This window comes from Gossypium hirsutum, chromosome A06 (assembly GCF_007990345.1).
Source record: "Gossypium hirsutum isolate 1008001.06 chromosome A06, Gossypium_hirsutum_v2.1, whole genome shotgun sequence".
Classification (NCBI taxonomy): domain Eukaryota; kingdom Viridiplantae; phylum Streptophyta; class Magnoliopsida; order Malvales; family Malvaceae; genus Gossypium; species Gossypium hirsutum.
Window position 1 is genome coordinate 91,347,650 of NC_053429.1, and position 72,089 is coordinate 91,419,738.

General features: G+C 34.1%; 5 protein-coding genes across 5 annotated transcripts; 1 reads left to right on the forward strand and 4 right to left on the reverse strand.

Moving 5' to 3' along the window:
- Positions 1-2,844: 2,844 nt before the first annotated feature.
- LOC107962285 (uncharacterized) lies at positions 2,845-5,858 on the forward strand. Its single transcript, XM_016898603.2, has 2 exons — positions 2,845-3,710; positions 5,359-5,858. Exons 1-2 carry the CDS (start codon positions 3,438-3,440, stop codon positions 5,476-5,478), a joined length of 393 nt encoding a protein of 130 aa, XP_016754092.1. The 5' UTR covers positions 2,845-3,437; the 3' UTR covers positions 5,479-5,858.
- A 20,435-nt stretch (positions 5,859-26,293) lies between these two features.
- On the reverse strand, positions 26,294-41,371 carry LOC107962284 (ABC transporter B family member 22). Its single transcript, XM_041115430.1, has 13 exons — positions 41,327-41,371; positions 40,748-40,813; positions 40,545-40,652; positions 39,767-39,945; positions 39,574-39,675; positions 31,601-31,671; positions 30,382-30,485; positions 28,899-29,059; positions 27,646-27,890; positions 27,321-27,539; positions 27,070-27,162; positions 26,870-26,977; positions 26,294-26,783 (listed from the first exon to the last, which is right to left on the reverse strand). The coding sequence occupies exons 1-8, from the start codon at positions 41,369-41,371 to the stop codon at positions 28,961-28,963; spliced, it is 774 nt and encodes a 257-aa protein (XP_040971364.1). The 3' UTR covers positions 26,294-26,783; positions 26,870-26,977; positions 27,070-27,162; positions 27,321-27,539; positions 27,646-27,890; positions 28,899-28,960.
- On the reverse strand, positions 26,585-27,849 carry LOC121230525 (uncharacterized). The gene is made up of 5 exons (XM_041115429.1): positions 27,646-27,849; positions 27,429-27,539; positions 27,070-27,162; positions 26,870-26,977; positions 26,585-26,773 (listed from the first exon to the last, which is right to left on the reverse strand). Exons 1-5 carry the CDS (start codon positions 27,847-27,849, stop codon positions 26,585-26,587), a joined length of 705 nt encoding a protein of 234 aa, XP_040971363.1.
- Positions 34,380-35,908, reverse strand: LOC107962282 (uncharacterized). The gene is made up of 3 exons (XM_016898597.2): positions 35,687-35,908; positions 35,485-35,590; positions 34,380-35,375 (listed from the first exon to the last, which is right to left on the reverse strand). Exons 1-3 carry the CDS (start codon positions 35,773-35,775, stop codon positions 34,824-34,826), a joined length of 747 nt encoding a protein of 248 aa, XP_016754086.2. The 5' UTR covers positions 35,776-35,908; the 3' UTR covers positions 34,380-34,823.
- A 4,125-nt stretch (positions 41,372-45,496) lies between the features above and the next one.
- On the reverse strand, positions 45,497-47,008 carry LOC107962281 (serine/arginine repetitive matrix protein 1). Its single transcript, XM_016898596.2, has one exon. The coding sequence runs from the start codon at positions 46,482-46,484 to the stop codon at positions 45,666-45,668; it is 819 nt and encodes a 272-aa protein (XP_016754085.1). The 5' UTR covers positions 46,485-47,008; the 3' UTR covers positions 45,497-45,665.
- Positions 47,009-72,089: the final 25,081 nt, after the last annotated feature.

Below are 72,089 nucleotides of genomic sequence, written 5' to 3' on the forward strand. Positions count from 1 at the left end.
ATGCTTACTCCGTTTATTTTCCCTTGTTCTATAGTGTTCGGAAGCTCGTGAAGGTTGGAAGATCATTGAAGCATCGTAACACTATCAACTAATATTTTGGGTATATTTAGCGAAATCATTTTGGTATAATGGCATGTATAGGACAACTTGGCCAATAGTGGCTTGAAAATGTTATTTTGTAACCTAGTTATTGGAATGGCTAGTAATGGTTTATTTTGGCATAATTAAGTAAGTTATAATGTTATATTCATATGTGATATGTTACGTATATGTGATCAAATGATGCTAATGCCTAAGTTATTCCAAGGTAAGATAATAAGCACATATGCATGTAGTGATATGCCTTGTTGAATGATGAGGATTTCCTAATTTGAATGCTTGAATTGGTTGGTTTTGGATGTGTTTCAAGTGCAGGTCTTGGGTGAAAATTTGGGTGAGAAATGGAGCTAGAAATGGCTTCATTTTGTCCACATGAGCAGACACACGGCCTAGTGACATAGGCATGTGGTTAGGCCATGTGTTCCCTGCACCTTAATTTGAGAAACAGAATGCTCAGAATTGGGCACACGGGCAAAGACATAGGCGTGTGTCCCAGTTGTATGTGCGACACAGCCTAGAACACGGGCGTGTCTCGGTTGTGTGAAACCTGCACCTTGATTGAAATTAAATTAATTAACCATACGGCCTAGCACACAGGCGTGTGGCATGGCCGCGTAAACAAGTCAGAGAGTTACATGGGGTCGAACACGACCTCCAACACAGGCGTGTCCCAGAGTCACACGGGCGTGTGAGCCCTGCACCTTGAAAAAATTTTAAAAAGTCGTGAAAAATTCTTTAAGGTTTCGATTAAGTCCTAACTCAATTCTAATGCTCGTATTGGGCCTCAACGGCCCGATCAAGGGGCACTATGGATGATCTTGGTAAATGAATGGTAACTTACGTGGTTTAATGAAAATATATTCTAAATGTTTTGGTAATGCTCTGAAACCCTGTTTCGACGACGGATACGGGTTAGGGGTGTTACACAAGTTCTACTGATCCGGATCAGATTCTTCCATTGAAAAGAAGCCTGACCCTGTTATAGAATCTGGTTCAGTAGTTATCAAGGATGTAGCTTTGCATGTTGAAAAAGTGAGTAATAAAAGTATAACATGGGTTAAAAAATTTGGATTTGGGTTTCTTTTTGGAAATTTGGCGATCGAGGATTTAAATTTACCAAGCTACAATCTAGATTTATCATTGTTTTTAGGATGGTTATTGGATGGGAAATATCACAATATTGGAACAATGCTTAATGTGAGTTTGCATGTTGGATTAAATCCACAATTGGTAATTTCAACACCATTGTTTCACAACAATTTAAGCTTACAAATGCAGTCAAGGTTTTACTTCAATAGGGCATATAAGGTTTGATTTTTGGTTTGGGAAAATCATGGTTTTTGATATAAGAATCAATTGAGAATAATAGATTTTTTTCTTTAAAATTTTGGGTTTTCCTTTTTTAGTTATCAAAAATCATGGTTTTTGAGATAAGAACCAATGGAGAATAAGACATTTTTTTTGTCTTTAAAATTCTTGGTTTTCTTTTGACAGTTCACTGGGTTCAATGGTTTTTGAGATAAGAATCAATGGAGAAGAAGGTTTGATTTTTTTTTTCTTTAAAAATCAGATGGAGGGGAAAAATCAAAATTGAAGACATAGTGATAATGATGATGATTTAAAATGATTTTAAAAATTTTAAAATTATTTGCTGACGTGGCATATAAGACAAAATAATGTCATGTCAACATTTAATTATATTTGGACCGTCACGTCAGCGATTAATGTTGATTGTTAGTCAACAGCCATGTCAGCATGTCCGTTAAAAATAGATTAATTTGACAAAAAAATAAACGTTAAGGCTTAAAGTGATCCAAAAAAAGAGAAAGGGCCAAAGTGACCAAACAGTCAACTGTTAAAGCCTATTTTTGGCATCATGCCTAAATTTAAAATAAGGTTAGTAGCCAAAGGTTTTACCCAAAAACAAGGTGTTGATTACTTGGATATCTATGCTCTAGTAGTAAGAATTGCTACAATTAGACTAGTAATAGCACTTATCTCAATGTATAATTTAGTTGTTTACCTAATGGATATTAAAACTATATTTTTAAATGGTGAATTGGAAGAGGAAGTGTACATGGAATCACTAAAAAAATTTGTTGTTCCAGAACATAAGCATAAAGTATGTAAGCTTGTTAAATTTTTATATGGGCTTAAACCAGTACCAAAGTAATGGCACTAAAAATTTGAAAAGATTGTTCTAATTAATGACTATAAAATAAATGAATTCGATAAGTACGTATACAACCATTTGAAAATGTTAAAAGGACCCTCAACAATTTGAAATAATTGTGTACTATACTAAAAAGAATCGCAAGAGAAATGAATCCCGATTTTATATCATGGTTGTAGTAAGAGGATTCACCAAGGAGCAGCTGTGACAAATGATGTGTAGTGCCACATAAATATCAGGGCACAAAGCATGTAACGTTGAGGGTCCTGACCGGAGGATCACTGTCTCTCAGTTGCCCTATCCAAGATTGAAAGAAGAAAGAAAGACACTGATGGATTATGATGCTTTTTTGTTTTTATGATTTTGTATCAGTTCTCTTGTTGCAGTACTTTGTTTCCTATTTCTTTGTGTGTATGTATCACTGCAATTTCTTTGCTTTGGAATCCGTCATTCAACTTCTCCTGTCAAAATCCTTCAACTATTTTCACAATTGCCCCTCCATGTACTCTACTGCTCAGGTTAATAAATGGGGATTTCAAAGTTGAAAAGACTATCTGGTTTAGCAATTAAAATGGATGGTTGTGGCAATAAAGCAAGCAGGTAAAAAAACACAACTAAGGTTCTCTTGGGGACCTTGGCTCCCGAACTTAAAAAAAAAAAGAAGGTAAATTCTGAAACCTTCCAAGTCTTGGACCTTGTAAATTGTGACTACATGAAGGCAAAAGAGAAGAAGACATGAGAAGTCTATTCCGACACTTTAATTTGCCTCTCAGATAATTTGCAAATACCCAGAATTTTGTTTGTTCTTCCACCACCAACTTTTTATTTAAAAAAAAAAAATCACTGGTAGTAAAAGAGGTAGAAAAACCATATCCAAATTCCAAAGTCCTGTTTTTCACCTCTTCATGTAAAGATAGCCCATATGCTTCTCTCTGTCTCCCTGTCTGCTCTCTCTTTTCCTCTCTTGCAAACCCTCTAACCTGACCTGTTTAAAATACTCCAAGAAGCTTTGGTACTGGTGTAAAAGCTTTTATGTACTGCCGTAACTTTAACACTATAAAAAGAACCCTTGCTTTCTCTCACTCACATGAAGAGCTATGGGATGAGAGTTGAGTAAGGCGCTATTACTTCTGTTTTTTTTTTTTTTTGCACCCACTGCTGAAAAATGGGACAAGAAGAAAGCTACTTGTATAGTTGGTCACCGATAGGAGCTCTATTGAATGTACAAAGAGAGGAGGACCACTGGAGGCAATTTGACAATTCTGTTAATGCGGTGTCCTTTGGTTTTGTTGCTACTGCCATTCTCATCTCTATGTTCTTAGTGATGGCCATCTTTGAACGCTTTCTCAGACCTAACTCTTCTCCTACTGGTCCTAACTATGGTGACCTTGAATCTCAGCTTAGTTTCAATGGCAAGCTCAGGCACCCATCACCAAATGTGAGTCACCCCCTTCTGTTTCTACATCTGGGATTTCTTTAATTTTGTTAAAAAGTTTGAATTAGATTAGAACTCTAGAGTTAGCCAATGAGATCTTAATTTTTTGTCAATTTGATGCCTCATGACATAACGCATCTCAGTAGCTTAAAGTTTCCATCTTTCCTGTGTTTGTAACTTTGCATCTTTTATTCAAAAGTTTGATTTTTTTTGGAGCCGGTCAAAACAGTGTTGTTGTTATGTTTGTGATCGTTTAGGCAATGACCTTTATGACAAGTGAATGGTCTGCTAGCATTTCGGACCGGGAGCCAATGGTCAACCATGGCGGACACAAACTTCAGTTGATTTGTCTTCTTATTTTCAGCTCTTATGGTGCTCTATTTTAGCTTCAATATGATAATTGACCCATAGAGTCTGTGGATAATGATATTATGTGTGATGCACTTCAACCATGGTAGATTAAGGGCAATTTAGACGAACTGTCTCAGTTTAGATTAAACTTTTTCCGAAGGTATCCCAGGACTGGTCCTTCAGCATGCTACACATGTAGACTACTCTACTGTGTTCCTTGGATTTTGATGCAGATATTAGGCTCACCGACCTACTATTTCGAACCTTCCCCTAAGTGACGCAATGCTAATATCTAGTCTCTGTGCTGTGAAGTTAAGTTTAATTAGAAGCCGGTTCAAAATCTTCTAAATGGTTTAATGTAGCCCTGTATGGCATGTTAGAATGTCCATGGAATCCTGTTGGTGATAGGTCTAAATCAATTCACACGATACGTTAGCACTTTGCAAGTTTCAGACATGATGTCCCAGGTAGTATTTTGAATGGAAACTATTGGGGGACACTGAAAATGTAGAGTTTAGGTTTGGAAGTTAATACTTAGTTGCATTCGAGGGCCGAATATGTTAGGAAACTGCCTCTACATCAACAGACAAGATAGATTTTTGTTGATGTAAGCAACTTGTCCTGCCTAACGTCAATTTTTGGAAAAAGCATTCGATACTACAGCATAGAATTTGAAGCCAATTTAGTACAGTCATAACATAATGTGTAATTTATTACCAAAATTCTTTTGTCAATTTGAGAAATTGATTAGTGAACCATAAGGCTCTTCTTTGTTCTTATAGTCTTATGGATTATGTTGTCTGATTCAAATAACTAAAGTTTGTAGTTCTACTATTAGTTGAGGCAATTAAAAACATCAAATCTGCATTATTAGTAGTTTGAGTTTTGTCCACTTGTTATCCGTTCTTCTATATGTTTGTTTTTCCCGACCAAGAGGCGATTTGCTACATTTATCGTAACAACTAGGTAGCCTGTCAGTTTGTGGATGTACGGTAGTAAAGTCCATGCATCTTTACCTAGGATTCTTTCTTGGAAGCTGTCTGCTGGATGGATTTGCTTGGTGGCGTTAATGAAGAAGCTGTTCTTGGTGTTTCTGTAGTTACTACTGCTCTCGTTTAAGCCCAGAGAAGTTCCATCTTCAGCTCTGGATTTATCAATTTGTCGAGCCTTAGAAACTAGGTCATTATATAGCACTTCATTTGGTTTTTGCTAATGTGACATACAATGCTCTTTTAATTTCCTGGAAAAAGCTTTCTTAATCTGGATTGGAAGGTTATATAAAGATCATTACTCTGTGCAGATGGCGGTGTACACCAGCGGAGTTTCTGTATTAATGCCTGGGGATGAGATTCCTACTTTCATTGCACACCCAGCTCCAGTCCCCTGTCCCCCGAAATGTCCATCATTGGTTCAACATTAACACTACACATCTGGCAATCCTGTTGCAAACTCCTCCGGGAACATTCATGTAAGTGCAGTAGAAGAAAACTAAATTTACGAAATTGGGACGCACATGCTACCCAAAACGATGAGCACGATTACCCTCAAGCAGGAGGTTTCCTAGGAACAAAGGAAGACAGTAAAGTCCGTTCATACTTGCATCGCCTTTGCTGCTTATTTCCACCATTCCATGTTCAACATTTTTCTGAGATAGTGACTAAAGATGGTCTCGATTGCCATCAAATGGATCCAAATTATAAATGTAAAAGAAAATTGAGGTATATTATGTAGTTGATTGAGAGTATGGGAAGCAGTTTGTTGCAGATGGATGGAAAATGAATATAGAACATTGAAGTTGAATCTCCATGTGCAACATTTATCAAATTACTGGCAAAAGAAAACTGAAGAAACTGCAATCTACTAAGGCCTGGAATTTATCTATAGCCCCATCATTGTCAATGAATGCTGGAGAAACAATTGCTTCCAATTCTTTAAAACCTATGTTTTGCATTTTTTTTTACCATTACTGCTGGTATATTTTTTTACCATCACAGTAAAACATTTTACTTTTATTGTTAAAACTTAAAATCATGGTTTCACAAACCAAGCAAAAATATATGTATATATATATATGATGCTTGACTTTTGAAAGTTGAATTTTTTTTTAGATGAAATGATTTTAATATCTTTGTATTTTTAATATCCTTCTATTTTAAATATATACTGAAATTTCAAATTTTTTATAGCATTTTGTCAAAAGTAATGACAAATCTCAAAATTATACATGAATTATAATTTGTTCTAGTTATATATATAAAACTTTAATTTTGATTCAATGATACATATTTTAAAAAATAGATATAGTACTTTTTTATATTGAATAAATATAATTATTTATGTATGCTATATATAAATATATATGATGATATATTGAATTATATTTATTGTAACACTTTTTTTTGACCTAAGACGACGCAAAAAGGGTTGGCATAGGTCTCGCGACGCTTCTCTCGACGCTTCCAAAAAGGTTGTCTTTAGTACCGTTGGCGTAGGCACGACGACTCTTTTGAAAAAGCGTTGCCAAAAGTCAGCATACGGCGACCCTTATTGAAGCGTTGTGAAAGGCTTAGTTAATGGCGACCTTAAAAAAATGTCGCGGTGGACTTAGTTAAGGGCAACCTTTGAAAAAGGTTGCGATACACCCGTTTAATACAACCATAAAAAGGTTGCGATAGACCGATTTAAGACAACTGTTAAAAATGGTTGCGATAGACTCGTTTAGAGCAACGTTAAAAAGATTGGTATAGATTCGTTTTCGGCAACCTTAAAAAGGTTGCGAGAAGCCTTGTTTACGGCAACCCTTAATAAAAATTGCTATAGACCTTATCTACGGCAACCTTTTAAAAAAGTTGTGGTATATCTTGTTTACGACAACCTTGAAAAAAGGTTGCGATAGGCCTATCTACGAAAACATTTTAAAAATGTTACAATAGACCTTGTCTATGGCAACCTTAAAAAGGTTGGTGATAGATTCGTTTAAGGTAACCCTAAAAAGGTTGCGATAGATCTTGTTTAAGGAAACTTTTAGAAAAGGTTGCGATTGACCTGTCTAAGACAACGTTAAAAATTTTGCGATAGATTCGTTTACAGCAACCCTAAAAAGGTTGCGATAGACCTTTTCCAAGGCAACTTAAAAAAAGTTGGGATAAACCCGTCTAAAGCAACCTTAAAATGGTTAGGGTAAACCCGTCTAAGGTAAACTTAAAAAGGTTGGGATAGATCTTTGTCTCATGCCCGATATTTTTTTACGACATTTTCCCCAATTTTTAAGAGCCTATTTTGGTGAAATATGAGCAAATTTGTATGTATTAGGTTTGGAAAAGTTTGAGTCAATATTAATTGAACAATTAACTAACATGAAATGATAATATAAATACAAAATTATCATTGAATAATGCAGTTAGTAATTTATAAACAAAATCCTAATAGAAGTAGTCAACAAGTTGCGAACATGTTGTAAACCTATTTCACATGACATCAAAAAATTATACAAAATCCTAATAAAAGCAATCAACACATTGCAACATGTTGTCAACTTGATTCCCATGACACAAAAAAATTATGAAACAACTGCATTCGTCAACCACTATAACATATATATATATGTAATACATAATATGCAGTAAGGCTCATTCGTCATCATCCGAACTGAAGGCTTTATCATCAAGTCCGCTACTCTGAAATTCAACTGCAAAAAATAGCAATGTACATTTTCTATTTATACAAGCTAGATGAGAAACAACATGAACACGTGGAAAGAATATGTGACAGCCCTAATTTGACCCTAGTTGGAAAGTGCTTTCGGGACCACAAAACCGAGTCACAAAAATAATTAATTGTTATATTCTATGCTTATTATATGTGTACATGCATATGTGAAAGTTTCATGCTTTAATTTTGTCATTTGTATATGAAATTATTAAATGGGACTTATGTGAGAAAAATGTGAAAGATGATAGGTAATTTTTAAAGGTGGTCTAATAATGTTGTATTGAAAAGAATGGTTTTGCATGTCAAATTACCCATTTTTGATAGTGGTCGGCCATGTTGTTAGTTAGTATAAAATATATGAATTTTCTATTAGCATTATTTTTAATTAAATGGCTTTAAATTATAGAATAATAATAATTAAAGGTAGAAAATGGGTAAAGAAAACAAAGTATTCATCCTTGTTTCTTCCTAGTCGATTTTAAAGAAGGAAAAGAGCAAACCATTCGGTGATCTTGAACTTTAAATAAGGTAAGTAATTCATGTTAATTCTTGGATTTTTAGCATATTTTGAGCTAGTTATTAAGTTCTTTACTTAACCTATGAGGAAATTTTGAGTTGTGTGGTGTCTTGAGCATTCGACCATGGGAGAAATTGAAGGGGATAGATTGTTGTTCTTATGGTTAAATGAAGTTTGAACTAGTTAATACTTAATTGTTAGTATTTATATATGAAATAGATGAACTTGGACTTGTTGAGTTACTTGAACAAATTCGGCCTTGTAAATGATTTTAAGGGTATAAATCTTGAATAATGCTATGCATAGGTTTCGGCTTTGATAGTACTTATATAAGTATAATTAGTTCAATTTTGATAATATGGTATGAAGTGATAAGTAATTATATAATGGTAGCTTAAGATAAACAACATTCGGCTATGAATTTTTGTGTTAAATTTTTTTTAATGTTGATGTTAAATTGAAAATGGATGTTAGTTGAGTTATGAAAATTGCTTAATAATGAAAAGAACATGAGCTTAATGCTTAAGTAGCATTCGGCTTTGGAGTAAGTTAATTTAGTTAGGAAATGAATCCCAAGATAGTAAATTATGTGTTAAGAGAGGAATTTAGGTTGTATATATATATTCGTGATTATATTGAATCTAAGAGACTATGTTAGTTATTTGGGAGTTTCGGCCATAGTATTATAGTGAATATTATTTTGAACAAGGGTTTTAATTATAATAGATTGGTGTAAATGTTTTGAGTGAGGTAACACTAATAAGATGAATTGAGAAATGATTTCTCAAATGTCTAAAATGATATTCGTCTTAGGCATGTAAGCATGTCTAGTCGGTGTTGAATGTTTTAATTAGGGAAGGTTAAACATTTGATCAGATACATAGTGCCGAATGTGTTTGAATGTGAATTACCAAATACATAAACTTGATAATGCTATAATGGTAGACTTAGTCGGACTTTTGCATTTTGAGTGATGCATTTGATTCTTGTGTTAATTTGAGATAATATGTGTATTTTTTATGAAATTAAGTGATGGTTATGTAATTCGAAAATGCAAGGTAATACGCTAGTAATATTTTTGATTGTGCATGAGTAGAGCATATGTATGATGTTTAAATAGCTAGTTAATAAAATCATTTGTACTTAATGGCACGATATACATGTATTAAATCGAATTGTTAAATTGGTAAGAAATTAAATAGATCTATTTGTTTGAATCAAGCTCAAGAGCTAAGAGGGTCTAAATCAGATAAGGGAAAGGAGAAAGCAGTCGAGTAGATTACCCGCAACAATTCAAAATATCCGAGGTAAGTCTTAAGTAGTTTCCTTTAGTATATAATTGACGATGCCATTATAAGAGTATAGTAAGTAAATTGTGATCTTTGGCTTGCACTTGAATTAAGATGTATAATAGATAATGCATGTATATGACTTATAGTTTGATGGTCACATTGAATTTAAGATTAAATGGTGAAGAGAATGAGTGATATGAGATATAACCATTGAGCTGAAATGTGAATGATGATGTGCGTATCGAGTTTATATTCGAATGTAATATATGATTATTAAGTGATAAGATAACTGAGATGTGTTAAAATATGATCAAATATATATGAGATTGGAAATATATCCGGACATGAGGTCCCCAGGCTATATGCTGGAAAAATATCTGGACATGAGATCCGCAGGCTATATGCTAGAAATATATCCGAACTTGAGGTCCGCAGGCTATATGCTGGAAAAATATCCGGACATGAGATCCGCAGGCTATATGCTAGAAATATATCCGGACTTGAGGTCCGCAGGCTACGTGCTGGAAAAATATCCAGGTTAAAGACCCGCAGGCTTATTCTAGTAATGTATTCCGAACTCTAAGATTTGACAGAACCGATGCCAGTAAGTTAAGTAAGATTTCGACTTCGAATGTCAGTGGTAAACATCGTTGCATAAGTATTATATATTTTACACGTTAAGGTTCGTGTTATGTGCTCATATTTGAATTGATTTCTAAGTGATTTACTAATATCAAATAAATATATATGTGTGTGTGTGAATGAATTCGGTATTTGAGGATAAGAAAAAAATATAATTGGTTATTGTAAGTCATCATATGAAAGAACGTAATTAAAGGTATTAGTATAATCTTTGTAAATAGTGAAATATGTGCAATGAGTTTCTTGTGTATTCATACATTTATATTCGGCCAATGGGTTTTGTAACTAATGTGCTGGTGTATATTTGGTCAAGTGAATTACAATTAGAATACAAGTTTTGTGATTCTCAATGTTCAATTTTAATGACAAGCTTTAATAGTATAAATTGCTTAAAACTTACTAAGCCTCGAAAGCTTACTCAAATTCTTATTTCTCTGTTTTATAGATTGTTGACTCTGGCCGCCGACTTGGGGATCGTCAGCAGTTCTTCATACTATCGATCTTTTTGGTACAGTTATATTTTGGACTCGATATGCCATTTATAGATTAGGCTGTTGACGAATAGGTTTTGAAATTGTAAATATTTTGGCTATATGAAAATGGCATTTATAACTCAAGGTTCAGTATGTATTCAGCTAAATTTCTGCTTTTATTGTTAATTTTGTGAATGAAAAATTAAATGTTTAGCTCAATAATACCTTATAGCCTAAACCGGCGATCGGACTTAGGCTTGAGGTGTTACATTTTATTAGTATCAGAGCTACGGTTTAATCGATTCTAGGACTAACGTAGAGTGTTTGAGTCTAGCTATACATGCCATATAGTATTAATACGATAGTATGATGAATTCTGATAGTTAAAAATATGTTTTCGTACAGTAATGGATCCCGATCCCAATCAAGCGGTAGCTGATGATGTTGAGAGTGTAGCGCCTGCTCCCGCGCATGGGACAGTGCCGATGGACTCTCAACCTATTGCAAGCAATCAGAACGACGAGGCTAGACAGGCTTTCTATAGTGTATTGAATGATTGGTTCAACCAATACATTCGAACCAATACGGCTGTTCCACAACCTCCACTCCCGAATAGTACATCCCCTACACCTACGATACCTCTGGTAACTAATCAGACGAGGTTAAATAAGCCCCCGGTTGACAGAATTCGAAAGCACGGGGCTACTGACTTTAAAGCTCCAGATAGTGATGATGCCGAGCAAGCTGAATTTTGGTTGGACAACACTATTCGAGTACTTGATGAACTATCTTGCACACCCGATGAATGCCTGAAATGTGCTATATCCTTGCTACGTGATTCTGCTTACTATTGGTGGAACACATTGGTTTCTGTTGTACCCAGAGAACGGGTGACGTGGGAGTTCTTCCAAACTGAATTCTGAAAAAAATATATCAGTCAGAGGTTCATTGATCAGAAACGAAAAGAATTTCTTGAGCTTAAACAGGGTTCAATGTCAGTTACTGATTATGAACGGAAGTTTGTCAGACTCAGTAGATATGCTTGGGATAGTATCGTCTGAGGCTATTATGTGTAAACGTTTTGAAGATGGGCTGAATGAAGATATAAAGATGTTTGTTGGCATTCTTAAAATACGAGAGTTCGTAATACTTGTCGAGCGAGCTTGCAATGCTGAAGAGCTTAGTAAAGAAAAAAGGAAAGCTGATGTCAAAGCTGGAGAATTTCGTAAAAGATCTTCAGGAAAGTCTTTTCAGCAATCTTCGAAGAAATTTCGAGATGATTCTGGCCGATCAAAGAATATTTTGAGTTTTTCCAGACGAGACCACGATCGACCCCCTGTGAGTACACGAGCCACTTCAGTTGCCAGTGTTGGAAATGATCGTCGAGACAGGACATAGTGCAAGTATTCTGGTAAGTAGCATTCGGGGAGTTCTAGATTTCATGACCGCTCCTGTTATAAATGCGGGTCAGCCGACCATTTTATTAAAGACTGCCCAAGATTATCCGAGCAAAATGTGAACCAGAATGGGAAACCGAGTATTACAGCACGAGGTAGACCACCTAGGAATACGGGGAATGCTAGTGGCGGTCAGAGAGGGTCTAGAGATGCTACAACCAAATCCGAGGCTCGTGCTCCTGCTAGAGCTTATGCTATACGTGCACGCGAGGATGCTTCTTCGCCTAATGTTATTACCGGTACTTTCACTCTTTGTGATACTGATGTGATTGCTTTGATTGACCCTGGTTCTACTCATTCATATGTATGTGAGACTTTAGCATCCAGTAAGACTCTACCTGTTGAGTCTACTGAGTTCGTAATCCGAGTGTCAAATCCCTTGGGTCAATATGTGTTAGTCGACAAAGTGTGCAGGGAATGTCCCCTGATAATCCGAGGTTCCTGTTTTCTGGCCTATTTTATGCTTTTACCGTTTAATGAATTTGATGTTATTCTCGGTATGGATTGGTTGACTGTTCATGATACAGTTGTGAATTACAAAAGAAAGACTATTGATTTGAGATGTGCAAATGATGAGATAATTCGAGTTGAGTCTACTAATATGAATGGGTAACCAGCAGTTATATCCTCGATGTTGGCTCAGAAATATGTCAAAAAGGGGTGTGAGGTGTATCTTGCGTACGTACTTGATAGTAAAGAATCAGAAAAGAAGCTTGAATCAGTATCAGTGGTTTGTGAGTATCCAGATGTTTTTCCCGAGGAATTGCCAGGGTTACCACCTGTTCGGGAGGTAGAGTTTGGTATTGAACTTATACCTGGGACTACATCAATTTCGATAGCGACGTACTGTATGGCACTAACGGAATTGAAGGAATTGAAAACTTAGTTGCAAGAGTTGACGGATAGAGGTTTCGCTCGACCGAGTTTCTCACCTTGGGGTGCACCAGTATTGTTCGTGAAAAAGAAGGACGGAACCATGAGATTGTGCATCGACTATCGTCAGTTGAATAAAGTGACGATAAAGAATAAATATCCGTTACAGCGTATTGATGATTTGTTTGATCAGCTGAAGGGAGCTTCAGTGTTTTCAAAGATAGATTTGAGATCGGGTTATTATCAGTTGCGAGTTCGAGATTCAGATATACCTAAAACTGATTTCAGAACGAGATACGGTCACTACGAGTTCTTAGTGATGCCGTTTGGGCTCACTAATGCCCCTGCAGTATTTATGGATTTGATGAACCGAATTTTCAGGCAGTATTTGGACCGGTTTATAGTTGTGTTTATAAATGACATCTTGATTTATTCACACGATGAAACTGAACACGCCGAGCACCTGAGATTAGTGTTGCAGATTTTACGGGATAAGCAGTTATATGCTAAGTTCAGTAAATGTGAGTTCTGGTTGAGAGAAGTTAGCTTTTTGGGACATGTAGTATCCGCATCGGGAATTCGAGTTGATCCAAGCAAAATTTCAGCCATACTTAATTGGAAGCCCCCGAGAAATATTACTGAAGTTCAAAGCTTTTTGGGGCTTGCTGGTTACTACAGACGGTTTGTAAAAGGTTTCTCGATGATAGCCACACCAATGACGAAGCTACTTTAGAAAGATGTTAAGTTCGAATGGTCAGAAAAGTGCCAGAAAAGTTTCGACCAACTGAAAACACTTTTGACGAAAGCCCCAGTGTTGTGCAGCCCGAATCCGGTAAAGAGTTTGTCATTTATAGTGATGCGTCCTTACTTGGGCTGGGTTGTGTGTTGATGCAAGAAGGTCGACTTGTAGCTTACGCGTCGAGGCAATTGAAGCCACGTGAGAAAAACTATCTGATCCATGATCTCGAATTAGCTGCCATCGTATTCGCTTTGAAAATATGGCGACACTACTTGTTTGGAGAGAGGTGTCATGTATATTCGGATCACAAAAGTCTCAAACATTTGATGACTCAAAGAGATTTGAATCTGCGACAAAGACGTTGGCTTGAGTTGTTGAAAGATTATGAGCTTGTCATTGACTATCACCCGGGAAAGGCTAACGTGGTTGCCGATGCTTTAAGTCGTAAATCACTGTTTGCTTTACGAGCAATGAATGTACACCTGTCCATTTCATCCGATAATGCGTTGTAGCAGAATTAAAGGCCAAATCATTAATGATTCATCAAATACGGGAATCCCAGAAAGTCGACGATGAATTGCTTGCAAAATGAGCTGAATGTGTATTAAATATGGAATCAGAGTTTCAAATTGATGACGACGATTGTTTGAGGTTTAGAAGTCGATTGTGTGTTCCAAGAAATTTAAAACTTATTTCAATGATTTTGAACGAGGCTCATAGTAGCCGAATGTCAATTCACCTGGGGAGTATGAAAATGTACAACGATCTAAAACGTCATTTTTGGTGGCCTGGTATGAAACGAGACATTTTTCTGACTTTGTTTCGAAGTGTTTGATATGTCAACAAGTGAAAGCGAAACATCGAGTGCCTTCAGGGTTACTTCAGCCGATCATGATATCCGAATGGAAATGGGATCCAGTCACGATGGATTTTGTATCTGGGTTGCCATTGTCATCAAGCAAGAAAGATGCGATCTGGGTTGTTGTTGATAGACTGACAAAGTCGGCTCATTTCATTCCTGTACGTACGGATTATTCCCTTGACAAGCTAGCTGAATTGTATGTTTCTCAGATTGTAAGGTTACACGGAGTACCTATTTCTATTGTGTCGGATAGAGATCCGAGATTCACATCACGATTTTGGAAGAAATTGCAAGATGCATTGGGTACCAAGTTGCATTTTAGCACCGCTTTTCATCCCCAGACTGATGGTCAATCCGAGCGGATCATTCAGATACTCGAGGATATGTTGAGATGTTGCATCATTGAGTTTAGTGGTTCATGGGAACGGTATTTACCTTTGATTGAATTCGCTTACAACAATAGTTTTCAATCAAGCGTTAAGATGGCACCTTACGAGGCTTTATATGGTCGTAAATGCCGTACACCATTGTTTTGGACCGAGCTTAGTGAAAGTAAAATCTTCGGGGTTGATTTGGTTAAAGATGCTGAGCAGAAAGTAAAAGTAATCCGTGAAAGTCTAAAAGCAGCTTCAGATCGTCAGAAGTCGTACGCGGATTTAAAGCGAAAAGACATTGAATATCATGTAGGAAACAAAGTGTTTCTTAAAGTTTCACCTTGGAAAAAAATGCTCAGATTTGGCCGTAAAGGCAAATTGAGTCTGAGGTTCATTGGACCGTATAAAATATCTGAACAAATTGGGCCAGTCACATACAAATTGATTTTATCCCCTGAACTTGAGAAGATTCACAACGTTTTTCATGTCTCGATGCTTCGACGTTATAGATCCGATCGATCGCACACAATTAATCCATTTGAGATTGAGATTCACTCTGATTTGAGTTACGAAGAAGAACCAGTTCGTATTTTGGCTCGCGAAGTAAAAGAACTACGAAATAAGAAAATCTCTTTAGTGAAGGTACTATGGATTAAGCATGGGGTTGAAGAAGCTATTTGGGAACTTGAAGACGCTGTGAAGGATCGATATCCTAACTTATTTACTGGTAAGATTTTCGGGGATGAAAATTCCTTGTGTGGGGGACAGTTGTGACAGCCCTAATTTGACCCTAGTCGGAAAGTGGTTTCGGGACCACAAAACCGAGTCACAAAAATAATTAATCATTATATTCTATGCTTATTATATGTGTACATGCATATGTGAAATTTTCATGCTTTAATTTTGTCATTTGTATATGAAATTATTAAATGGGACTTATGTGAGAAAAATGTGAAAGATAATAGGTAACTTTTAAAGGTGGTCTAATAATGTATGTATTGAAAAGAATGGTTTTGCATGTCAAATTACCCATTTTGGATAGTGGCCGGCCATGTTGTTAGTTTGTATAAAATATATAAATTTTCTATTAGCATTATTTTTAATTAAATGGCTTTAAATTATAGAATAATAATAATTAAAGGTAGAAAATGGGTAAAGAAAACTAAGTATTCATCCTTGTTTCTTCCTAGCCGATTTTAAAGAAGGAAAAGAGCAAACCATTTGGTGATCTTGAACTTTAAATAAGGTAAGTAATTCATGTTAATTCTTGGATTTTTAGCATAGTTTGAGTTAGTTATTAAGTTCTTTACTTAACCCATGAGGAAATGTTGAGTTGTGTGGTGTGTTGACCATTCGGCCATGGGAGAAATTGAAGGGGATAGATTGTTGTTCTTATGGTTAAATGAAGTTTGAACTAGTTAATACTTACTTGTTAGTATTTATATATGAAATAGATGAACTTGGACTTGTTGAGTTACTTGAACAAATTCGACCTTGTAAATGATTTTAAGGTATAAATCTTGAATAATGCTATGCATAGGTTTCGGCTTTGATAGTACTTATATAAGTATAATTAGTTCAATTTTGATAATATGGTATGAAGTGATAAGTAATTATATAATGGTAGCTTAAGATAAACAACATTCGGCTATGAATTTTTGGTTAAATTTTTTTAATGTTGATGTTAAATTGAAAATGGATGTTAGTTGAGTTATGAAAATTGCTTAATAATGAAAAGAACATGAGCTTAATGCTTAAGTAGCATTCGGCTTTGGAGTAAGTTAATTTAGGTAGGAAATGAATTCCAAGATAGTAAATTATGTGTAAAGAGAGGAATTTAGGTTGTATATATATATTCATGATTATATTGAATCTAAGAGACTATGTTAGTTATTTAGGAGTTTCGGCCATAGTATTATAGTGAATATTATTTTGAACAAGGGTTTTAATTATAATAGATTGGTGTAAATGTTTTGAGTGAGGTAACACTAATAAGATGAATTGAGAAACGATTTCTCAAATGTCTAAAATGATATTCGGCTTAGGCATGTAAGCATGTCTAGTCGGTGTTGAATGTTTTAATTAGGGAAGGTTATAAATTGAGTTTAGCGTTAAATGAAACATTTGATCAGATACATAGTGCCGAATGTGTTTGAATGTGAATTACCAAATACATAAACTTGATAATGCTATAATGGTAGACTTAATCGGACTTTTGCATTTTGAGTGATGCATTTGATTCTTGTGTTAATCTGAGATAATATGTGTATTTTTTTATGAAATTAAGTGATGGTTGTGTAATTCGAAAATGCAAGGTAATACGCTAGTAATATTTTCGATTGTGCACGAGTAGAGCATATGTATGATGTTTAAATAGCTAGTTAATAAAATCATTTGTACTTAATGGCACGATATACATGTATTAAATTGAATTGTTAAATTGATAAGAAATTAAATAGATCTATTTGTTTGAATCAAGCTCAAGAGCTAAGAGGGTCTAAATCAGATAAGGGAAAGGAGAAAGCAGTCGAGTAGATTACCCCCAACTGTTCAAAATATCCGAGGTAAGTCTTAAGTAGTTTCCTTTAGTATATAATTGACGATGCCATTATAAGAGTATAGTAGGTAAATTGTGATCTTTGGCTTGCACTTGAATTAAGATGTATAATAGATAATGCATGTATATGACTTATAGTTTGATGGTCACATTGAATTTAAGATTAAATGGTGAAGAGAATGAGTGATATGAGATATAACCATTGAGCTGAAATATGAATGATGATGTGCGTATCGAGTTTATATTCTAATGTAATATATGATTATTAAGTGATAAGATGACTGAGATGTGTTAAAATATGATCAAATATATATGAGATTGGAAATATATCCGGACATGAGGTCCGCAGGCTATATGCTGGAAAAATATCCGGACATGAGATCCGCAGGCTATATGCTAGAAATATATCCGGACTTGAGGTCCGCAGGCTATATGCTGGGAAAATATCCGGACATGAGATCCGCAGGCTATATGCTAGAAATATATCTGGACTTGAGGTCCGCAGGCTACGTGCTAGAAAAATATCCAGGTTAAAGACCCGCAGGCTTATTCTAGTAATGTATTCCGAGCTCTAAGATTTGACAAATCCGATGCCAGTAAGTTAAGTAAGATTTCGACTTCAAATGTCAGTGCTAAACATCGTTGCATAAGTATTATATATTTTACACGTTAAGGTTCATGTTATGTGCTCATATTTGAATTGATTTCTAAGTGATTTACTAATATCAAAGAAATATATATATATGTGTGTGTGTGTGTCTGTGTGTGTGTGTAAATGAATTCGGTATTTGAGGATAAGAAAACAATATAATTGGTTATTGTAAGTCATCATATGAAAGAACGTAATTAAAGGTATTAGTATAATCTTTGTAAATAGTGAAATATGTGCAAGGAGTTTCTTGTGTATACATACATTTATATTCGGCCAATGGGTTTTGTAACTAATGTGCTGGTGTATATTTGGTCAAGTGAATTACAATTAGAATACAAGTTTTGTGATTCTCAATGTTCAATTTTAATGACAAGCTTTAATAGTATGAATTGCTTAAAACTTTCTAAGCCTCAAAAGCTTACTCAAATTCTTATTTCTCTGTTTTATAGATTGTTGACTCTGGTCGCCGACTCGGGGATCGTCAGCAGTTCTTCATACTATCGATCTTTTTGGTACAGTTATATTTTGGACTCGATATGGCATGTATAGATTAGGTTGTTGACGAATAGGTTTTGAAATTGTAAATATTTTGGCTATATGAAAATGGCATTTATAACTCAAGGTTCAGTATGTATTCAGCTAAATTTCTTCTTTTATTGTTAATTTTGTGAATGAAAAATTAAATGTTTAGCTCAATAATACCTTATAGCCTAAACCGGCGATCGGACTTAGGCTTGAGGTGTTACATTTTATTAGTATCAGAGCTACAGTTTAATCGATTCTAGGACTAACGTAGAGTGTTTGAGTCTAGCTATACATGCCATATAGTATTAATACGATAGTATGATGAATTCTGATAGTTAAAAATGTGTTTTCGTATAGTAATGGATCTCGATCCCAATCGAGCGGTAGCTGATGATGTTGAGAGTGTAGCGCCTGCTCCCACGCATGGGACAGCGCCGATGGACTCTCAACCTATTGCAAGTAATCAGAACGACGAGGCTAGACAGGCTTTCTATAGTGTATTGAATGATTGGTTCAACCAATACATTCGAACCAATACGGCTGTTCCACAACCTCCACTCCCGAATAGTACATCCCCTGCACCTACGATACCTTTGGTAACTGATCAGACGAAGTTAAATAAGCCCCCGGTTGACAGAATCCGAAAGCACGGGGCTACAGAATTTAAAGCTCCAGATAGTGATGATGCCGAGCAAGCTGAATTTTGGTTGGACAACACTATTCGAGTACTTGATGAACTATCTTGCACACCCGATGAATGCCTGAAATGTGGTATATTCTTCCTACGTGACTCTGCTTACTATTGGTGGAACACATTGGTTTCTGTTGTACCTAGAGAACGGGTGACGTGGGAGTTCTTCCAAACTGAATTCTGAAAAAAATATATCAGTCAGAGGTTCATTGATCAGAAACAAAAAGAATTTCTTGAGCTTAAACAGGGTTCCATGTCAGTTACTGATTATGAACGGAAGTTTGTTAGACTCAGTAGATATGCTCGGGATAGTATCGTTTGAGGCTATTATGTGTAAACGTTTTGAAGATGGGCTGAATGAAGATATAAAGATGTTTGTTGGCATTCCTAAAATACGAGAGTTCGAAATACTTGTCGAGCGAACTTGCAAGGCCGAAGAGCTTAGTAAAGAAAAAAGGAAAGCTGATGTCAAAGCTGAAGAATTTCGTAAAAGATCTTCAGGAAAGTCTTTTCAGCAATCATCGAAGAAATTTCGAGATGATTCTGGCCGATCAAAGAATATTTTGAGTTTTTCCAGACGAGACCGCAATCGACCCCCTGTGAGTACACGAGCCACTTCAGTTGCCAGTGTTGGAAATGATCGTCGAGACAGGACAAAGTGCAAGTATTCTGATAAATAGCATTCGGGGAGTTGTAGATTTCATGACCGCTCCTGTTATAAATGCGGGTCAGCCGACCATTTTATTAAAGACTGCCCAAGATTATCCGAGGAAAATGTGAACCAAAATGGGAAACCGAGTATTACAGCACGAGGTAGACCACCTAGGAATACGAAGAATGCTAGTGGCGGTCAGAGAGGGTCTAGAGATGCTACAACCAGATCTGAGGCTCGTGCTCCTGCTAGAGCTTATGCTATACTCGCACGCGAGGATGCTTCTTCGCCTAATGTTATTACCGGTACTTTCACTCTCTTTGATACTGATGTGATTGCTTTGATTGACCCTGGTTCTACTCATTCATATGTATGTGAGACTTTAGCATCCAGTAAGACTCTACCTGTTGAGTCTACTGAGTTCGTAGTTCGAGTGCCAAATCCCTTGGGTCAATATGTGTTAGTCGACAAAGTGTGCAGGAAATGTCCCCTGATAATCCGAGGTTCCTGTTTTCTGGCCGATTTGATGCTTTTACCGTTTAATGAATTTGATGTTATTCTCGGTATGGATTGGTTGACCGTTCATGATGCAGTTGTGAATAACAAAAGAAGGACTATTGATTTGAGATGTACAAATGATGAGATAATTCGAGTTGAGTCTACTTATATGAACGGGTTACCAGCAGTTATATCCTCGATGTTGGCTCAGAAATATGTCAAAAAGGGGTGTGAGGCGTATCTTGCGTACGTACTTGATAGTAAAGAATCAGAAAAGAAGCTTGAATCAGTATCAGTGGTTTGTGAGTATCCAGATGTTTTTCCCGAGGAATTGCCAGGGTTACCACCTGTTCGGGAGGTAGAGTTTGGTATTGAACTTATACCTGGGACTACACCAATTTCGATAGCGACGTACCGTATGGCACCAACAGAATTGAAGGAATTGAAAACTCAGTTGCAAGAGCTGACGGATAGAGGTTTCGCTCGACCAAGTTTCTCACCTTTGGGTGCACCAGTATTTTTCGTGAAAAAGAAGGATGAAACCATGAGATTGTGCATCGACTATCATCAGTTGAATAAAGTGACGATAAAGAATAAATATCCATTACAGCGTATTGATGATTTGTTTGATCAGCTGAAGGGAGCTTCAGTGTTTTCAAAGATAGATTTGAGATCGAGTTATTATCAGTTGCGAGTTCGAGATTCAGATATACCTAAAACTGATTTCAGAACGAGATACGGTCACTACGAGTTCTTAGTGATGCCGTTTGGGCTCACTAATGCCCCTGCAGTATTTATGGATTTGATGTACCGAATTTTCAGGTAGTATTTAGACCGATTTGTAGTTGTGTTTATAGATGACATCTTGATTTATTCACACGATGAAACTGAACACACCGAGCGCTTGAGATTAGTGTTGTAGATTTTACAGGATAAGCAGTTATATGCTAAGTTCAGTAAATGTGAGTTATGTTGAGAGAAGTTAGCTTTTTGGGACATGTAGTATCCGCATCGGGAATTCGAGTTGATCCAAGCAAAATTTCAGCCATACTTGATTGGAAGCCCCCGAGAAATATTACTGAAGTTCGAAGCTTTTTGGGGCTTGCTGGTTACTACAGACGGTTTGTAAAAGGTTTCTCGATGATAGCCACACCAATGACGAAGCTACTTCAGAAAGATATTAAGTTCGAATGGTCAGAAAAGTGCCAGAAAAGTTTCGACCAACTGAAAACACTTTTGACGGAAGCCCCAGTGTTAGTGTAGAGTTTTTCATTTACAATGATGCGTCCTTACTTGGGCTGGGTTGTGTGTTGATGCAAGAAGGTCGAGTTGTAGCTTACGCGTCGAGGCAATTGAAGCCACGTGAGAAAAACTATCCGATCCATGATCTCGAATTAGCTGCCATCTTATTCGCTTTGAAAATATGGCGACACTACTTGTTTGGAGAGAGGTGTCATGTATATTTGGATCACAAAAGTCTCAAATATTTGATGACTCAAAGAGATTTGAATCTGCGACAAAGACGTTGGCTTGAGTTGTTGAAAGATTATGAGCTTGTCACTGACTATCACCCGGGAAAGGCTAACGTGGTTGCCGATGCTTTAAGTCGTAAATCACTGTTTGCTTTACGAGCAGTGAATGTACATCTGTCCATTTCATCCGATAATGCGTTGTAGCAGAATTAAAGGCCAAATCATTAATGATTCATCAAATACGGGAATCCCAAAAAGTCGACGATGAATTGGTTGCAAAATGAGCTGAATGTGTATTAAATATGGAATCAGAGTTTCAAATTGATGACGACGATTTTTTGAGGTTCAGAAGTCGATTGTGTGTTCCAAGAAATTCAGAATTTATTTCGATGATTTTGAATGAGGCTCATAGTAGCCGAATGTCAATTCACCCGGGGAGTATGAAAATGTACAACGATCTAAAACGTCGTTTTTGGTGGCCTGGTATGAAACGAGACATTTCTGACTTTGTTTCGAAGTGTTTGATATGTCAACAAGTGAAAGCGAAACATCGAGTGCCTTCAGGGTTACTTCAGCCGAACATGATGCCCGAATGGAAATGGGATCGAGTCACGATGGATTTTGTATCTGGGTTGCCATTGTCGTCAAGCAAGAAAGATGCGATCTGGGTTGTTGTTGATAGACTGACAAAGTAGGCTCATTTCATTCCTATACGTACGGATTATTCCCTTGACAAGCTAGCTGAATTGTATGTTTCTCAGATTGTAAGGTTACACGGAGTACCTATTTCTATTGTGTCGGATAGAGATCCGAGATTCACATCATGATTTTGGAAGAAATTGCAAGATGCATTGGGTACCAAGTTGCATTTTAGCACCGCTTTTCATCCCCAGACTGATGGTCAATCCGAGCGGATCATTCAGATACTCGAGGATATGTTGAGATGTTGCATCATTGAGTTTAGTGGTTCATGGGAACGGTATTTACCTTTGATTGAATTCGCTTACAACAATAGTTTTCAATCAAGCGTTAAGATGGCACCTTACGAGGCTTTATATGGTCGTAAATGCCGTACACCATTGTTTTGGACCGAGCTTAGTGAAAGTAAAATCTTCGGGGTTGATTTGGTTAAAGATGCTAAGCAGAAAGTAAAAGTAATCCGTGAAAGTCTAAAAGCAGCTTCAGATCGTCAGAAGTCATACGCGGATTTAAAGCGAAAAGACATTGAATATCAGGTAGGAGACAAAGTGTTTCTTAAAGTTTCACCTTGGAAAAAAATGCTCAGATTTGGCCGTAAAGGCAAATTGAGTCCGAGGTTCATTGGACCGTATAAAATATCTGAACGAATTGGGCCAGTCGCATACAGATTGATTTTATCCCCTGAACTTGAGAAGATTCACAACGTTTTTCATGTCTCGATGCTTCGACGTTATAGATCCGATCCATCGCACACAATTAAATGAAGTTTGAACTAGTTAATACTTAATTGTTAGTATTTATATATGAAATAGATGAACTTGGACTTGTTGAGTTACTTGAACAAATTCGGCCTTGTAAATGATTTTAAGGGTATAAATCTTGAATAATACTATGCATAGGTTTCGGCTTTGATAGTACTTATATAAGTTTAATTAGTTCAATTTTGATAATATGGTATGAAGTGATAAGTAATTATATAATGGTAGCTTAAGATAAACAACATTCGGCTATGAATTTTTGGTTAAATTTTTTTAATGTTGATGTTAAATTGAAAATGGATGTTAATTGAGTTATGAAAATTGCTTAACAATGAAAAGAACATGAGCTTAATGCTTAAGTCGCATTCGGCTTTGGAGTAAGTTAATTTAGGTAGGAAATGAATTCCAAGATAGTAAATTATGTGTTAAGAGAGGAATTTAGGTTGTATATATATATTCATGATTATATTGAATCTAAGAGACTATGTTAGTTATTTAGGAGTTTCGGCCATAGTATTATAGTGAATATTATTTTGAACAAGGGTTTTAATTATAATAGATTGGTGTAAATGTTTTGAGTGAGGTAACACTAATAAGATGAATTGAGAAACGATTTCTCAAATGTCTAAAATGATATTCGGCTTAGGCATGTAAGCATGTCTAGTCGGTGTTGAATGTTTTAATTAGGGAAGGTTATAAATTGAGTTTAGCGTTAAATGAAACATTTGATCAGATACATAGTGCCGAATGTGTTTGAATGTGAATTACCAAATACATAAACTTGATAATGCTATAATGGTAGACTTAATCGGACTTTTGCATTTTGAGTGATGCATTTGATTCTTGTGTTAATCTGAGATAATATGTGTATTTTTTTTATGAAATTAAGTGATGGTTGTGTAATTCGAAAATGCAAGGTAATACGCTAGTAATATTTTCGATTGTGCACGAGTAGAGCATATGTATGATGTTTAAATAGCTAGTTAATAAAATCATTTGTACTTAATGGCACGATATACATGTATTAAATTGAATTGTTAAATTGATAAGAAATTAAATAGATCTATTTGTTTGAATCAAGCTCAAGAGCTAAGAGGGTCTAAATCAGATAAGGGAAAGGAGAAAGCAGTCGAGTAGATTACCCCCAACTGTTCAAAATATCCGAGGTAAGTCTTAAGTAGTTTCCTTTAGTATATAATTGACGATGCCATTATAAGAGTATAGTAGGTAAATTGTGATCTTTGGCTTGCACTTGAATTAAGATGTATAATAGATAATGCATGTATATGACTTATAGTTTGATGGTCACTTTGAATTTAAGATTAAATGGTGAAGAGATTGAGTGATATGAGATATAACCATTGAGCTGAAATGTGAATGATGATGTGCGTATCGAGTTTATATTCGAATGTAATATACGATTATTAAGTGATAAGATGACTGAGATGTGTTAAAATATGATCAAATATATATGAGATTGGAAATATATCCGGACATGAGGTCCGCAGGCTATATGCTGGAAAAATATCCGGACATGAGATCCGCAGGCTATATGCTAGAAATATATCCGGACTTGAGGTCCGCAGGCTATATGCTGGAAAAATATCCGGACATGAGATCCGCAGGCTATATGCTAGAAATATATCCGGACTTGAGGTCCGTAGGCTACATGCTGGAAAAATATCCGGGTTAAAGACCCGCAGGCTTATGCTAGTAATGTATTCCGAGCTTTAAGATTTGACAGAACCGATGCCAGTGAGTTAAGATTTTGACTTTGAATGTCAGTGGTGAACATCGTTGCGTAAGTATTTTATATTTTACACGTTAAGGTTCATGTTATGTGCTCATATTTGAATTGATTTCTAAGTGATTTACTAATATCAAAGAACTATATATATATGTGTGTGTGTGTGTGTGTGTGTGTGTGTGTGTGAATGAATTCGGTATTTTAGGATAAGAAAACAATATAATTGGTTATTGTAAGTCATCATATGAAAGAACGTAATTAAAGGTATTAGTATAATCTTTGTAAATAGTGAAATATGTGCAAGGAGTTTCTTGTGTATTCATACATATATTTTCGGCCAATGGGTTTTATAACTAATGTGCCGGTGTATATTTGGTCAAGTGAATTACAATTAGAATACAAGTTTTGTGATTCTCAATGTTCAATTTTAATGACAAGCTTTAATAGTATAAATTGCTTAAAACTTACTAAGCCTCGAAAGCTTACTCAAATTCTTATTTCTCTATTTTATAGTTTGTTGACTCTGGCCGCCGAATCAAGGATCGTCAGCAGTTCTTAATACTATCGATCTTTTTGGTACAGTTATATTTTGGACTCGATATGGCATGTATAGATTAGGCTGTTGATGAATAGGTTTTGAAATTGTAAATATTTTGGCTATATGAAAATGGCATTTATAACTCAAGGTTCAGTATGTATTTACCTAAATTTCTGCTTTTATTGTTAATTTTGTGAATGAAAAATTAAATGTTTAGCTCAATAATACCTTATAGCCTAAACCGACGATCGGACTTAGGCTTGAGGTGCTACAGAATATTTTAATATTAACCAAAGAACCATAAATTGAAGCTAAATAAAGTATTTTCATCAGTACATCCACTACTAATTATTAGTTGAGCAAGCAATGAAGACATCAAATAAGAACATAGCATTCAACTACAACAAGCAATGTCTATTAAACCATTAACAAACTTATTGATAATCTAGTTATAAAATAGTCACCTTACTATGCTTATTATGAAAAGTGTTGGACTTACTTGACATTCCCTTTGCCATACACTCATCGATGAGAGCCTTATACTTTTTCTCACGAGCATCCATCATTTTCATGAACTTTGCCTCTCGACTTTCAATTAATTTCATAAAATTTTCTTCTGCTTCAACTATCAAATGAGCTTCTCGCTCTGTAGCCTCCATAAGAAATCGAGATTCTGCTTCCTCGAATAGAGTTTTCTCTCGAACTGCTTGTTTGGCTTGAATTGTTTGTATTTGCTGGACATGTTTTGCGCTCATCTCTTCAATCAATGTAGTGATGGCCGATGTAGATTGGCTTTCTCAGGTAACTGACCCATAGCCAAACAACCTAGATTTGGTCATCCCACGTCCATATCCCAACATTTTTCCATCCTTGTCAGGGCCAAACACTTGTGTATAGACCTCGTTTTCTAATGCAATATTATCTTGAGGTGCGAAAGAACTCTCAGGTATTGGCATAGAGTCTTTAACCAGCTTGCATGCTTCATCCTACAGTTATCTTTAAGTAGAAAATTCTATTTTTTTAAAAAAAAATTGATGTCAAAATAATTATAAATAAATAAATAATACCCATTTGTTTCTTACATAAACTTGTTCTGCTGCCTCTCTGCTCAATTTGCCACTCTCATCTTTGCACAAATGTTGAAATCTAAACTGCTCCAAACGCGAGGGTTCACAGCCTTCCTTCTCAGACTATTATACAACAAAACAATAGTTAACATTATTCACCAATGAGTGCAGAATAATTAATATAAGTTACATATTGATTAATATGTAATACTTACAAACTGTGCATTGAGGGTCGCATATCCTGTACAACCAGCAGTATGTGAATAATGCACCTTTGTTCGAGATTTTTTCGCCTTTTCTGAATGTGCCTATTGTTTAAATTAATGAGAAAAAATATGAGAGTAATATGAAAGCTAAGTTTATTATACCTCATTCAACAAATCACGTATTTATGCATCCCCTACTTTGATCATACTATAAGTGGAAGTAGGAAAAATGAGACAATTAATCTAATAAAAGTGCATACCACAACTTGTGGTGTTCCCCATCGCTCCACTAGCCACTTCCATTGATCATCATGCACACTAGGAGGATTGTTTTAATATATTTCTTCAATCAGTAGACCTTCTTGGACCATCTCTTTATAGTATCTAGTTTTCAAAGTCGATTTAAATTCCTTCCGGAGTTTTCCAACATGTGAGAGGATGTCAGAGTCCTTCACCTTATCTTGGAGATCAAACTTTTCCTACACAAATAACAAAATAATGTAACAAGTGTTCATTACATACAATTTCAAATAATGCAAAATTATTGAAATACATTAAATTAGAAAATGATTACGTACTACATACATGAACGATTCTTAATATGTTTTCCAACACATATTTAGAAAGATGTTTCCAATGTTTTGTATTCAAAGGACAGATAGATCCAGTCCTTGCAATTGTACCGAGAAATTCAACCAATTTGGACGCTTCCTTCCCAATAGGCTGGCCATATTGGTTGGCTTCTACTACTATACGAGTTCCAGGTTGAAGATTCCATATATCTTTCATGTTTGTAGGCCCTCGCTTTCTCTTAGTACCCTTAGTAGCCTCTGTCCAAAATAACAATTATATTTTAGATATGAAAATTGAAAAAAAAAATTATGTATCAATGTAAAAAAAATAAATACGATGCAAAAGCAAAAGCAAATTGTGAATATGGTAGAAAAAGAAAAAAAACCAATATTAATTAAATAAAAGCTTAATAAAAGATTTTATTTATCATAACAAATACATAATATTTATCATGGACAAAAATATTTTTGTCCACTAATACTCCATTTAATTTTTTCTACAAAAGGCTATGAAAATGCTTTTAATTTTTTGGGACAAAAAAACACTTACCATACTCTCAAAAATATTTATCCGCTAATACTCTATTTATTTTTGTTTCTTGCGCTTTCAATTTATAAAATTCTCATATAAAAAAATGAATGAAAATTTAAAAACCAAGAAATATTCTAAATAAGAAAGTAAAAAAATGGATTTATATCATATACAGAATCAAAATTGTATAATGTCAAAATTTTTAGTAATCAATAGCCAAATTCCTTTTTCAGCCTTTAATCCACCCTCCAACCTGCAATCTAAATTTTAGCAATCTTACATAGTTGAAGAAACAGGACACCATGGTAATAAACAAAGTAATTTACTGATAAATTAAACGGCTCACAATTATCATACCTGCTATAGGAACATTATCAAAACTGCAGAAGATATTGAGGAAATGTAAAAACCCATCATGTTTAACAAAGCAAAGAAATGGTCTGGAAGTTGTGAAAAATTATAGTGCAGCAGAAGACAAGAGGAATCTATGAAGGAAAGAAAACAAAACATAAAATCCGTACAATAATAGAGTGCAAAAGAAGAGCAACGACAAAATGGTAACAAATAGAAAGTTCAGTGGGGCAAAAAACCAAACACACAGTTAAAGCCGAAATTTTTTTGTTTCTTTGTATATTGTGAAGAAAATGAAAACTAGAGAAAGCATAAATACCAGCATAAGGGATTAAACTAGTTTAAAACCAGAGAAATAATAAGTGAGAAGGAAATGGAGGTACCAGTCGGACTTGCAGGAACTTATTCAACTGACTGAGTTGGAGTTTCATCTCCCGTGCTTTGACTATCGGTAGCAGCACTTCCTAAGTTGTTCGAACCTATCGAAGAACCCCTCGAAGAGAATCGTACACCTTTTAATGGTCTCCTTTTGCCAATCATTTTCCTAGAAAACAAAGAGGTAATGAGTTTTCAACACAGCACCCAACACAGCACCGAAAAATTCATGGGTTTTGGGGAGGAGGAAAAACCGGGAAAAATATGAATTTTCTACTTGGAATTCCCGAGAAACTTGAAACCTACTGTAAATTTGGAGCAAGACTTACCTTTTATTTTACCTTTTAGGGTTTGGCTAACAAATTCAAAGTAAAGGCCGTGAATGTCTACTGCATTTTATTAAAACAAAAATCCAAGCAAAACAATATGGAGAATGTCCAGCAAATCAAGCCCAAAAAACAAACAAAAAATAGACCAAGAAACAAGCAAAATAAGAATGTGGACCAAATCAAGCCCCCCAAAAAAAGCACATCAAATTTATATTCTATTCAATTTTTAAAATATTTAAATATTTTATATTCTATTAAATTTTTAAAATAATAACCTAAAAATTGAAATTAACAAATAGCACATCAAACTTAAACAAATAATATATTACAAGCTTTTGTAGCCAAATATACCTTTTTTATCCCCAAGTTGGCAAAAGTCCGATCCAACCAAAATTAGGATCACAAATTTTAATCTCCTCTAATTAATCTCATATCTCATATCTACTTCCTTTTTTGTTTATTATTTTTTAATTATTCATTGAGTCAATTGGTGAAGCAGACACTTTTGGTCAAAGCAATACTCGTTAGGTTTCTCTTATTTCCCATTTTTATACTTTCATTCTTCAAAATATTCTATATTCAAAATAATTAATAAAAATTCAAGTGAAATAAGGTTGGGATATCAATAATTATAAAAAAAATCGACATCTATATAAATATCAAATGAAGGTGAATAACTTAATTTTTAATTTCAATCTACTCTATCGTCATGCTTAATCAAAAATAAAATTAAAAAAACACAAAGATTAGGTAATATTAATATATGATTACACATTAAAAAAAAATTAAACTCTACAAACATAACTTAAAAAAAAAAACCTCTACTATCAGGACTGCATATGGATAACATAATTTTCTAAAAATTGTATTAAAATAATAAAAAATAACTTTTTTAAAAATAGAATAGGTGACCATCCTAGAATAAAGACTAACTCTAATATAAATATTACAATAATATTTTTAATATATTACCTAAATTACTCATAAATCTCAATCTCTAAAATAGATGATATTTCATATGTAAACATGCTCAAAGCACATATCCTCCAAGTTATTATAAAAATTATCGAGTTAAGATATAATTAAATGTAAATATATAATAAAAAATATATATATATAGCAAAAAAAATATCTGAAATATCATGCCGTAATAAAAATATACCTGGATAATTAACTGCACGTCATTGATATCTAATCCCCTTGCCGCCACATTTGTAGCCACGCTAATGTCATGAACTTGCCTGACCGAAACCCTTTTAAGGTGACCTGCAAGCATATATAAATGAGAATGGTAATAATCATGAAATAAAATCCTATTTACAAACAAGAAGATGAAGGCTATCTTTATTTATTTTTCTTTTATTAAATTTAAACATACACAAATTAATATATTTTTAAGATTATAAAATATATTACAAACTTTTAAAACTCAAATCTGACTTATATTGTAACACCCCGTACCCGAGACCGTTGTCGGAGTCGAACACGAGGTGCTAACCGACTTAATTCATTTACTTTCACAGTCCATTTTAAAAATTTCCAGGCAGTTGGCTAACTGCGTCACTGTCACCTTAAAAATCATATCTTGAGTTCCAAAACTCGAAAATCAGTTTCGTAATTTTTCCCTAAAACTAGACTCATATGTCCATCTACATATTTTTTTCTAGAATTTTTGGTAAGGTCAATTAATACAGTTTATTAGTTAAAGTCTCCCCTGTTACAGGGTGCGACTACACTGACCTTCATGCATTACGATTTGAATATCTCCCTGTAAAGGGCTTCAATACTGATACCGTTTATTTCTATAGAAACTAGACTCAAAAAGGAATCTATACATATATAGCATGACTTCTAAATGTCTCTGGTTAATTTATAATGAATTTCCAAAGTCAGATCAGGGGATCCAGAAACCGTTCTGGCCCTATCTCACAAAAACTTTAACATCTCATAATATACTGTTCATATGAACGTTTCGTTACTTTCCTATGAAAATATATTCATCAAGGTTCGATTACATAATTTATTCACTATTTAATTCCATTCCTACTATTTTTAGTGATTTTTCACATCCACATCACTGCTGCTGCTAGCATCTATTTTTAAGGTAAACTTTACCTATTTCATGATCTCCCATGGATCAACTAGAGTTTGTCATACATATACCAAAAGTGATCATGAATAACCATTCCCATGGCTAACCGTTACCAACATTTCCATACCTCTCGACGAACAACATACAAAATGATTATAATGCTATAATCAAAGTATAATTAAGCCATTTTCGCATGGCTATCCAAATTTACACAAAACTGAAGGGTTCATGACCAACAACAAAAGGGTAGTCCTATACATGCCATTTCAAAGTTCAACCAAAAGTATACCAAAAGGAGCTTTGATAGTGTGGGTGACTTCGACTTCAAAATCCCGAGTCCGATAGCTGAAGAACCAAAATCTATAAAATAGAGAATCAAAGAAACGGAGTAAGCATTAAATGCTTAGTAAGTTTTGAGTAAAGATTTTAAGCACATCAGAAGTATAGCATTCATATAACTAAACGGATAATTCCATATATACATTTTCTCAAATCATTCCTACTTCACATTCCAACCCCTATATTCATACATAAGGGATCATCTTAGCCAAATACCGGAAGCTCATTACTCGACTGAGCGAATATTATTCGAAGGGAATCAACTATTCCAATGCACATACGAAACATACCTCATTGTTGGGATTTTTCAAGCGTATTAACTGAAATTTTTACAGCAAGATCGCTCGTTCCCGAATCACGTACCTTCGGAATTTAACCGGATATAGCTACTCGTTCAAATGCCTTCAGGACATAGCCCGGTTATAGTAACTCACACAAATGCCTTCGGGACTTAACCCGGATTTAGTGACTCGCACCAATGCCTTCGGGCTTAGCCCGGAATTAGTAACTCGCACAAATGCCTTCGGATCTTAGTCCGGATATAGTCACTTAGCACAAAGCCTTCGGGACTTAGCCCGGACATCATTCGAATAACCATGTACATTTATCAATAGATCATGACACATCCGTATTTCATTTTCATTACCAAAGCTCAAACACAAGACACTTATCACACTTGAAATTTCGGCTCAATAGCCACATACAAAGAGCATGATTTTGATTTGCTTAAAACATGATCTAATCAAATCATAATCTAAGTTCCATTACTCGAAAACTTACCTCGGATGTGGTCGAACGATTTCGGCGGCTATTCGATAACTTTTTCCTTCCCCTTATCCAACTGTGGTCCTCTAAGCTCTTGAGCTAATTCAAACAAATTTAACTTATTAAAGTCTCATTATGCTAGCTTATGGCCGAATATGACAAGGAGTTTAATAGGTCATATGGCCACCCTTTAGCTCAAATACACAATGGTCATGCGCATTTTTAATCACATTAAGCAATTTAACACAATTCATTTGAACATCAAAAGAGAACCTCAAGGTACTTAGTCCATATATACATTAGACATTAGAGTCACATATGTACGAAATCACGAATCGAATTCAACATATTAGCTAATATTCCCCTTAGCCGAATTTTCTAAGTCAAGATAAAGCCATCAATATGCTTACCTATGGCCGAACATACACATCAACTTATGTACTCATTCATGTGGCCGAACATACATGTCTATGTTGAGGCCGATTGTAACACTCAATACATTCTACAAGTATGGTCACTTGTATTGACTAAACACCATTTTGTTTCAAGTTCAAAACTTGGCCCATACACATATATACACTAGTAAAGCATCCTCTCCCTTTCCATCAATTCAACACATGCATTACTCATTAATATACAAAAATTATATTTGGCCTTAGCACACAACTTGCTAGCCGATTCTTCTCCATCTAGCAACTAATGCACATATGTGCTCATTCGTTAGACTCTACTTCATCTAACAACAACCATATTTTCCCTTCTACTTCCTACCATGGCCGAATGCATCACAACACCATACCATTTCAATTTTTGGTCATGGTTAAACAAAGAACTTAATGTCTCACTCAAAAATGCTAAAAAGAATATTCAAGAATTATCAATCCACCATCACATGCACCATTACAAAGCTTCACTTTTAGCATGCAAATGATATCAACACAAATCCACCTTAGCCGAATATCATCTCCATGACATAGTAAAGATTTGAACCATGGGCTAGTTAGAACTCAAGCTAACTACTAAAATATACATGAATCTCATGGAGCAACCTCAAACATACCTTAACCTAGTTACATGCATGGCCGAACCTCTTCAACATTTCCTCCTTTCTTTCCTTTTGAATTTCGGTCAAAGATGTTCAAGGATGAACACACATTTTTTTTCTTTGTTTTCTTTCTTCCATTCACGGCAAAGGGGGGCATGGATGAGACCATTTTTTTTTCATCACTCCTCCCTTTCATTATTTAATTACCATGCTCATTATTTTATTTTTCCTAACATACATCACTAACCTAACATGTTTGTGACATGTTTCCACCCATAGCATGGCCGGCCACTATGCTTTAATTTGGCTAATTTGACATGCAAGGACAATCACTTTCCCACATATATTAATAGGCCACTTGAACACTTGCCTAGCATATTTCTAAATTGTCTCACATAAGTCCCTACTAATAAATTTCACATACACTGACCAAATTAAAGTATGGAACTATCACACAAGCATTTACGCACATCAAAAACACAGAATATAATCTTTAATTATTTATAAGACTCGGTTTCGTGGTCCCGAAACCACTCTCCGACTAGGGTCAATTTAGGGCTGTCACATATATATCAAATAAGTATAATTTTTCTATCCAAGTAAATTTTTTAAGTTTAAATCAAAGTTAAAACTTAAAACAATAAACAAGTCTAAGTTATAAATTAGATACTGGGCAAGGTGTAGGTAAGGCAATTTATGGGCACACTTATTGAAGCAATTTACTACATCATACATTTCCTTGAGAAGGGAATGACAGAAGGTCCCATCACACACTAGACAATCAATAATTTTCCATTGGAACGGGACTGAAGCAGCAAATGTTAGAGATGAGGAAAAGAAAAATACTAGTAATGTTATCCGTATCAAATCATGAAGGGAATATATAAGAAAAGAAGAAAAGTAGGAAGAAATTAAAATATAAAAATGGACATCATAGAAATATCATTCCTGGTTGACTCACAGCTAAAGATAAATTGATAAGAAGCATCAACTCTTTAAGTGGACTCGCCAAAGGTTTCAAAATGATTAAATAAGGATCTAATATTTTCAAACCAAATGTCTAATGTAGTAAACACATAAACTGTAGACTTCCCATTTTCAAAGAGGAACCCCCAAATGCCAAAACAGATTAACAATTATCAGAATGTAGGTCAGGCAAGTATGTATAATATGAATATAAAAATGTCTTCAAATATAAAAATGAACATACATAGATGTTAATATAATAATATGAATGTCATCTTCATTTAAGTGCTCTGTTTCTTTTGGGCCATTCATTCTGCTATAATGCATTAAAAATATCAATTACACTAAATATTTGCACTTCAAAACATCGTTCTTGTTCAAATTAAAACTAAAATTATTAAGTCACAATTTGATGATCACACTGCGGATATTCATCATCTTCTACAAGGGTTTCAACGCTTAGATTGAACAAATCTCTTGGTTTTACTCCGATAACATGGAGCCATCCTTCACTCTTGCCATCCTCGACATAAAATACTTGTTTCGCTTGAGAAGCCAGTATGTATAGATCGTCCAAATCACATGGATCATCCAAATCACGATTCCCTGCGTGGATAAGCTTAGAAAATTTCACTATAATAAAACCATTTGCATCCTTCTTCATACTCCTAGGAGATTTAATATTCACCCAATCACATCTAAGCATGATAACCCAAAACCTTTCATAATAGTTTAGCTCGATAATTTCAATGCAATTTCCATAATAGTTTCTCTCGTCAGCAAAAACCATCACGCCACTATTTTGAGTCTTACGATGTTGCTCAAGTTTTTTAGTATGGACCCTAAAACCATTAATTATAAGCCCATCATATGTGAAAACCACCTTATGCGGTCCTTTTGCAAGAGCAATTACATCAGCATCAACTTGTTCAACTTCCATCTTTGGAACCTAACCATATAGTAGGAAATCAATTAACTCTTAATCTATGATCAAATTTCTACAATGTTCCCTCATTACATAAATAATATGATAAATTATTTTAATAGTGACAATTTACCTGTTTCGCAAGCCATCTTGGGAACTTTTCAACCAACCATTTGTCTTCTGTGCGTTTACTAATTTGAATGCCACCATAAACAGCTCGCTCAGACTCCAAAAATTCCCTATAATATATTCAGTATACAAATTATGTGATAACTTTATTTGTCTATTGGTTAAGAAAAAGATTCGAATGACAAGATTTTCCTCAGGAAACTCACTGACGATATGGTGATAACTTATCGCTGTGCAATAAAACATAGCGGTTTGCTTGTGAAAGACTTTTTGCGTCCAATATCTTCGTGTCCATGGTGCCAACTGGACGTCCTCCAAAAGAGAAAATGTACCATTTTTTAATATTCCCATCATTCCTTAGAGGACGGGAAAATATAGTCTCAATATCAGAAAAATAACGGGAGCAAAATGTAAGACATTCTGAAACTATGTACCCTTCAGCAATGGAACCTTCAGGATAAGCTCTATTTCGCACTGAAGCTTTCAATCCCATAAGATACCTACATCACATACATTTATTTTTACATACTTATTATATTCTATATTAAATTAATAAAAATAAAATATTGTGAATTTTTTTTGATATATCTCATATACCTTTCGATCGGGTACATCCACCTGTATTGAACAAGTCCACCAAGCTTAGCCTCCATCGGTAAATGAATAATCAAATGAATCATGATTGTGAAGAAACTTGGAGGAAATATTTTCTCTATTTCACAAAGTGTTAATATAACTTGTATTTACAGTTGATCAAGTTCTTGTGGATCAAGACTTTTTGCACATAATCTCTTGAAGAAATTTGATAGATTTGTAATAACACTTAGCACCTTCTTTTCTACAACTCCTCTTAAGCATATAGGAAGCAAATCTTGCATAAGAATGTGACCGTCATGACTTTTAAGGTTGCTCAACTTGTGCTCTTTCAAATTCACGCATCAAGATATGTTTGATGCATAACCATCGGGTACCTTCAAGTTCTTCACAATGGAAAGAAAAATATCTCTTTCCTTTGATGCAAGAGTGCAACACGCTTGCGGAAGGTACTTTTTCCCATTTCTCATTTTTGGATGAAGATAACTTCGGATGCCTATATCTTGTAGGTCATTGCGTGCTTTGATATTATCTTTACCACCACGTGAGAGATTAAGAAGGGTGCCAATGACATTGTCACATACGTTCTTCTTAATGTGCATGACATCCAAGTTATGTCGAAGAAGATTGTAACACCAATAAGGCAAGTCGAAAAATATGCTTCTCTTCTTCCATAAAGTCTCGTCTTGATTTATGAGATTTGCTTCATCTCCTTCTACCACCAATTCTTCAAAGTTGTTAAACAAATCACACCCCTCGTCTACACCAAGTTCTACCAACCCTTCATCTAGTTCTTCTCTATCCCTCTTTCAAGTTTTTCCATAAATGAAATTGACACCTTCAACTTCCCTTAAGATAACTTCCCCGAATCGTGGTATAGGAGCTACCTCGTACTCTATAGTGCCATCGAATTCACGACTTTGTTTTCAAAATGGGTGTTCAGTTGATAACCATCGACGATGACCCATATAACAGAACTTCTGACCATACTGTAGCCATCGAGATTCAGTTTTTTCAACACAAATTGGGCAAGCAACCCGACCTTTTGTACTCCACCCTGAAAGATTGGCGTAAGCTGGGAAATCATTGATTGTCCAAAGAAGACAAGCCAAGTGAAAGATTCGAAAACTGATGAATCAAAAGCATCAATTCCTATCCACAATTGCTTCAACTCTTTAATTAAAGGTTGCATGTAGACATCAATGTCGTTGCCAGGTCCTTTTTCACCAGGGATAACCATTGACAGTATCATTGATGATTGTTTCATGCATGCCCAAGGTTCTAAATTATAAGGAATAAGAAGTACGGGCCATGTACTGTGACTTGTACTCATTGTTCGGAATAGATTGAATCCGTCGCTGGCCAAACCTAGCCTAACATTGCGAGGATCAGATGCAAAATCAGGAAACCTCTTATCAAACGCATCCCAAGCAGAACCATCGGCTGGATGTCTCAATATACCATCTTTGGTTCGTCCTTCTTTTGCCATCTTATGGATTGTGATGTCTTGGAGGATTGAAATAATCTTTTAAGTCTAGGAATCAAAAGAAAGTACCGTAATACCTTGGCAGGCTTAGGACGACAACAACTATCATCAACTTGTTCATTTACATCCAACTCATTAGAAGATTACCACCTTGAGCTTTTACAGACATCACAACTGATCTTTTTATTAACATCGCCCCAGTATAACATACAATCATTCGGGCATGCGTCAATCTTCACATACCCAAGATTTAGTACAAAAATCTTTTTCTTCGCTTCATAATATTTAGTCGGGATTGTGTTTCCATCTAGAAATGCCTCATTTAAAAACTCTAATAAACATGTCAAAGATTTTGCTGACCATTCAAAAAGTGCTTTAAAGTGGTAAAGCCGAAGTAAGAATGAGACGCATGAAAACTTGACACAACCAGGATAGAGCGGAATATCACAATCATCTAAAAGAGTAGTTGCTCTCTCTGTAGTCCTTTGGGCCTCATTAAAATCATCCTCCTAACCATTATTCTGAAACTCCATCAAAACTCTCATTAAGAGTTGGGATGTTGATACCTAGAGCATCCGTTATGAGATCTCTTAAATCGGCTTCGTTGTCTTGTGATTGCGTACAAATTGATGGAGAAGTTCTCACTGTTTGGTCGGTTTGCACCGATGTTCTTTCAATGCATTCTCCATGAAAAATCCAATGCTTGTATTCTTTTATTATACCATGAAGACGAAGATGCTCACCAACAATATGTGATTCGTGCAATATCCTATTATTGCAAAGATAGCATGGACAATATATTTTTCCGTTAAAAACTGATTTTTCAATTGCAAATGATAGAAATCTTTCTATTCCAGCTAGGTGATTGGTGCTAAATCTTGGAGCATCCATCCAACTTTTATCAACCATCTGTTAAAGTAATTAATATTAAAACAGAGTATCTATTAATGCCTAATCCTAAGGTTCATGTGTGAAAGAGATGAGCTTTCTGGTGAACTAATAGCAACCAAAACTACCTAATCCAGAAATAAACTAACAAGTTTAAATATTAAAAAAATAAAATTTATCTTGATGACAAATGATAAATAATATCTAAATTCTTATAAATAAAATATTCCAAACTAGAAAAAATTAAACCTAAATTTTAAAAAAAGGGAAAAAAAGGAAAAGAAAAGGTTTACTAACCTTTTAGTTATATCAGATTCGTAAATCCAATATCACATATATCAAACGAAAGGGGGTGACTTAAAGAACAAATCAATTAGATACGTTAAAGAAAAATTTTGAAGTCAGCAATACGTTCCACATCTATGTTAACCGTTTTAATCATTTTTATTACTTTTATTATTTTATTTTCACATGAATTATGGTTTCTAGATATAATACAAACATGAAATAAAAAATAATTAAATTACAAAAAATAAAATAAATACTGACATAAATATATAAAGCGCCTTAAACGCTAGATAAATTTTCTAGTGAAGATTACAACTTATTTATATTTTTTTCTCGAATGAAAATTAGCGGCCTTCTAGATAACTATAGCTTTGAATTTTTTTTGGAAAATTATTATTAATTATAATTATCAATAATGTCATTAAAATTACTTCTTGAATTGAAAATGGCCACGAATACTGCATTATATTTGGTTTTTTTTTAAATGACCAGACATTTCTATTGTTCTAGAAATACACTTGAATTTATTATGGCTTAATTAATTTCAAAAAAAAACTCATGGAATTTGATTAAATTGTTGATATTAACACGCCATGAAGACAACAAATTAATTTGCCTGTATGAGAATGACATTTCATGAAACTAAGTTTTGAGTGGTGATTATACAAAAAGAGTATAAAACTTTTTTGGGTATAAGTGGATTTTTCCTAGTTTAACTACAGATCCGATTATATATGCATGGTTTTGTTCAGGCCATTAATTGATGAATAAGTAAACAGCGTGATTTCACAAGTAGCTGAAAGAAAAACTAGAATAAAATAGGGATGGGTTCCTTACTTTATCACAGGAGACTCGTATAAGCCACGAAATAATTCCCACTTCTTAGCAACTTGAGCAATGACAGGCATCAGCTTTGGCTGCCCGCCTAAAGTCCCAACGCTGTATTTGATCAAACAAATGATAGAACTATTAGAAGGAAGCAAACAATGCCCCAAAACACACAGAACCAAAGAAACAAATTCATGCATGCCTTAGAAAGAATCCTGTAATGGGTTTTGTTAAAAGGATATCTGATGTCTCCCCACTACCAATCCTATCTATGTAAGGCTTGACATCTTCATAAGTAACTATGAGAACATTTTTCTTAAAGAGCTGCTTGTCGGTTTGACCATGGAGGAATCTCTTTAAATACTGGCTGACTATACTTACCTGCATTCCAGAAAGGCAAGAAGAATAAGGGTGTTAAAGAAATCTTAGGGCATCAAAATGATCAAGTATTTGTGAAAGCCATAGATAATTTAATGCGATTATTGTATCTAGAACATTAATACAGAAGGGTGAAATTATACAATTTAAATAACTATTTACACATTTCCATTCAATGGCCGATATAAAGTTTAAACTATATATTCATTCCATTCTAGTTTGAAATGAAAAAAGCTACGTGCCAAGTGAGAAACTGTAAACAAAGCAGATAAATAAATGCACTACTGTTATATTAAAAGGGTGGCCTAAATTAGAGGTGGCAAGCTGGTTTAATAAATTAATTATGAAAATCATTAATAAAACCATGTTTAGTCTTTTGGCTTCCAAGGTAATAGACAATAATGAGTTGGCAAAAGAAGAAATAAAATAAGGAAAAGAAACTTTAATAAATTTAAAAAAAAAATGCAAGAGTAAGGCATATACCTTGCCTGTTTCTTGAGCTCCCAAACTTATCCAAGCAGGAAACAGAAGTCAACGTTTTATGTACCATAATTAGGGGTGATATCCGTGAGGTGAAGTTTTTTTTTATTTTTTTATATTAACTTTTTGTGAAGATATTCATGAGATATTTCCACTAAAGGAACTCCATTTAACAAAATCTCTCCCTTCAAAGGATCGTAAAATCTCTCAATTAAGTTTGCAATCGTGGTCTGCAACAGATAAGAAATTTAAGACATCAACTATTAAAATCCTCCAACAGAGAAAAATGGAAAAACAGTAATAGGGAAAGGGATGATGATGTTACTTTTCCACCACCACTTGGTCCAACAAGGGCAACTTTCGAACCAAGTTTTAGTTTCAATGTTATTCCCTGCAATTCAAACAGTAATTTGTTTCAAATCATGAAGTTCGAGAATCGTAAAACCATGACTTAAATTAATCTCCTAAATAACAAATGTTCTCTCTATTAGAATTCGTTGGCCAGAGCAATGCCAATCTATGCACTTCAAATTTAACCTTGTTTTACTGTGATCTTCTTCAATTTTATCATGTTGCAAATCCTAGAAGGGCAGGCCGACTAAAACAAATCCATCACCATGGTATAACAAGGAAAAGCAGAAAAACAGTGTCAATACTGCTGATATTACTGAAACAAAAATAGAATTCCAAAACCGCAATTGTACAAAGAAAGTGGCCCTAAATATATATCAACTGTAGATTAAATGAAAATAGCCAAGTGTTCAACTAATTGAAAATTGTTCCCTGACCTTAAAAATATATAAATTGTAGATTAAAGGAAATCGACTTAATTCATCATTTAACACAAAACCAAATCAACCATACATACCCATGAAGATTGAGACAAATCTCAACAAGTTGAAACTGATTCACCAGGTTCTATCACTACAGGATTGGGGATTTCATGCATGGAATCTGTAAGGCAGGCTTTTACCAGTAGCTGGAGCAGGTGGTGGACGGCAGATGCACCGGTGGCTAAGGCAGGCAGTGGACGACAGATGCACCCGTGGCTGGGGCAGGCAGTGGACGGCAGATGCATTAGGTTTGCTTTGGCCAATAGAGTTTGGAGTGAGAATAAGTGGTTTTTTGTGGGTAAGATTCATGGTAACTTTACCTATTGACCACTAATCCCATGCCATGTCACCATCATTTAAGTCTTTTTTTACTAATTATTTATTATTCAAAAATATTTCACTTTCTTTAATTGAACTCTTTATTAAACTATAATGGTTTATTTATTAGATAAATCTCTTAGTTATAATTTAGCTTTTACCACTTATATGATTTAGTCCCTATACTTAAATTGAGCACTAAAGTAACGAAATTGTCTAATCAAAATTCAATTTACTTACAACATAACTCAATAAATATTTAATAAAAATATTTACGACATCGTTTTACAAAAACGAATTCACAAAACTAGATTTTTCAATACTACTGACTTTCGGGTCGTTACAGAGATGCAGCAGAGGGCTGCTGAAGAAGATGCAGCACTTTGATGCAGAGGATTGGGGAAAATTTTAGGGATTTCGGGGAAGGACATTTGGGGAAAATAAAATGGGGAAAATTGGAGATTTAAGGGAGGGGTGAAAATAAAACTGCGCCGTATACTGAAAAGTTTTTGTTTTAATTTTTTTTCATTTTTAACATATATTTTTTCTATTTTTATTTTATAAATTTTTTGAATATTGAACTTTCGATAGAAATATGGACTAAAATATTAAATTTTTAATTTTTAAATATTTTTGAAGATTTTTATAATTTTTAAATTAACATATAAAACAAATAATATCATGTCATGTGGATTATTACCTTGTAGGTTTTCACATCAATATTATTAAAAAATTAATTTTGTAGTTATATTTCTATTAAAGTTGAGATTTAACATTTTTTAAAAAGTCGAATCTTAATTTTAGTTCAAAAAATAAGAATCAAATTGATAAAAAAAATATTGAGAGTTAAAATTTATCTTGATCAACTCTTTTAGGAATTAAATTGATAAATGGGTATAGCATGGTCTAGTATTGTTGAAAAGATTTCTTTTTTCAATATTATTCTTTTTTCGATAAGAAATTCTAATTGTAGTTGAAATATTTATGTATGCATTATCTAAATATAAAATTATGTCATATAAATAATTTTGTTAATAATTTACAAGAATTGAATCAAATTAAAGTTCATATATTCAATTGCATATTAAACCATTATTCATATGTATGCTTTTGGGATTTATCTCATTTTGATATTTTATTTTTTGAAAAATAATAATTTATATTTATCTTATTTATGATTAAAATTTTTAAATATATATAATATAATTTTTGAAACACTTATGTTAAAAAACCCCTAAACCTTAAACCATAACTCTAAACCCTAAAATCTTAAACCCCAAACCCATAAACACAAAACCCTAAAACCTTACACCATAACCATAACTATAATCTCTAAACCTTAAACTCTAAATAGTAAACCTTAAACCCTAACCTAAATTGATTTTTTGCGGCATTTTTATTAAAAACCTTATTCATACTCGAAGCTAAGTTATTTTTAATTTGAATATATATAATATATTCACAAAGTTATGATATTTTGAAATTTTAAGAATATTCATATTTTAAATTCAAATTTTTCGTGCTACGTACTCAAAAAAAGCTGGAATTAAGTAATTTGGAATGTTACACCTTTATACAAAGAGTTGGCCAAAGCATATGTTGACAAGTCTATCTGAAACTTAGGAAAGTGGCCCCCCAAAACTGTAGTCTAAGGACTAGACAAAAGCCAACTCTTGCTCAAGCGTTGCCTTAGGCATACATATCGCAACCCTTAACAAAGAGTTGCCGAAAGCGCAGTTTATCGCAACACTTAGGAAAGTGTCGCCACAAAAGTGTCGTCTTAGGACTACACAAAAACCAACTCTTATTCAAGCATTGCGTTAGGCATACATATCCCAGCCCTTATATAAAGAGTTAATGAAAGCGTAGTCTATGCAACACTTAGGAAAGTGTCGCCACAAAAGTGTCGTCCTAGGACTACACAAACTCCAACTCTTATGCAAGCGTTGTCGTAGGCATACATATCGCAACCCTTATACAAAGAGTTGCCAAAGCGTAGTTTATCCCAACACTTAGGAAAGTGTCGCCACAAAAGTGTCGTCTTATGACTACACAAAAGCCAACTTTTATTCAAGCGTTGCCGTAGGCATACATATCGCAACCCTTATACAAATAGTTGGCGAAAGCGTAGTATATTCCAACACTTAGGAAAGTGTTGCCCCAAAAGTGTCGTCTTAGGACTACACAACACCAACTCTTATTTAAGCGTTGCTTTAGGCATGCTTATCTCAACACTTATACAAAGAGTTGCCGAAAGCGTATGTTGGCCAGTCTATCGCAACACTTAGAAAAGTGTTGCCTCATAAATGTCGTCTTAGGACTAGACAAAACCAACTCTTATTTAAGCGTTGCTTTAGGCATGCATATCGCAATCCTTATACAAAAAGTTGCCGAAAACGTATGTTGGCCAGTCTATCGCAACACTTAGAAAAGTGTTGCCCGATAACTGTCGTCTTAGCACTCTTTTGTTGTAGTGACTCTTTTTTAGAGCAAACTTTTCTTAACAACAATTCTAAACTACTTTCGGAATAAAGATAAACCCAAGATAAATAGAGGAGCACGATGTATACAAACTTTCAAAGAATATGAATCCAAAATAATTTAAATCCGGAAATATGTATGCATGCCTTAGCTTATCCTTTTGTTTTGCATGCTGTAGTAAGTTTCTCCTTTAAAATAATGGCCGTTGCATGAGAGGAATCTATCTAGTTCTGATATAAGAAGCCAAGTTAAAAACACTCAAGTAGCTTGAAAATCATCTTTGTAATGGAAACAAAAGTTAAAGCCATTTTGGTTGAAATATTTTGAACTTTTGAACTTCCATATTTTTGTCTTTGCCTACGGAAAAGAGACGACCATAGAAAAAAGCTAAAGCAACAGTCCAAAATAACTGAAATATCTGATCTTCTTTCCCCCATTATTCCTCTTTGTAAAGAGCGTCCAATAACATATTCCATTAGCCATTTTAACATTAAAATATTGGACCACTCCTACTGTCTTTCATCTTCAAACCTCTACTAATATGATTTCCCCCTCTTCCATTCTCCAAAATCTTCATTTCTTTCTTTATTTCTCCATTTTCCATTTGTGTTCCTTTTAAAATCATAGAATATTTAAAGCTGAGTGTGTGCCAACCATGCTGCTCTTTCTCTCATTATTTCAGGAAAAAAAATGGGTAAACGTTCAAAATAGAGTTTAATCTTTTAGAGGTTATTCATATAAGACTTAAACTTTTTAAAGTGATTAAATAAGGGTCTAACTTCTGTAGAGGTGTTTAAATTAAAGTTTTTCACGCATTTTAGCTCTATTTGTAGAAAAAAATTAAATAAATGCTGATGTGTTTATAATAAAATACATAATACATAAATTAGATATTACTTGAAAAGAAAAAAAAAACATAATTTAAAATTTGATATATAACATTTGATATACTCTTGTTTGAGCACTTTTGAAAAAAATTGTTCCGTAAACGATTCTTTTAGCAACAACAAAAAAAAAATAGCCAAAGATATGATATTGCCACTAATCTCGTAAATAAATACTTAAAAATTAACCATCAATCATGATGCTAATGAGTAATCCACCGTGAACCAACCTATATGGGGGCTAGCTGCATGAAGAACCCATGCATTCTCCTTATGGTCTGGTCTTTGTGAGAATCCTAAAAGGAGTTCCAGGTATAGTAGTAGGCAGCTCAAGATCTAGTTTCAAAGACATAATTACGCATCTCAATCATATGATTAATCTCTAAAGATAAAACTTTTTTGTTCTTAAAGTTGTCTCAATGTGAACTCCTTTAACCATACCAAAAACCCAATAGAAGCCTCAAGTTCTTGGATAAAGAAAGATGGAAAAGGAGCAATCATTTTGTACCAAATTGAATCATATTTTGCAGAAAACACATGTTTTTCCACACCAACATGTCAAGTTAAAGGCATTCAATTTCATACGTTCTTAAATACAACCAAAATCTCCCATTGCATTGCAGTCCGGATTGACATTTGCATTGAATCAGTATTCACAAACAAAACAAAAACAATAAGAGAAATTACAATATATGAACTCTAAAGGTACAATATTTTCTTTTAATCCTTAAAGAAAGATGAAACATTCAAGGGAGACAAGAGGATTTTCAAGTGATTCATTTGGAGCACTCGTTGTAGCACCATTATTATTGCTGCTTGGCCATTTCCCTTCCATGGTAGTTGTAGTAACGTGTTGTTGTTGCTCTCCTGGGTCACGTCGGACCCTACCAGGAGAATGAATGGTCCTACCTCCGGACGAGCTCCGACCCATTACAGCTCTATTCACCGCAGGTGATCTTGACCTCCTCCCTGAACTCCCACCCGGATCCTTCCTTGGCGGATCGGGTCTTGACCCACGTTTCACTGGGGATCCCCCCTTGCTTTGAACCAACCTCACTGATGATCCCCCGTTCACGACCCCATTTCTTTTGTTAGGTGATTGATCAAGCTTCCGACCCACGACACGGTTCCTTGACCCGGGTCTTGCCGAAGATCTGAACACCTTTAGCTGCCTCACTTCATCTTCTTCATCTCTCCTATCAGTAACAGTGGAAAGGCTTTCACTTAAACTCACGCTGCAAATCTCGGAAACCTCTTCCGAAGCTGACTCTTCAAGGACAGGTGATTTTGGTTTGGTCTTGACGTTGAAATTAAGGCTTTCCTTCTCTTGGATCTTGACAAAGACCGGTTTCTCAATCTGGGTTTGCTTGCTCTCTTCTTGTTGTGGGGTAAAGATGGGAGCTTTGGTTTTTGGGGTTTCAGATAAAACTTCCTTCACAGTTTCTTCTTCAGCCGAAGGTGGTGGAGCTTTGGATTCAACACCCACTTGCAAATGTGATTCCTTCGCACGAAGGGAACCTGTGTTGGTGCTTACACAGCAACCCATTTGAGGAAATGGAATCTACAGATTGACTCAGAAACAAAGTGCCATTGTTGAGTTTTAAGTTCAGCAATGATCTGTTGGTAAGTAGATTAAGTATTTCCCGGCTTTAGACTCGATGAAGAAGGTCTCCACTCCCCATAACGGAGGCGTAACCTCAATGGAGTGCATTTTATTCTTAGGTAACATATTTCTATTTATCTAAATGACCTTCATATTTCGTCGTTTTTCATTCAAGTCCCTTTGAGCTGCATATGTCTCGTGATTTGTGGAATTTTTAAGGAGCGGCGCATGTTCTAGTCGTCTAGAAGAGGAGGTGGGGGGATTATTGATATGTCTTTTTACAGTCCCTCGGTACATGTGATGTCTAAATCTAACCAGAATGGGCGGTCGATGTGGGACCACTGTTAGGGTTAATTGAACGGTTGTGATTGGGTTTATGGTTTGTGGTCGAACACTTGACCCACAACTTTCATGGATTTACATGGAAATGATCTGTTCTTAAACGTATGAAATAATCAGTAAGATTAGGAAAAAGTTGTTAAATTGTCTCAATATTTGGAACAAAAACACTAGCCCTTGCCTAATAATTTGAGACCCTACCTATGATGGAATCTTGGACTGGTAAAGTTGCATATGCCACATCTAATCAACCCTTAGATTTTGCGATACAAGTTGATTTATGCCAAGTAACATGACAAACACAAACTTAAAAAACAAAGAGAGATGCTGCTTATGAGCAGTGACCGCATCTACTTTTCTTTAGCCATCTGTATCAACAGTCAATAGGAAAGCCAATCTCATTATTTCAATTTAAGTTATATTTATTTAATTTTATAAATACTGAATTTGATGGACTATCAAACATATATAGCCCATAGTTTGCAACAAACAAGTTTGGATGTAAAGTATACCAGACAAGAAGCTGAGTGAGACAAATGTTCCATTTGGGTCTTATCTTATGAGGCCATTTTGGTCTCCATTCATCTTGGGTTTGTGAAGAACCAATAACTGATCCATCCCAATCCAATTTTTGCTGCCCAATGGTTTAAGCTTAGTTGGTCTTTCATTCAATTCCAAACAAAACAATCAGTGGCTTTTCCTACTATGTACTTCAAAAGAAAAAACCAACCTTCTCAACATAAAAAGATAGCCTTTATTTATAAAGCCACAAACCATGTAATTATTTTCCTTGAACACTCACATTATGTAGAATTTTTACACTTATTTTTCATTGTTTGGGAATTTTATCATATGATTGTAAAATTAAAATTAAAGGGCAATAATTGAAGCTTTAATTGGTGGATGTAACCTCATGGTTATCCCAACATGTATAGTATAGCATAATTTAAGAAATTATAGATGTTTGAAAGAAGGTGGATTTCAACTTTAAAGACAATATTATTAAAAAATAATTAGGAATGTAACAAAATAAAGAAATAAAATTTGACAGTTAAGAGGCTAACCTCAGCAAAACCAAAGAAAAAAAAAAGGAAAATGGCATTTGGGAAGTGACCAAGCCATTGGCCGCATTAATTCTCTGTACGCCATGAGTGAGAGGCCTTTCTAAAAATATTGTAGGTTTTTTATTATTTAGAAAAAGATTGTAATTTGTATCTCACATAATATTAAAAAAAGGGTGAAATTATCATTATTTTTCTAAAATCGTAATGTAAGGAGGAGGAGGAGGTGTCAAACTAGTGTCATATTCTCTCAATCTTCAATCAACACATTTTACACATGTGAAATGGCAATAAATAAATAAAGTACACGTGACCCATCCCACCCACCTAGCCTACCCCCAGCCTCAACCAAATATATAGTTAAATATCTCCACTTCTCCAACTAGTCTTTTGTATATTATTTCTTCATGATAAAACAGCTAATGGCATCCAAATTTGTACTCTAAAACGCACGCTCTCTCATGATTGAGTTAATACTGTGTGATGTATTTGAGAAAGAAAGGAGTTGTGTTAGTAAAGGGTATGAAAAGCGAAGGTGATGAGGAAGAAACTGGTACATTGCATAGGTCCAATAAATTGGGTTTGAGCTATTCTACATTGGTTAAATATAAATTATTAAGAAAGTTTATATATAGCCTTTCTTTTTATTCTCATTGAATAATTGGGCTATAGGCCGAACACATATATTATTGTAGCTTAATTTGTATTAGTGCCAATGCTAACATGTGTTTTTATCATGCCGTGTGTATTCTCTTTTGAATAAAACTCTTATATTATTTTTCACAAAAATAATTTTTTTAAAACAATTTTATTTTTCTTCTTTTTTTTTATTATTACGAAAATCTAAAACATGAGATTTTTTTTTACTATTGCGCAGAAATGATGGATCAGTTACAAAACTAACCCTACGATTTTTACTCTTTTACCCTTGCATATTTACTATTTTATCCTTCTATTACTATTATAAATAAAGAGTTGGTTTTCCTTATTTTACACATAGAAAGAAAAACACAGCAATAAAAAAATTATTTTCTCCTCTTCGCCTCTTTTTTATTCCCTTCTAAAATTCTGTCATTTTTGCCTAAATTACATTAGAGGAAATTTTGTCTAAAAGTTTGGATTTTAAGCAAGATCAACTATGTTGTAATTTCCTAGGAATTAATCATGTTGTAATTTCCTTGAGAAGACCAATACCAATTGTGTTCCACCTTCCTTATTCGGGTGAACGAATATTGAAGCACTATGTTAACCTTGAGAGATGACGACCACTACACGACTACACCCATCAAGGTAAATTCGTTTCTAAGATAGTGGTTTATCCACGGTGCAGTAAATTTTGATTTCTTAATTATTGATTAATATTTCTAATGTGACATCCCGAAATAGGGCCTAGTTAGAATAGTAATTTCAGGACCACAAATCCGACACCAAAATATTTATTTTATGATTATTATGAGGCCTAGAATATGAGTATATGCATGTGTTAAAGTTTCATGAAGAAATTCTAAGCATAAGGTGTCCAATTGGAAATTAGGGACTAAATTGAATAAATTGCAAAACTTGGATTCTAGAAGCAATTTGTATGAAATTGCTTTAGATTATGAATTAGTAGGTATTGGATAGTAATTTTCCCAAATTCTAAATTTTTGGACAAAAATGGGCTTACATGGATGAAATTTTAAAGAAAGGGCATAAGGGCATTTTGGTCATTTGTCATTTTAAAGAATTAAAATGGGAAAAATCAAGCTAAAATCAGCCCTTCTCCATCGCTGCCGAAAATTGAAGAGACACCATAACTAGGGTTTTCAACATTTTCAAGCTTAATAATAAGTGCTCTTAAGCCCCGTTTTTCATGCTCTTTGTATTTTTGAAATCTCGGTAGCTTTCTCTTCCTATTTCTACCCATATTTCATGCTAGAGTTTATGTTAAAAAATTTACCCATGCATGAGTTATTGGTATTTTGATGGATTATGGAGGAATATGAAAGATTAATGTGTGTTAAACATCTTTTCCAAGTTGGTTTTCATGAGAAACCCTTATAGGGACCATTTTGCAAAAGATGTAAATGTGTGGTAGAAATGAGAAATTAATGGATAATGTGGGCTACCATAAGAAGGAAAAATGTTCGGTTAGGCTTGGGTAAAATAGAAATTGCATGTGTTTCATTATACGAGCTTAGGGACTAAATCGTAAAAATGTCAAAGGTTAGGGGCAAAATGGTCATTGGGACCGGGGGTGGATATTAAACTTGAAATGTATTATGTGGGGTATTAATGAGTTAATTTTGCTGTTATAGACCTTGAGGAACAAGTTTCGGAGGTCGATCGTGGTAAACGCAAGGTTTCGAAATAACCGAAACACAATCCCGAAAAGAATACCAGCTAAGTTCGGATAACTTAAAGTAAACCCCTAATATGTATAATTGCATGATTTATGAATGCATGATATTTTCATTTATTGATGGCATGAAAATGTATGAAATGCATCATTGATAATGAATTATTGATAACCGTCTTAGTTGAGGTTAAAAAGGGAATTCGATGGATAAACCATGTTTTACATGTGGAATGAGATCCTACATGTGTTGCAGTAAGGATTTAGCCCGGACGGGTAATCCGTGATCTCAATTATGAAGAGGAATCTAGCCTGGACGGATGTTCCTTGAATGATCAAGCCTCCCGAAGAATATGTGTGCACTATGGATTTAGCCCAGACGGGTAATCCGATTAGGGTCTGAATTTAGCCTGGACTGGTAATTCAGATCTGAGCTCATTAAGGGTGTTTGTCACTATAAGGGATTTAGCTTGGACTGGTAATCCCGACATCACCTTACGAGTTCGTGATATGGGAAATTAAGCCTGGACTGGTAATTCCGCCATGAAATGTGAGGTTCACGGGAGTGCATATATGTAAAATGAACATTCGTGAGAATTGACGGATACTGGGTATTCCATTGAGATTTCCTAGAAACTCAACGGGGTTAATATGATGTATGCTAACAAGATGATGAATGACGAACTCATCTATATAAATTACATGATTATGTGACAAACTCATTGATTGAGTGTATGTGATAGGAAATCATTTCATAACGGATGATTTCATGAATTAAGTATGGATGTATTCTAATTACTCGGTAAGTTTACTTTCAGGTTATTTGAGCTTACTAAGCATGAAAATGCTTACCCCTTCTCTTTTCCCTATTTTACAGAGCTCGAGGACTTATAAAGATTGGAAGACGATTGGAGAGTCAACACACTATCAACTAGTCAAGCTTTGGTATAAAGACACTTCTATTTTGTTAAAGGCATGTATAGGGCTTTGAGTATTTTTGTCATTTGAGTCATTTGAATTGCCAAATGAAGGCATGTAAAGATGTATTCATCTTTTGTACAGCCAAATGAAGGCATGTAAAGATGCATTCATCTTTTGTACAAGGCCATGGAAATTGGCATATTTGAAAGTAGGCAAAAACGAGCCAAGTTTTGAATGTGTTACAATAACATAAGAACCCATAAATACTAGATGGGAAATAACCTTTTTGAATGAAACCAATGATATGAGGTTTCCATACAACTAATTTCATCAAGATCATTTACAAGTGTATAATTATGTTTTACTTTGAATTTGGTATCTTTTAAGAAAAAGAAGTAGAAATGGGTGATTAAAGGCTTGGTAAATACCCTATTAAAGTCCACCTGGTTAGACACACGGGCATGTGTCTATGCCGTGTGTGACACACGGCCTATCCCCATGGACGTGTGGCATGACCGTGTGTCCCCTGCACCTAAAACTCTAAGCTAAATTAGCACACGGGTAGGACACACGGGCATGTGTCTTGGTCGTGTTAATTTAATAGAATGCTCAAGTTTTGGACACGGGACGAGCCCACGGGCGTGTGAGTCCACACGGCCCACCTATACGGGCTTGTGTCCCTTTATGTTAAGGAAAATTTTTTGAGTAGCCCAAGGTTAATCGAACGTGCCCGTATTTGTCCCGCATTGCTCTCTGATATGTTATAGGTCTCGAAGGCCTATACAAGGGACGAGATGTTCAAGATTGAAAGGTTTTAAATTCAAATGAATTTTGTGATCCAAGTTAGTATACTGAAAGTGTAAAGTTCCGGTAATGCCTCGAGCCCTGTCCCAGTGTTGGATTCGGGCTAGGGGTTACATCTAATCAGTACTAACAAATTTATTTTGCAATGGTATGTTTTCCAACAATTTAGAAATGAATTACTATTGTTTAAACATGTCTACCTCGACAAACAAATTCATCCTCGATCTCTCCAAGCTCGAACCTCTTAATGGGACTGACTACCGTCGCTGGTCTCAAATGATGGTCATTTTCTTTGAACAACTTGAAGTTTACTACATCTTCCTCAATCCACCTGCCACCGAGAAACCTAGAGATTATGCCACCATTCCCAAAAACCTGGATGTCGTAGCTACAAAAGTCAAGTTTGAGAAGGACAACAAAATGGTAAGAGGTCACATGTTAAGCTATGTGGCTAACATCCTCTTCAACCTATTTGTCAAAAATAAGTCAGCTAAATCCATCTGGGATACATTGGAGAAGAAATATGGAGTTGATAATGCTAAGGGTCAAGAAATATGTTGTTGGAGAGTGGATCAAGTTCCAAATGATCAATGATAATCTAATTATGGACTAAGTTCATATCTACGAGAAGCTGGTCTCTGATATCCTAGCGGAAGGGATAGAGATGTGTGAAATTCTCCAAGAAAACATCTTGATTGAAAAACTGCCGAAATCCTGATCCGATTACTGCAATTTACTAAAGCATAAGAAGTAGGACATTCTAGAAAAATTGATTAGCCATATGAAGATTGAGGAAGCCAATCATCTTAAAGATAATGCTTTAGTAACTTTAACTCAATTTTCTTTAAAAGCTAACCTGGTCAAATTTGGTTTTGGTTCCAAATATAATATATTTATAGACGCTATGAGTTCAAATAAGATAGTAAAAATTCAGAACAAGAAGGCTGCCAACTTCAAGAAACCAAGGAAGAGTAAAAAAAGAAAACCAACAACCATGTAAAAAACTACGTGTGTAGAAAATATGGACACAAAGCATATCAATGCTTGTGATAGCCCAAAATTGACCCTAGTCGGGAAGTGGTTTCGGGACCGCTAAACCGAGTCACCGAAATGTTTGAATGTGATATTTATTGTCTAGAATATGTAATTATGAATGTGTGAAAATTTCAAGCTTCGATTTAGTCGATTGCATGTGAATTCAGTTAGTAGGATTTGTGTGACACTTTTGAAATGTGATAGGCTAATCTATAAGGATCTAATAGTGCATGTAATAAAAAGGGAGGACTTGCATGTCAAATTTCCCCCCTAATTAGTAGTGGTCGGCCATGCTATGAGTGGAAACATGTCACAAACATGTTATGTTAGTGAGGTATGTTAGGAAAAATAAAATAAGGAGTATGGGTAATAAAGAAATGGAAAAAAAGAAAGAAAGAATGTGTGTGAGTGTTCCCCCCATTGCCGTGAGTTAAAGAAAAGAAAAGAAATTTTGTTCATCCTTTTTCATTTCTTTTGGCCGAAAATTCTAAGGAAGGAGGAAGGAGTTCTTGCTTCATGTTTGGTTTGGAAGAGGATTAGGAGGAGGTTTGGCCATACTTGTATCTAGATTAAGGTATGTTTGAGGTTGTGCCATGAGATTCATGCATGTTTTTAGTTGCTAGCTTGAGTTCTAATTAGCCCATGGTTCAAATCTTTGCTATGTCATGGGGATGATATTCGGCCTAGGTGGATTTTGTGTTAATGCCATTGCATGCTAAATATGAAGCTTGTTAATGATACATGTGATGGTGGATTGATGACTCTTGGATTTTCTTTTTAGCATTTTTGAGTGAGACATTAAGTTCTTTGTTTAACCATGACCAAAATTGAAATGGTATGGTGTTGTGATGTATTCGGCCATGGTATATCCATAAGTATGATTTATGCTTATTGCATGGTAGGTAAGATTTGTGTTTTGGATTTATGTTCATGTTTAGTTATAATCAACTTTGAGATTCGGCTCTTGCACATATATATATGTTTGCACATGACGTATTGGTATGACATATACAATATCTCAAGGTATATATTTACATATGATGGTGTTTCGGTTATGGAGTACATGATGGATGCGTATTGAGTTATAATATGTAATGCATTAGTTAGTAAAAGGTATGCCATTTGTGTGTGGTATTGAGTATATAATTGGCCTCAACATAGACATGCATAATCGGCCACATGAATGAGTACATAGGTTGATGTGTTGTTCGGCCATAGGTAAGCATATTGAAGGCTTTATCTTGACTTAGAAAATTCGGCTAAGGAGAGTATTAACTAATGTGTTGAGTTTGATTCATGATTCCGTACATATGTGACTTTAATGTCTAATGAATATATGTGGGCCAAGTACCTTGAGTTCCTCTTTTCGATGCTCAAATGATTAAATCAATTTATTTGTTAAATTAAGCTCAAGAGCAAAGGGGAACTAAATCCGATAAAGGGAAGGAAAAAGTGGTCGAATAGCCATCGGAATCGTTCGACAACATCCGAGGTAAGTTTTCGAGTAATGGGACTTAAATTATGATTCGATTAGATTATGTCTTAAGTAAATCAAAATCATGCTCTTATATGTGGCTATTGAGCCGAAATTGTAAATGTGATAAGTGTCTTGTGTTTGAGCTTTGGTAATGAAAATGAAATATGAATGTGTCATGATTTATTGATATATGTGCATGGTTACTCGAATGATATCCGGGCTAAGTCCCGAAGGCTTTTGTGCTAAGCGACTACATCCGGACTAAGATCCGAAGGCATTTGTGCTAGCGACTATATCCGGGCTAAGTCCCGAAGGCATTTATGCTAGTGACCATATCTGGGTTAAGACCCGAAGGCCTTGTGCGAGTGGTTATATCCGGCTAAACCCCGAAGATGCTTGATTTGGGAACGAGCGATCTTGCTGTAAAAATTTAAATTAATACGCTCGTAAAATCCCAGCGATGAGGTATGTTTCGTGTGTGCTTTGAATTAGTTGATCCCTTACAAATCTGTATTCGCTCAGTCGATAAATGAGCTACCGGCCTTTGGCTAAGTTGATCTTTTGTGTATGAACATAAGGGTTGGTAATGTGAAGTAAGTATGATATTGAAAATTTGTGCATATGAAATTATCCGTTTAGCTATATGAATGCTATACTTTTGTTGTGCTGGAATCCCTTGCTCAAAACTTACTAAGCATAAATTGCTTACTCCGTTTCTTTGTTTCTCTGTTTTATAGATTTTGGCTCGTCAGCTATCGGACTCGGGATTTTTGGAAGTCGAAATCTCCCACACTATCAAAGCCCCCTTTTGGTACAATTTTGGTTGAACTTTGAAATGGCATGTATAGGACTACCCTTTTGTTGTTGGTCATGTCCCCTTCGGTTTTGTGTAAATTTGGATAGCCATGCAAAAATGGCTTAAATATACTTTGATCATAGCATTATAATCGTTTTGTATGTTGTCCGTCGAGAGGTATGGAAATGTTGGTAACGGTTAGCCATGGGAAGGGTTATTCTTGATCACTTTTGGAATATGTATGACAAACTCTAGTTGATCCATGGAGGATCATGAAATAGGTAAAGTTTACCTTAAAAAAACAGATGCTGGCAGCAGCAGTGATGTGGATGTGAAAAATCACTAAAAATAGTAGGAATGGAATTAAATAGTGAATAAATTATGTAAACGAACCTTGATGAATCTATTTTCATAGGAAAGTAACGAAACGATCATATGGACAGTATGTTAAGAGATATTTAGGTTCTCGTGAGACAGGGCTAGAATGGTTTCTGGATTCCCTGTTCCGACTTTGGAAATTCATTATAAATTAACCAGAGATAATTAGAAGTCATGCCTATATGCATAGATTCATTTTTGAGTCTAGTTTCTATAGAAACAAACTACATCAGTATTGAATCCCTGTACAGGGAGATATCCAAGTCGTAATGCGCAAAGGTCAGTGTAGTCGATCCCTGTAACATGGGAGACTTTGACTAATAAACTGTACTAATTGGCCCAACCAAAAATTCTAGAAAAAAATTTGTAGATGCATATATGAGTCTAGTTTCAGGGAAAAATCACGAAGCTGATTTTTGAGTTGTGAAACTCAAGATATGATTTTTAAGGTGATAGTGATGCAGTTAGCCAGCTTGCCTGGAAAATTTAAAATGGATTGTGCAAAGAAGTGATTTAAGTCTGCAAACCCCTCGTGTCCGACTCCGGCGACGGACTCGGGTACGGGGTGTTACAATGCTACCAACGTTCTAATCACTAGAATAAAAACAAACCACAAGCGCATATAGTTTAAAATCTATATGAGGTTATAGCTGTTGTGGTTTCTGAAGTGAACCTTGTCGAAAACGATGTCGATTGGATTGTAGATACATGCACCTTTAAACATTTCTATGCCAGCAGAGAAATGTTCACTGAATTTGAAAGTATAGCTGAAGGTGAACAAGTCTACATGGGTAATTCTAGCACTTCGGAAGTACTCGATAAAGGAAAGATTTAACTCAAACTTACTTTTGATAAAACGTTGACATTGAATAATGTCCTTTATGCACCTGCCCTGTGTAGAAATTTAATTAGTGGTGGATTACTAAAAAAGACAAGCATTAAACTAGTCTTTGAATCTGATAAACTTGTACTTTCCTGAAATAAAGATTATGTGGGGAAAGGTTATTCAAGTGGAGGTTTATTTGTGATTGACACTATGTTTAATAATAATAAAGTCACCACTTCTACTTATATTGTTGAATCTTTTGACATGTGACATGCAAGATTAGGACATGTTAATATTCATTCTCTAAAAGAACTCATAAAAATGAATTTACTTCCTAATCTATATGATAGTAGATTTAAGAAATATGAAATTTGTGTTCAAGCCAAGCATGATAGACCTTCCTTAAAGACTATTTCTGATAGGAAGACTGAACTTTTAGAATTAATTCATACTGATTTAGCAGACTTTAGAAACACAGAAAGTAAAAAAGAACAAATGTTGCTATATTACCTTTGTAGATGACTATTCTAGGTATACAAAGGTTTATCTTCTAAGAACAAAAGATGAAGCTAAACAAACCTTTCTTTTTTATAAAACAGAAGTAGAAAACTACTTTGATAGAAGAATAAAACGTCTTAGATTCAATAGAAGTGGTGAGTATGGAACTAACTTTCTTAAAGAGGTTTGTGAGAAAGGCAAATTATACACAAGTTTTTTGCTCCCTATTTTCAACAACTAAATGGTATAGTTGAAAGGAAAAATAGAACTTTAAAGAAATGATAAATGTTTTACTGCTTAGTTCTGGTTTACCTGACCACATGTGAGGGGAGGCCGTAGTTTCTGCAAACCACATTCTTGATAGAGTGCCTCATAAAAAAAATTAGATTATGCCCTATACAAATTGTAGAAAAGTTCTACCCTTAATATGCAATACTTGAACATGTGGGGATGCTTAGCAAAAGTAGGCTTGTCTGCTTTTAAATAGAACACTATCAGATTTGAAATTGTTAATGTTGTTTTTGTTGGTTATGCTCTAAACAGTACTGCATATAGATTCATATATTTGCATGATTCTTCCATATATAAATCTATATATGTTGTTTTCTTTGAAAATATTTTTCCTTCAAATAAATTTGGCATAAATCCTGATATACAATTAGATGAACATGTTTTTTCTTCTAGTACACATAATAGAGATATTTTTAATGATGATGTGGAACCTAGGAGAAGTAAAAGACAAAAGACTGTATTTAGTTTCGGGTCGATTTCCTTACTTCCTTTGTAACTGAGATTTATGGTTTAGACTTAATAAGTGATTCTATTACTCATGCATTTTTCATAGATGAGAATCCAAAAACCTATGATGAAGTTATAAATTCAATAGATGTTACTTTTTAGAAAGATGCTATTAATAATGAGCTTGAATCTATTACTTCTAATCACCCTTGGAAATCAGTAGACTTGCTTAGAGGTTTTAGACCTATTTGTAATAAACGAGTCTTTAGAAAGAAACTTAGATCAGATGGGTCAATACAAAAGTATAAGGCCAGACTAGTGGTTAAAGGGCTTACTCAAAAATTTGGAGTAGATTATTTTGATACATACTCTCATGTGACTAAGACCTCAATCATTTGAGTTTTTTTTTGCTTTAGCTTCCATTCACAATTTGCTGGTACATTAAATGAATGTAAAGAAAACTTTCTTGAATGGTGTTTTAGATGAGGAAATCTACATGGAACAACCTCCAGGATTTGTGGCACCTAGTATGGAAGATAAAGCTTGCAAACTCAAAAAATCTCTGTATAGACTTAAACAAGCTCCAAAATAATGGTATGAGAAATTTCATAAGATTATTCTCAGTTTCTGTTTTATTGTTAATGATGCAGTTTCATGTGCGTATTTTAAGATGTTTGGTTCTGATTGTGTCATCATAAGTCTGTATGTAGATGACAAGTTAATTTTTAGTTCTAATATAGAATCCATTAATAAAACCAAAAATTTCTTATCTACTAGATTTGAAATGACTAATTTGATAGAGGTAGATGAAATTTTAGGAGTTAAGGTTACAATATTAGAAAATATATTTGCATTAAACCAATCTCACTGTATAGAAAAAGTATTTGAAAAGTTTAATAACTTTAATGTAATCCCTATGAGAATTCCTTATGATTCTAGCATACAATTGTTAAAGCACAGAGTAAATAGGGTTTCTCAATTAGAGTATGCTAAGATTATTGGAAGTCTTATGTTATTGACACACTACACTCGGCCGGACATTGCTTATGCAGTTAGTAGACTAAGTAGATATACCCATAATCCAAACAATGAGCATTGGAATGCTCTGAAGTGTTTGCTTAAATACCTTAAAGATGCAATAACTTGGGAGTTGGAATTTGTTAGATACCCTACAATCCTTGAGGGCTATTGTGATGCAAACTAGGTAACTGATAATGATGAGGTGAGCTCTACAAGTGGGTATGTCTTTACTTTGGATGGAGAAACCATTTCATGAAAGTCTACTAAATAAACATGTATTGCTCGCTCCACGATGAAATAAGAGTTTATAGCTCTTAACTTAGCCAGGCAAGAAGCCGAGTGGCTTAAGAATCTACTTGCAGAGATTCCTTTAGGGGGAAAACCAGTACCTCTTATATCTTTATTATGTGTCTCACAAGTCACAATTTGTGTTGCTAAAAGCCAAGCTTACAATGGTAAGAAAAGGCACATCCGAATGAGGCATGAATCTGTGAAACATTTAATAAATAATGGAGTACTTGCATTGGAATACATGAGGTCTGAAAGGAACCTAATTGATCCACTAACCAAAGGGTTAAGTAGGAAAATGGTTCTTGATTAGTCGAGGGGGATAAGTCTTAAGCCAGTGGTTAAGGAATTCATTGTAGATACCCAACTTAATTCTCTAAGTTCAAAGTGGTCAAACGAAACCATGAAAAGACTCATGTGTACATTTTACCTATCTCTATTGTGAGTGATGTAAATGCATAGAGTTGAGTTCTTACTCTTAATGAATTTATAGGCCAGAGTTTGGGTGGTTCTATTGAATGGACTTAATGAATTCACCAAATCTAAATTTCAGAGGATGAGCTTAAAAATGCTCTTATTAATTTTTTAGCCCTGATTCAGATGGTCTATATTGAGATAGACTTGATGAAATCACCTACATAAGTGTGAAGGACTAGCCACATTTTATGAAAAAACATTTGGGCAATTTTTCTAGAGCACTTACCAGCATCCTGATGTGCATTGACTAAAACTTGTTATTTATCGCAGAACATCAATTGAATCTGAGATTAGTTGAGTGTCACAAGTTAACTACTATCTTAACAAGTTCAAGATTCGTTCACTTGTTAAAGAGAATAATCATCCATTTCATTATGTACTATTTCAAATCCATAATAACAAGTGCTTTAGCTACTAATTTTGTTGTTGCTCTTCTTATGTTTTAATAGGAAAAACCTCTACCCTTTCTCGTGTTTACAAAAAAAAAAATTCAAATTACTTTGCATTTGTGGGAATTGTTGGTAATGCAAAGGATTGTTGGTAAGTGGGTATATCCCACATTGGTTAAGTATAGGATATTAAGAGGATTTATATATAGCCTTTCTTCTTACTCTTATTGAGTAATTGGGCTATAGGCCTAACACACGTGTGCCTCACTGCCCGATCCATTTTTTTTAAACAATTTTATTTTTTCCCTCTTTTTACTGTTACGAAAATCTGGAATAGAATATTTTTTTTTTTACTTTTGTACGAAAATGGTGGGTTAGTTTTGTAACTGTCCCTACGATATTTTATTTTTTTGCCCATGTATATTTACTATTTTACCCTTCTATTACTAATATAAATAGTTGTTTTTTTTTCTCATTTTACACATAGAAAGAAAATCACAACAAGTCTCCTCTTCGTCTCTTTTTCATCCCCTTCTAAAATTCTGCCATTTTTCCTAAATTACATTAGAGGTAATTATGTCTAGGAATTTGGGTTTTAAGTAGGACCAACTGTGACCCCTCCAAACTTTCTTAGGAATTAATCCTAATGTAATTGCCCTAAGAAGAGCAGTACCAATTATGTTCCACCTTCTTTATTCGGGTGTATGAATATTGAAGCACTATGTTAACCTTGCGGGACAACGTCCACTACACAATTACACCGATCAGGGCGAATTTGTTTCTAAGGAGGTTGTTTTCCACAATGTAGTAAATTTTAATTTCTTGATTCTTGATTTATATTTCCAGTCAGAGCTAACAAATTTGGTTTTTAGTAGTATATGTTCCAACACAAATTTATTGTTTTCTCGACCTTGCAATATGGGTTGTGTAATGTCCTTCTTGATAGTATGTTAAGGGCTAAAAGTTAATTTACTTTCCAAGTGGTGTGCTCTTTTAACTGCTGCATAATTCTTGATAGAGTTTGATTGTTTTAGGCCGCCTACTTTTTTAAGCTTTAGGTATACCTTGTTTGAGATTTTTATTAGTTTAATTCTATATGATCCAAAATAATCTTAGTCATTGAACTAATAAAAATAAATTTCAACTATTTGTTAGGGATCGACTCGTATAAACAACAAAATAGAAAAAAAGGTAGAGAAAATTAGAGATCTAATCATACTGAAATATCTATAGAATAATCAGAGTTTAAGTGAGAAAAGATAACAGAGTTTAACTGAGAGAAAAAATTTGATTTATGTGGGGACACGTCGCCACGTCGCAACGTTGAGAAATTTCTTATTGTCATATCATTGTCTGTTTAACTGAAAATATGAAACACACCCTACATTATTAAATATGTCAACTCAAATTTATTTAGTATTTCTATGCTTCAACTGAAAATATGAAGCACACCATACATTATTAAATATGTGAACTCAAATTTATTTGATATTTCTATATACTTAACCGGTGACCAATATCCTAATATTATCTTTTCTACATTTTATTAGAGGCCAGAACCATTAAGAACAGGAACCATATGAGCGCACTTGAACCATCAAATTTATATTTACTTATCGTTTCCCTTCTTTTTTTTTCCCTTCAATTGGTAACCTCTTTTTCTTTTCTTTCTTTCTTTTTTTCCAAATGGTTAGTCTTTTTAGCACAATTGTTAGTTTCTTTAATTTTTTTCAAACTTTTAATCAATTCTAATTATTTGTTTCTTTATTTGTATCAAATAAATTTTACATTTCAAGACATCAATTTAGACTTTTTACCCTAATATCATATACTTTTCATTTCACATATAATATTATTTTAAAAAAAATTTAGGATATTATAATAAATTATAATAAACTAATAGAATTACTTTTTTGAGTTTTTTTTAAATGAAATGATAATTAAAATTATTTCAATTGAATCAATTTATGTACAAGTAATTTTAAGAGTAATAACTAATTTGCAAATGTAATCTAGTGAGTTATACAATTAATTGTAAAATCCTTATTGAATCAGTCAATCTGAATGTAATGAAATCGTGAATGTGTACAAGTCATTTTAATAGTATTTATTAGTTCAAAAAGAAGAGTTAGATCAATTGACGGATACAAATTGAGATAAAAAAATCAATTAGACCGATAGTTGAACCAGTTTTCATTATTTTTAAATATATTTTTTATGAATTTTTTTAAAATTTTTACTTAAACCAGATGAATCGATTTGACCAGAAATTGATGATACACTAATTCAACCACGAATCTAATTTTGAAAACCTTTATATTTATTAATTGTTTATTTCTCTAATTATAAATGTGATCTTGTAAATTTCTTGAATACTTGAATTGATTAAATTATAAAATCAATCGATTAATTACTAATTTAATTAAATCGATCTATGAAGGAATGTAAACACGTAAACTCGTAAACACGTCTCTAATTACTAACATAATCGATTAAGTTATCCTGTTATCAACTAATTATTTGTTTAATTGAATAGGTTTATGTACAAATGTAAGCCCATTAACTTGTATACATGTTTCTAATTAGGTCCTGATTTAGAATATATATATATATATTGGGATTAAATGGTGCATTAAGCTTAAATTTATGGCAAATGCGCAGCAAAGGATGGCCATATGCTATAGAGAATGTGTGATGTAAACTTCTGCTTGGTTATTTCGCTTGTTTACCAATTTTTTTTTATACCATCATGCCATTACATTTATATGTAGAATTTCACTTGAGTAATTGGGAATCTGTGTAAGGATATAATGTCATCACATTAGTACATAAATCATTCAATTGGATCATTGAATGTATGATTAATTATATAATTCATTTGATTATTTTTGTATAATTAATGTTTATATGATTAATAGTATAATTCATTCGATTACATTTATAAATAGTTAGATTCAATTGGATTAGTGGTTACATGATTAATAGTATAATTAATTCGATTATTTTTATAATTAGGTAAATGCAAATACATGTAATGCCATTACATAGAATCGATTCAATTCGATCATTGAATGTACAACTAATTATAATTCATTTGATTAAGTTTGTATAATTAATGATTGTACAATTAATAGTAAAGGTGGCAATCAAGCGGGTTTGAGTGGGTTCAAGTCAAATTATTTCAGTTTTGAGTCTATTCAAGTTCAGGTTATTTTGAATGTAGTCTCGAATTCGAATTTGTTTTACATTCAATATAATTATATATTTATATAATTTAAATGTTTACATCTTAATAAATATATTTAGAATTGGGTTAGACTAATTAAATCGAAAATAAACCGGTACATTAATTTAAAATAAGATTAAAAAATGGATTCACCATGAATCGGTTACAAAATATAAGTAAAGTTTTAGATTTATAAATAAATGTTTCTAATTTACTTTAAATCGAATGCAGACCGGAACCCCCAAAAGTCAAGCAATAATCAAAACAAACACATAAATAAATTCTGCCATTTAAGGCAAGTGACCTTTCGGCCAACCAAATAGGATTGCACAGCCCACGAATCTATTGAAAACCCTTTGGTGATTGTTTGAGCATTGCGTTGGTGCTGTTAAACGACAATTTAAAACACCAAAATTGTTTTCTTATTTTGTCTTTTCCTTACTTACTCCTTTAATATCTATAATCCGTAAAATTAATACAGACATAAAATTATTTATATTACATTAGATGAAAAAGTAAATTGATCATTTCTATTAAAATTTTCATCCATTTGTGCTGTTAAAAATTAGTGTGTCTAACATACTAGCCAAGCAATGCCATGTGGCGTGCCACATATACCTCATGTCGATGTTAAATGAAAGAAAATTTTAACATAAGGACCAATTTCCTTTTTTATCTAACGTATAGGAATTAATTTACTACTTAACTCTTAATACATAATTCTATTAGACTTTTACCACCTATTTTGAAGAGTACTCCCATGCTTTCATGAAAAAGGTTGTAGGGTCAAATGCATTAAATTATACTATATTCTCATAAGGATTTGAAAAGTTTGTGTGTAGTTTATAAATGTCATGATGATAAATTCAATTTTTAATATTTACATTCTTTGTCAATTTGACCATTATTTTTTTTAGTTAAATTTAGCCCTCAACCTCTAAAAAAAGGTCAATTTTGACAATCAATCTTTCAAAAAAGAGTTGAATTGTTGTTTTCAAACAAAAACACAGACTAAAATGTTAAATTTATGAACATGGTAGCTTATACAACAATCCACGTCTACTTCATGCTAATTTTTTTGAATATATTTATAAGTTTTAAATTATTTGTTAACATAACATATAAAACAAATGGTGTCATATCAAAAGTACATGTGAACTGTCATGTGGGTTGCCACACAACATCATTAAAAAATTAAAGTTTTGGTCAACATTTTCGTTAAAAAATGATTTGACTCTTTTTAAAAATTTAATAATCAAAATTAACTAAAAAATAAGGATAAATTGACAAAATATATAAAATTTGAGAGTTAAATTATCATTACACCTTTAGAAATTGTATAAAAAATTACTTATATCTAATATCTATCTATATATAGGTGTAAACTTCAAATTAACTATTGAACACAGTAAATATTATTTAAAATTTTAAAATTAAAAAAAATAATTTTTTTATCTAAATAAGTAATTTTATTATTTTATTTAAATTTAAATTATTCTATATTTAAATAATAATCCTTATTTATATTTAAATTATAATTGTAACAGTCCGATTTTGGGGCTAGTCGAAATAGTGGTCTCGGGACCACAAATCCGAAGTTAGAGAATTATTTTATTATTATTTTGATATTATAGCATGTTTTTAAGAGTGCATGAAAATTTTGGTGAAGTAATTTTAGCATTTGTGGGCTTAATTGCGTAAAAAGGACTAAATCGCATAAAGTGCAAAAGTCCTAATTTGATAGCTAAAGGTGTCAAATAGCTAGTGAATAAACATTGGGAGTCTTTAAAGGGAAATTAGACCCTATTGTGATAACTTGGCCGGCCATGGTGATAAAAATGTTGAAAAGTCAACATTAAGTAAATTTTGATGACATAAGGTGCATTATAATAATACCTAAGCCTAGCTATCACCTTTTTCTTTCATTCTCTCTTCACTTCTACCAATTTTTCAGCCATTTTTAAGGGTTCTGAGCTTAAAAAAATTCAGCAAATTATTCCTCTCACAAGTAAGTGATTTTCATACCTTTTGTTGATGATTTTTGCATTTTTGAGACCCTTAAAACATAAGCTTTCAAATAAGGGTACTATTTTGCAAAATGATTAAGAGTTTAGGGCTTTTACATGAAAGGATTGGTAATGTTTGCTAATTTTTTATGGAAGAAAATGAGTCTTGGGTGTCTTATAAACAACTTTTGTGAAAGGATTTTTCATAAAATCAGCTAAAAGGACCATTTTGCATAAGTTGAAAAATAGATGTTAAATATGTGAAATAATGAGATTTTGGAGTGGTTATAAGAGTAAAAAGGGTTCGAATAAGCTTAAGATGCGGAGAAATTCGATAAAAATCAAATTTCGAACCTAAGGGTAAAATGGTCATTTTGTCAAAGTCTAGGGAAAATTGGTCATTTTGCCCAAGTATAAATTATTGAATGCTTAGATCGATAAAGTGACTAAATAAGTGCATTTTTTATTATAGATCAATAATTACCGAATCCAAACCTAGACCGGGGGAAAACCAAGCAATTGGACTAAATTGACTAGTTGCCTACTTTTTGTAATCGGAGGTAAGTTGTATATAAATAATACAACTACGTTATTATTATGGGTGTTTGAATTATTGTAGCATGAATTTCTTGATTGTGGAATTGAGAATGTTTAATGATAAATGAAATAGTAGAATTCTCGTTTGAACCTTAGGAACTAAATCGGATATTCATGCCATGACATTTGGATCACTTGAGTGAGCTAGTGTAAGACATGTCTGGGACATGCATCAGCCACATTATGAGAGCCAGTGTAAGACCATGTCTAGGATATGGCATCGGCATTGAGAGGAGTGCTAGTATAAGACATGTCCAGGACATGCATCGGCCTCGAGACATAAGCCAGTGTAAGACATGTCTGGGACATGCATCGGCCATGAGATGTCTCAGTGTAAGACCATGTCTAGGATATGGCATCGGCACTTTACCCCGTGTTTGAGGCTTATGGAATATCTGATAGGGTTCTAAATGGTTCAACGATGAAAGTTATGATTTCTAGTTAAGGAGGAAAATATAACCGAGTTGTGAGTGGTACAGGTACCTATTTGGTATGTACAAAATGTGAGCCTCATTATATGCTATATGATGTGTATTGAATATCGATGAGTAACTTTTTCTTATGCCCACTTGCATGATATAAGCTTATTGATGAATAGTAAAGTTGTGTTGCATATTTATTTATGTGCAACTTACTAAGCTTTATGCTTACTCCCTCTCCATTTCTATTTTTTTATGGTACCGCCTATCTAGCTCAAGGACCAACAGAAGTCAGAGATATCGATCACACTATCAATCAAAGCATTCGTTATAGTTTGATTTATATTTTTGGAATATGGCATGTATAGGGAATTAGACTTGTGTTTTGTGTTATTATTACTTTGGCCAAATGTGTTGGTTTGGGATAAATCCCTCATTTTGTATTAAGCCTTGAATGATGGCTAATATTCATTTTGATTTATATGCGAAGATGTTATTTTCATAGATGAGTAATAGGCACACATGGAATGCTGTTTATTGTGGCTGATTCGATTGCATGGGATGGTCTTATCTTGATTGTGGTTGCTTTTATGCAGGTTGTGTAAGTAAATGTGGCAAATAGGCTTGGTAAATAGCCTTATATTGTCCACACGAGTAGACACAAGGGCGTGTGTCTAGGCTGTGTGTGACATAAGGTCTGCTCAATGGGCATGTGGTCCGGCCGTGTGTCCCCTGCACGTAAAAATTCCAAGTCAGTATGCATGATAGAAAACACACGGGCAAAGACACGGCCGTGTGTCTCAGCCGTGTAAGGGACACGGCCTAGCACACAGGCGTGTGCCTTGGCCATGTGTCATTTTGGGATGCTGACGTCAGAAATAGAATGTCCATGTTTTTGCACATGGGCTAAGACACGGGAGTGCCATGGCAATGTGAAAGACACGGGCCGGGCATACGGGCGTATGCTAAGCCATGTGAAAACCCCTGTAGGTGTGCATTTAGAATAAATTCCACACGAGTGGAGGACACGGGTGTGTCCCTTTGTTGCTTAGGTCGTGTGAGCCACATAGGCCATCCACATGACCCTGTTGAAATGGCCACACAAGCGTGTTGCCCTAAGATGAATTTTTTTATAGATGCTTTAAGGGCCTGGGTTGCCCAAATTGTTCTCAATGGTCGATTAGGGTTTCGTAGGCCCATAACAAGAGGTTTTAAAGTAGAAATTGAAAAAATTTTAAATTGGACCGAGTCTGAGTGACTTGTGAACGTTTGTGTGTATGAGATCGAGTTAGGTAATGCCTCGTATCCCGCTCCGGTATGGGTTACGGGTATGGGGTGTTACAATAATTTATTTATTATATTAAAATTTAAAAAAACTCTTATAGAATTTAATCACTAGTTTTAAAGTTTTAAATAGAAGAACTAATTTATGGTTTAACATGGGATGTTTTTGTCAAATTTAAAATTTGTATATATTTTGATTTTGCTAGAGGAAATAACTTACATAAGGATGATCTTAAAAATTAAGGTTTTTAGGCCCCAATAAAATTTTGTCACATCAACAAATTTTAAATATATGAAATTATTATTACACACTCATCTATAGAGAAATTATTTTATGGACCTTTCTCACCACATTATTCATGGTCCATTTTCAATTATTTAATCACATTTCAATAATTTTTTCCATGTCATTGACACATAATTTAAGTATTTTTTACCCTAAACCCAAAATCTAAACCCATAACCTTAAATATTTAAACCATGAACCCCAAACACATAATCAATAACCCTAAAACCTAAAACCCTAAACCTCAAATCCAAACCCGACCCTTAAACCTAAAAACCCAATCCCTAAACCTTTGGGTTTAAGGTTTAAGGTTCAAGGTTCGAGTTCAAGACTTGGGGTTATCGGTTCAAGGTTCAAAGTAAAATAATTACCAAAATTATGTGTTAGTGACATAGAAAAAATTGCACAAGAATTACTAATTTTTATAAATTGGTTGCACAAAAATAAATAAAAAATTTATTAACTTATGAAAAAGAAAAGCAAAATGACTAAATTTGTATTAGAAGAAAATTGTTTGTTATAATTTAAAAATTTAATTATTTTAAATAATTTAATTAAAATTAAATTAAGTTGAAGAAGATATTAGATATAGATGAGTGTATAATAATATTTTGTTATTTTTAAAATTTAATGTAATGACACTATTTTATTGGTGCCTAAAAACTATACATTTTAGTATCATCCTAATATAATTTATTCCCTTTGCTAAAATATAGTTTTAAAAGTTAAAAATAAATTCTCTTATTTTTATTGGTTAATATATTAAAAACCCCTTAAATTAAATCATTTTATTTAAACAATTCCTTAAATTATTCTTGTAATAAATAAGCCTCTATCTTATATTTCCACTCATAAAAGATCTTGATTTTAATATTAAAGTAAATTATTTTGAAATTTTAAACTAACTTGCATTTATACTAATGTGAATTTCAATCTCTTATCTTAATTTCTTGTTAATGAAATAGAAATTATATATATTTTCAACATCAACCTATAAGCACACCCAAAATGTTTTAAAATATTATTTTGTTTTACTTTCAAAATATATTATTTTATTTTTATTTTTTTATTTAATAAACTATTCTCATCAAATTCACATCACCATAAACATAAATTAGTTTAAAATTTTAAAATATTTTTATTTTAATATTAAAGTCAAAGGCTTTCATGGATAAAAATAGCATTAGAGTTTTTCAAAACAAGATATAATAGTTTAAGGGCTTTTTTTAGCATATTATCCTTTTTTATTTGAAAATCCTAGTCCTATTTTTTAGGTTGTTAGTATTTTCCATCAAAATTTGTTAACTTGATAGATATTTTTACGTCAATTATGTGCCATTTCATATGAGAGTAGACTAATTTTAACAAAAAATATTTTTGATGTTAATGATTGGATTAGGATCTTTGAATAAAAAAGTAAGAGCTTTTTATTTTTAATCCTTTAAATATAAAGATTAAATTTTAAACTTTATCAAAGTATGCTGACTTGATAACATATTTTAATATTTTAATTTTTCAAATTAATTGAAAATAGAAAACAAGTTGGCTTTATAGCAGAAGTGTTTGTTTTCTCTATCTGCTTGGGTAGCACGTTTTAGGGTTTTTGTAATCAGCTAGGGTTTTGGGGTTTTCTGAAAGAGTTAGTGTCTCTGGTCATGTGAATGATGGAAGAGGAATTGGTTAATCTCAATATTATAAATGAGGAAGATCTAGTAGAGACGTTAGGGGATGAAATTGCAAGTGGTGAGGATTATAGGTTTTGTTTGGTAGGGCGAGTGCTAATGGACAGTGTTCTACATTTTTTATCAATGAGTAATGTTTTGGCAGATCTATGGCATCTATCTAGAAGAGCATGCATTATGGAGATTGGTGAAAAACGAGTCTTGTTTCATTTTTATAACAAGATTGATCTAAAGTGGCTAGTGGAAGGAATGTCATGGTTCTTTAATAAGCATCTCATTGTGTTTCATAAATTGGAGGTGAGGATTCAATTTAAGGTCCTCTTTTTGATGTAGTTTTTTTCTTGTAGATACATAAATTGCCATTGGAATTTATGTCTGAAGGGATGGTGCGACAATTTGGAAACTTTATTGGGCAGTTTTTAGAGTATGATGTTGCTTTGTTAATGAAGGGGTGAGGAATTTCATACGACTTAAGGTGATGATGGATGTCAATATTCCATTGAAGAGGAAAAAGCGTGTTGTTCTTTTAGCAAAATAAGTCCACATATGCACTTTTCAATATGAAAAGTTATCGTTATTCTATTTTTTATGTGAAAGGTTAGAGCATGGGGAAGGGTTTTGTTCGATAAAATTAACTTAAGTTTCTCAGGAGGTGGTGTTTGAATAGGATATGTTGTTGAGTGCTCCGTTAAGGAGGTGACGCCGACTGTAAGTAGGTGGCTGAGGGAAGACTGTAGGGATGGTAATTAGATTGGGATGGAAGTGGATGGGGATAAGGACAAGAGGAATTTTGGTGATTTTCAAACTGGTTTTCCTTATTAGATAAGGGGGAAAGGATTGAAGGGTTATTCAAATAAGGGAGACTGAAACATTCGAAAAACTAGGAGCGAAATGGGAAATGGGCTAGGATGTGGTGGGCTCTAATGGGTTAAAGGGAAAGAAGAGACAACGAGTACAACATGTGGATGTTATGGACTTGAATAGTCATGTTTTAATGGAATTAGATGTAGTTAATGAAATACCAGTGGCCGCTACTAAGTAGGCTTACCGATTGCAATAAAAATGCTAAGTTGGAATGCTCGTGGTTTGGGACAGCCACATGCTATTAGGCATTTGAAAAATAAGTTGAGATAAGTTCAGCCTCAGTTACTTTTTCTTATTGAAACAAAAGTTAGTGCTAGAGGTAAAGAACAAATAAGAGGAAGTATGTTTTTGAGAATGGAATTAATGTGAATGCTAAAAGGACAATAGGTGGTTTGTCTTTAGTGTGGAAAGAGGGTTTGACCATTTCTTTGAGAAGTTTTTCAAAGTCGCTTAATGACATGGAAATGGATGAGGGAAATAGTAGGGCGGTTTGGAGATTTATAGGTTTCTATGGTTCCCTTGTGGAGCATGTTAGAAAGGAATTGTGGAATGTACTAAAGCAATTGAAAAATAGTAGTAGGTTGCCATGGTTAATTTTGGGGGATTTCAATAAGGTGATGTTTTCATTCGAAAAAAAAGAGGATGTCTTCCTGAGGAGAGACAAATGTTGGCCTTTTGGGAATTGTTGGAGGAGTGTGGTTTGAGTGATTTAGGTTTTTTTGGAAAATGGTTTACATGAAAAAGGGGAAGGTTAAATTGAAAACAATATAAGGGAGAGGTTAGATAGGGGGTTACTGATTAAGGGTGGTGGCATCAATTTTTGGGATATCTAGTGAATCATCTCCAACATAGTTTCTTAAATCATTATCTGGTTGTACTTGATACGAAGGGAAGTAGGGGCTCTGATAAACTTCGAGACATTTGCAGTTTCGATTTAATGATGATTGTGTTTTGGAAGATGGTTTCAAAGATCATTTAAAAAGATGTTGGGAGATGAATTTAAGTTATAAACTAAGTGAGGTGAACGGAGAAGAGTTGAGTGAGAAGGTCTTGGCAAAGATTACTGAAGATAAATTGATGTTGAATTTGGAAGCTGTTAGAGAAGAGTTGTTTTGGGAGCAGAGAGTAAGAGTCAATTGGCTTCGGATGGGAGATCGTAATACCTCATTCTTTCAGAGTTTTGCCTCTTCTCGAAAAAGAATGAATGTTGTTAAGGGATTGGAGGATAGAAATGGGGCTTGTGTTAGTGGGGAAGAGGAGATGGTTGGTCTAGCAACAGGTTATTTCAAAGATCTGCTTTCATAAAAACCAATGAGAAGTTGTAACTGGTTACTTGCTAGAGTTCAACCATGTATTTTGGAAAGCCTAAATGAGGAATTGATGGTTGAGTTTAAAGTGGATGAGGTGGTGGGGCGATTAAAGCTATGGCTCCACTCAAGGCGTCTGGCAAGGATGGTTTTCTAGCACTCTTCTATCAAAATTTTTGGCATGTGGTAAGAGAGGAGGTTTCTAAGTACCGTTTGGAAGTGCTGAATGGTCGAAGAGACTTAAAGGAAGTGAATCGTATGAATATTGTGCTTATTCTTAAATTACCTACACTGAAAAACATGGGCCAAGATATGCCTATTAGCTTTTGTCATGTGTAACATCCCTTACCCGTACCCGAGACCGAGACAAAGTACGAGGTGTTACCGGACAGATACTCAGACATTTCAGAAAGACAAGTTATAAAATTTCATTTCCAAATTCAAACCAATTGAACAAAATCATATTGTCCCTATTATGGGCCTACAGGACCCAAA

Excerpts from the sequence above, each read along its gene's own strand:
- LOC107962285 (XM_016898603.2), top strand. The coding sequence starts at position 3,438 with ATGGGACAAGAAGAAAGCTACTTGTATAGTTGGTCACCGATAGGAGCT. Across the intron at positions 3,711-5,358 it reads TCAGGCACCCATCACCAAAT|ATGGCGGTGTACACCAGCGG; the intron begins GTGAGTCACCCC and ends TACTCTGTGCAG.
- LOC121230525 (XM_041115429.1), bottom strand. The coding sequence starts at position 27,849 with ATGAAAGATATATGGAATCTTCAACCTGGAACTCGTATAGTAGTAGAA. Across the intron at positions 27,540-27,645 it reads ACATATTAAGAATCGTTCAT|GAAAAGTTTGATCTCCAAGA; the intron begins GTATGTAGTACG and ends TTATTTGTGTAG. Across the intron at positions 26,774-26,869 it reads AGGCAGCAGAACAAGTTTAT|GATGAAGCATGCAAGCTGGT; the intron begins GTAAGAAACAAA and ends AGATAACTGTAG.
- LOC107962282 (XM_016898597.2), bottom strand. The coding sequence starts at position 35,775 with ATGGACACGAAGATATTGGACGCAAAAAGTCTTTCACAAGCAAACCGC. Across the intron at positions 35,591-35,686 it reads AAGTTATCACCATATCGTCA|GGAATTTTTGGAGTCTGAGC; the intron begins GTGAGTTTCCTG and ends AATATATTATAG. Across the intron at positions 35,376-35,484 it reads CAAGATGGCTTGCGAAACAG|GTTCCAAAGATGGAAGTTGA; the intron begins GTAAATTGTCAC and ends CTATATGGTTAG.
- LOC107962284 (XM_041115430.1), bottom strand. The coding sequence starts at position 41,371 with ATGCATGAAATCCCCAATCCTGTAGTGATAGAACCTGGTGAATCA. Across the intron at positions 39,676-39,766 it reads ATTACAGGATTCTTTCTAAG|CGTTGGGACTTTAGGCGGGC; the intron begins GCATGCATGAAT and ends GATCAAATACAG. Across the intron at positions 31,672-39,573 it reads TACGAGTCTCCTGTGATAAA|ATTTTGGTTCTTCAGCTATC; the intron begins GTAAGGAACCCA and ends TCTATTTTATAG.
- LOC107962281 (XM_016898596.2), bottom strand. The coding sequence starts at position 46,484 with ATGGGTTGCTGTGTAAGCACCAACACAGGTTCCCTTCGTGCGAAGGAA.